General features: G+C 40.0%; 3 long non-coding RNA genes across 3 annotated transcripts; 1 reads left to right on the top strand and 2 right to left on the bottom strand.

The window, feature by feature from the left end:
* Positions 1 to 38,170: 38,170 nt before the first annotated feature.
* LOC125306612 lies at positions 38,171 to 57,996 on the bottom strand. The gene is made up of 3 exons (XR_007195580.1): positions 56,463 to 57,996; positions 43,658 to 43,708; positions 38,171 to 38,508 (listed from the first exon to the last, which is right to left on the bottom strand). It is a non-coding gene; the product is annotated as an uncharacterized LOC125306612 (long non-coding RNA).
* A 14-nt stretch (positions 57,997 to 58,010) lies between these two features.
* Positions 58,011 to 59,279, bottom strand: LOC125306611. The gene is made up of 3 exons (XR_007195579.1): positions 58,932 to 59,279; positions 58,776 to 58,857; positions 58,011 to 58,711 (listed from the first exon to the last, which is right to left on the bottom strand). It is a non-coding gene; the product is annotated as an uncharacterized LOC125306611 (long non-coding RNA).
* Positions 59,280 to 63,330: 4,051 nt separating this feature from the next.
* On the top strand, positions 63,331 to 66,071 carry LOC125306325. Its single transcript, XR_007195541.1, has 4 exons — positions 63,331 to 63,432; positions 64,654 to 64,743; positions 65,572 to 65,660; positions 65,757 to 66,071. It is a non-coding gene; the product is annotated as an uncharacterized LOC125306325 (long non-coding RNA).
* Positions 66,072 to 72,089: the final 6,018 nt, after the last annotated feature.

Here is a 72,089-nt window from a genome sequence, read left to right as displayed (position 1 = left end):
CATCAAACAAATCTTGTCTATATCATCAATGGGTCTTAAAACCAAGGCCTGTGAAATATTTTTGTGCAAAACTTATGTCTTCATATCTTTTCTTTCATTTTTACAGCTTGAAAAACATCAGCTTGAAAAACAACAGCATGCTACATAACAATTATAGTTTTCGGGTTGTCTCTCAATCTCCATTAGGCTAAGATCTAACTTGAACGTAATGCTACTCCATTAATTGGGAACGCGTCTGAGCACGCATGAGAGGGATAGAAAGAGTGAACGGTTTTGACTGGCTTGTCATTGTTGATAATTGATATCTACTTTTTAATATAAGAAACTTTTAAAAGGAAATCATGAAGGCAACAAAGACGAGGCTGGAGGAGATTGCACAGTTATCCGGTTCCCTCTAGCCTAATGGCCCGTTATAAACTGAGAGCCAGAGCATTTTGACATTTTGGCTGCACTAACTGTGATTTGGAAAATGGACAAAAGTATAATGTGGTCTTTGCCTTTGTGTAATGGGACTGGTGAGTCTTGAAGTCTTCAATAATCTATTTCCCTTAAACTAAGCATTCACATGAAGCACAATATATACCGATTGAAACACATTCCACTCAGATAGGTGGCTAGGCTCGTATATTACTTTTAATTGCAAATAGCAATTAAACAGAGGTTTGTGTTTGTGTATGTAGGTGTGCTTGTATGTGTGGGTGCATGTGTGTGAGGGTGTGTGTATGTGCATTTATGTGTTTGTGTGCGTGTGCGTTATATTTACCAATAACCTAACCCATATTTTACAATAATGCATACAGAACTGGTTCCTTCCTTCAAAATACTGTAGGGGACTAGTGAATCACCATCATTTCACAATGTTAACAAACATTAAATGTAAAGTATATTTATATATTATATAGTATAGTAGTAGTAGCTGTTGTTGCATATATATATATATATATATATATATATATATATATATATATATTTAGTGGTTATATATATATATATACACATTTTATACAACCCCACCCCCATCTTGCCTGTTCATAATTCTGAGAAATTCATGTTCATTGTATGCATGTGTGTGTGTACGTGTTTATGTGTCTGTGTGTGTGTGCGTGCATGTGCTTGTGTGTGTGCGCCTGTGTGTGTGAATGTACATGCATGCGTACATATGGGCAGCCGTGGCCTACTGGGGGCAGCCGTGGCCTACTGGTTAGCACTTCAGATTTGTAACCGGAGGGTTGCCGGTTCGAACCCCAACCAGTAGGCACGGCTGAAGTGCCCTTGAGCAAGGCACCTAACCCCTCACTGCTCCCCGAGCGCCGCTGTTGTTGCAGGCAGCTCACTGCGCCGGGATTAGTGTGTGCTTCACCTCACTGTGTGTGTGCTGAGTGTGTTTCACTAATTCACGGATTGGGATAAATGCAGAGACCAAATTTCCCTCATGGGATCAAAAGAGTATATATACTTATACTTATATGTCCACTGTGTGTGTATGTGTCATACGTATGATTACTGTGAATGTATGTGTGTGCGTGTGTATCTGTTTATGCACATGTGTGCATATGGAATGGGTTAACATGACCCCTGGAGGCAAAAATACACAAAAAAGTGGTCATCCTAGGCCCTACGTTTCCCAAGATATTCACAGAAATATCTGTTGGTGTACAGTCACTAAATGTACACATACATTAATTTATTGTATGGCCCCCCCATGAACGAAAGTCCATGGCATGCATTCAGAAGGTGTCATAATGATCCTACACTTTCAATTTCGTGCAGTTTTGACCATGTCAGCCAGAGATATTGTGATTACAACATCTCATTTTTGCTTTTTCATTTTTAACTAGGTGGCGCGATAAATGAAATGAGTGGTTATGGGATGGGTTGACATGGTCCCTTAAGACCAACATATAACAAAAAGGTGGTCCTCCTAAGCCCTACAATTCTCGAGATATTCACAGAAAACTGTGTCCGCCCTACCCTCCTTTCGGGGGTCCAGTCCGGCAGGGGGGCGACGGATCAAAACAAAAAACTATGGTTCCATGCTATCCTTGTGGGGCTACATAACCACCAAGTTTTGTGCACCCCGGTCTTTCAGTGTCCCGGGAATCCTTGACGGAAAATTACTCATGCGAAAAAAAAGGAAGAAAAAAACTATTACTAAACCTATATGACCGCCGCTTCACTGCGTGACGGTCATAATAATACAAAACATTCAGATAACAATATATGATTGCTTTGCGCATCAAAAAAAGCTAAAAACACAATGGACCTCCAATAAAACATAGAAATAGAATTAATAGAATGTGATATACTAATATGTTGTATAAAATGACTCATAATTTTACTTTACAGATTACTTAAACAAATTAAACAAATAATTTATAAAAATGTTTTTAAAGAGCCTAGAAAGAATACCTTGGATGATGAGGGAAAGGCTGCTCCAGGCCTTAGGAGCCAAAACTGCAAGTGCATGGTCCCCTTTGGACACTGGAAGAGCCATATATATGGTGTGCATGTGTGCAAGCGTTTTTGCATGTGTGTTTGAAGAATGCATCTGTTCTGCGCAAGCTTTAAAAGCAAAAAAGTACAAAACCAGCTCACTGACTCATAAGAAATAGTGATGGCTTTCCACAAACCTTGAGATCCTGTCACCGAGGTGAATGACTCACTGACTCTGTAAGGTGTTAGGATTTTAAAAATCATGAATCATTTGAGAGCACATCCATCCATCTTTGCCCACAGTGGCTAAGCAGTGTAATAATCAGGATTATTATTTCTAATTAGAGGAAGTAATGGATCACTCTGTGCTGGGCAGTAGGCTCATTAATTCACCAGGACCTGCTGGGATCTAAGATGGGTTGAACTAAGTACTTCATCTGTGTCAGCGTCAACTGGAAGGCTGCTTGCTTCCTGGGATTAAGCTTGTTTATGCCTTGTTCAGCACAGCACAGTTTTGTTACTCACTATTGCACTATCAAAAATGACAAAATAGCATAAGGGATTTGTAGAATGACTCATGTGTGAAAATTCAGATTCAGATATAACTGGAAAGCCTTATAATTCCAATAATATTCACAACAGAATGTTTATATCTGATATATATATATATATATATATATATATATATATATATATATCAGATGCAAAAGTCTCTAAATGCCACCTCCGTCAAAAATGAGATAATACACACACATAGTATCGTTAATAAAATAATTTAGGTTCAAACCCGCTAAATACCACTGTTTTCCTGGTCTGAAATATTGATTTGTAGGCAAAAACCTACTTCTTATATATATATATATATATATATATATATATATATATATATATATATATATATATATATATATATCAGGCAAAGCCATGTAATTTCATTCAGTCTGCAACTGCAGCCATCGATTCATTGCCACACTAGTCGATATGGCTGGGTTTGCTTTTCAAAACCTCTGTCCAACCATTTTATTTTTAACAGACTGAGCTGTTTTCACTTGTTTGCTAAAATAACAACAGTTTTTCTGCATACTATCAAAATCTTTTCACTTTACACTTTCCAAAACACAATCAATAGACCCTTCAAAATGCAAGACACATATTCCAGTTTCAAAGGAGAAATTGGCTGTAATGTTGAGTTGCTGTGATGACACCCAAATGGATGGCTGGGTATAGTCACACGGTCTCTCTTTATGTATCATGTAAAATATAGTTTTTTTCTATACTACATGCCACACATATTTATCTATTACAAAACACTAGTCACTAGTGCTAAACACGATTACTAAAATTAGGACCCACTTGGTTAACAAAGAAAATGAAAAAAACATACACAAATTACAAAATATTTTACATCTCTTGCAAAAGCTAACACTTCATACAAAGATATCTACACTTTACTAAAATCTGTATTTTTAAAATGAAAATTAATATCCAGAGCCAGTGTCATTTTAATTTCTGGCATGTTAGACCATGAAAACAAATGCAAAGGAGAAACAAACTTATTTATTAACTTTTTTTGCAGTCATTAAGACACATTAATTGGGACTTTTGACAAAATTTCTGAAACACTAACTTTGTTTTGTACTCGCTAAGACACATTAATTGGGACTTTTGACAACATTTCTGAAACCACTAACTCATTGACTGGTTATGCTAAATCTTAGGAACATCGTCTGCTTTCAAAATAAGCACTATAAAATAACACAATAAAGAGTGGTTGAGGAGTAGGATTTGGTTCAGTTCAGTTTTTTTTTTTTGTCAGACTGCATAGCCCAGAACAACATACAACAAAACATACATTTGCTGTGTCTTTGCCAGTGCTAAGACAGATATGGCAAATGGTATTACACAGGTCCATAAACTAAACACGGGAATCTACATTTAGCACATAATTTAAAATTAAAAGCTTTTGTATGTTGTTTGCCGAACACTACACACACTAATTTATGAATTACCTTTAACCAGAATGCACATGTCAAAACAGTTGTAGCCAATCGGATGACTTAGAAATCAGAAATCAACTTCTTGCAACGTTGCACAAATCTGGCATTGTGATGAATGTTTGTCAAGTATACTATTGTCAAGTATACTATTGTCAAGTATAACTATTTAAAAACTTCTCTTTTTATAGGGGACAGAGGTGTTCTTTTCTACCAACTCCATGATCATCCCATTGTTTGTCAAAGTGCATTTTTTGTAAAAGCATTGGAAAGGACCCCCTGCCAGGTAACAGAACATTTTAGGGGCCGTCATAAAAATCAATTTTTCCTCTCAATGTATTTTCAAAACACTGCTAGATTTACACCAAAGGATTCCTGGACATCCCTTGCGGGAGTTTTTCCATGCAAACAGAAGAACTTCAGAGAAAAGGGTGGATATACCACAAATGACTGCAGCTCAGCTTTCTTGCAAACAGTACAACTAAGTCAAGAAAAGAAAGTAAAAGGATTAGACACCGATTTCCCACTTGGCTTTCACAGGGCAACACTGATGTTAGTGATGCCATTGTAGGCCAGTACATTCCAGAAAGTTTCTTTGTGTGTGTATATGTGACTATGGGTGGGTGTATATACATGTTTTTGTGAATAGACACAATTTTATCTTTTATTACCATCATCAAAGATAGAACTACTGACAATGTTATTTATTGTTCCTTACCCTTCCTTACCCATGCAACCCTTGTGACTTCATGTAATAACAGACAAATTGTCCCTCAATTGTAATCATTAAGTCCAAATACAAATCCAAGTGCACAATGTTTCTTCTTTCAGAGCACTGATATTGACATGGACAAGTGACAAGGGGCATTGTCTTTAAGCCTATGGTATGTAGGATAAGTCATCATAATAACCTTGTCGCTCACTGAATTCATTAGGTTTCTTGAGTATTACTCAGTCGCAGAATTGCAGTCATGCATAATTACCAAAAATATACTTGACAGAACATTATTCAATGAGATGAAGTTTAACTGTATATACTTGACGTGACACTTGCAGATACTCATTTAAGGTGTCATTTTCAACTCTGTGACCTGGTACCGTAAAAATAGATGAAATTAAGGCTTGATTCATGTCTTCATATGTCACCAGGCAATCACATGCCAGGAAGCGGTGATGACCACTGTTTAATTTTTTTTATATTTTAAGAACAAATTACTTTATAATTAAGACACAATTCTTTATATGCTTAATGGTTAAGTCCAAAATTAAATCTTTAAGTCTTTAAATCATTTTGATATAAATGTCTTATAGACTAAAATAAATCAGTACAGGTTTCATGTGTGATTCATATAGTTTGCTTAATCTCCAGGTATAAACAAAATTCTGTCTGAAATATAGGTGATTTTGTTCAGGTTATTTTCTGCATTTTATTATAGTATTTCTAATATTTTCAGGGTACAGATAGAAAGTGGAAATAAATGATGTCTGCTAAACTGTGACAGAATTATATTAAGAATGGCTAATTCTCATCTGTGCTGTGATTTACAACAACCTTTGAGTATATGTGTCCTTCTAAACGGTTTCTGCCATCTTTCAATTCTTTATTAACAGTAGTTCTGTTCATATTCTTTTGTAACTCATGAGTCTCATAGCCAATAAGCAAATGGTGATGACAGGAATTCAGCAGTTTTACACATTTGTTATGACACATTTTCTGAATCTTTGGTTCATTTTCAGACAACACAAAAGGCAAAATTATATAGATCTCAAGTAAAATATTTTCTTCTGAGATAACACGGCTCCATGATGGATAGATTGAGGCACGTTCAATTTGTCTTTTAAACCTGGCACGGCAAATTGCAGGGGAGGGGGGGTGGATTACGCCCCTCCCCCTCACACAAAGCAGACAAGGCCAAGGGAATGTTCTCAGGAAAACAGAAGGACACATGGACAGAAATGTACAGACCAATAATTGTAATAATAGAGTTGTTTCATGGTAATAATAAGTAGATAAAATCATGGTAACAACACAACATATCTAAAGGTAAGACCTTAAATGTAGTAATAAAATGGCAAGCTATGGTATCAATTTCCAGTAATTACCCAGAAACAAGTGACTTACTTTCATTGCAATTTCATGGTCTGTGGGCTCTAAAATATTGAATTGCCTCCATCTTTTTAATTCATCTGTATTGGTGGCTAATCGGGGAAGGTCCAAAAACTGACACTTCATACAAATCTCAGCTAAATTTATCATTTAAATCATAAAGTGGCACCGGAAACACACTGATTTCACAACTAACATTTACCCATGTTCAACACACTTTTAATTCCCTATTAAAAGAACAGATCCCTGCTGAAAAAAAAACAGCCTGACCAGCTTAAGGTGGTTTGCTGGTTGACCAGCTTGTTAACCAGCTTGTTTGACAACCCTATGATGGTTGACCTGCTAGACCAGCAAAACTCTTGCTTCTCGGTTTACCCATTCAGCTGGTTTTGCTTGTTGTACCACCTCAAGCTGGTCATTTTAGCTGGTGTTGCTGGTCTACACTGCTGGTTTAACTGGCCATGTCAGCTTATGTTGGTCATTCTAGCAAACCAGCATGACCATACACATACACCAACAATGTCAAGCTTGACAGGCTGGTCACCAGCATGACCATCTTGCACCAGCTGTATCCCACACGACAGACTGGTCACACCAGCATGACCAGCTTCCTCAGATGGTCATTGGTCACGTCAGCATATCCAGCTGGTGGCCCAACCACCTACACCAGCAAAGACCAGCAAGAGCTGGAAGAAATCCAGCAAAGACCAGCTAAATCCAGCTACTTAGCTGTTTTTTTCAGCAGGGATACACATATACTAAAACACTAAAACAAATGGTATCATTGTGGTGTGAGTTTAGATTCTGGCTACTTCCTCGATGTGTGCTTGGACAAAGACAGGCGTGTCAAAATAATCATCCAATCAGTGTTCACAATGTACTACTACTACTTACTCCAAAAGCTTTGAACTGTGCAAAGACTGACATCAACAATGCTTTATTGAACTAGATCTACTGTATAGCAGTACATGGTGTCTATGTGAAGAAGGTAAAGCTCACATCCCAAGTCTTTTTCTTGGACCCATTTTTTTTACCCATTTTGGTTGTCATTTTTGTGTTGTTGTATGAACAGGCTACTGATACTGTGTAAGCCAGTGTTGTAGGGACATGGCAACAGCTTGTAATTCATCTGGGTCTGGACAGAGTAGTGTTATATGCGGAGACTATTTGGATCTTGTGGTCTATTATATGTGTTATATTTTCCTTGTTTTGTTTGCACAATTACTGTTTTATTCATTACATTACATTTGGCTGACGCATTTTTAACCAAAGCGACTAACAATCTGGTAAACAGTTTTTAGCTTTGACCAGCATTTCTCACAACAATTCTAGGAAAATTAAAAAAAAAGGTGAAGTGTCAGTTCTAGTCAGGTGGTAAGTCTAGGATCAGCAAGACTAGTTGTAAGTAGTGCTACGAGAGGAGATGTTCTCTGAAGAGCTGGGTCTTCAGGAGTTTTTTGAAGATGGAGAGGGATGTCCCTGATCTAGTAGGAACTGGCAGTGTGTTCCACCAGCGAGGAACAACAGATGGAAAAAGTTTGGATTGGCCTGAGCGTACTGGTGGTAGAGCTAGATGTTGTTCGTCTGAGGAGCGCAGCGGTCGGGTGGTAGCATATACCTGTATGAGGGCATTCAAGTAGGTTGGATCAGAACCGGAGACTACTTTGTAGACAAGCGTTAGAGACTTAAAGTTGATGCAAGCGACCATAGGTACCCAATGTAGCTGGATGAGCAGCAGGGTAACATGTGCCCTTTTGGGTTGGTTGTAGACCAGGCACGTGTGTTGCAATGGTTGCTGGGTTTTATCCAATACCACTGAACTGAAATTCGGGGCAAAGCTCCTTTTCCCTAATCCCAGCTGACTGAATAGAAACAGGTGCAGGTAATTGCCTTGTTCAGCTTGTGGTCTGTGTGGCCGGAAACTGCAACTGTTTGTCCCTTGCGAGCCTGTTGAATCCACTTGACTGTTGCCCTGTCCCCAGTTTGCCAAAGAGTTTGGAGTTTGTTTTATAGTGACAAAAGTTGTGCTGAAGATTTACGTGTTGCGTAGACTGCGTACAGGAACTTGTAGGAGTTTATCAAGGCCATTGTAAAGCCGCAGATTGAGATTACTGTATTCGAAACAGCTGGCTGCCTAAACCTTGCGTCTGAAGTGTGATTCCAGACCGAGATCAATGTACTGTATCAGGTAGCTGCTTGAGCTTTGCGTCCAAAGTCTGATTACCTGTCAGAGCTGCCTGTCAGAGGTGTTGCACACTGCCATTTATCTTTTATTAGTTAAACATGCTATTAGTAATAAATACTTAAATATCATATTCAAACAAACAATATTCAGACAAATCATTTAACATCAACATTAAATTAATTACATAGCTCTTGCCTTTGGTCAACTTGCAAAAATCATAATCACACTTCAAACAGAGACTTTCTAATGAGACACAGCACTCAAAAAATCCCCCATAGAAATGCATGGGGTTAGTTTGTGAGTGGGGGGACTAGAAGGAGCCTGAAAGGACTTTGCTGTAAAGCAAGTATTAACATCTTTGAGAATATACACATGATGTATATGGGTGGTTGACATGACATGGCCTTTTTTGGTCCAATGTGTCAAAGATAAGTAAATTATAGAAACAATATGTCAAAAACTATGGTGATATTGTTCAGAAAATACTGTTTTGTATGAACATACAGAGCATTCATGAGCTACATTAATATTTTCAGGTTGGCTATTCACCTTATTCTGCCACGCCCGTTTTAGAAATGTATTTTTTCCTGCTTGTGCTCAATGTTCCAGTCGGCTAGTTCACTTCATTGAGATAATACGACAGAAGTAGTAGTAGAAGTAGTAGTAGAAATAGTTTTAGGTGACATTTTTCAGTGAAATTATTGTATCTAAACAATGCAAGTTACATTTTATTCTGTTGTGAAAAAAAATGTTGTGAAACTGGCTGAGCTGTAATGAAGGCGATGGCCCGATGTACTCTGGTCACATTCGTGTCTTTTCTTTTCTGGTATATACAACTACATCACAACAGTTGAGACCAGACATCAGAAGCTGACCCTGTATTGGGTAATAAGGTGTTGTGAGTTTCAGATATACTGATTGTAGCAGCCGTGGCCTACTGGTTAGGGCTTCGGGCTTGTAACCGAAGGGTTGCCGGTGGGCGGGGGAAGTGGTTGACCACTGCTCTCCCATGCCCACATCCACGGCTGAAGTGCCCTTGAGCAAGGCACCTAACCCCTCACTGCTTCCCGAGCGCCACTGTAGCAGGCAGCTCACTGCTCCGGGTTAGTGTGTGCTTCACCTCACTGTGTGTTCACTGTGTGCTCTTTGTGCTTCACTCACTAATTCACAGATTAGGATAAATGCTGAGACCAAATGCTGAGTGAATGACTGTGTGACTTTCTTTTTAATGAGTGTCCCAAATTCCGTAGCTGTTATCCCAGACCTTCTGTTTGCAAAAGTCCTGAGTCTGCTTTGACTAGTGGTGTGTTTCTGTATGTGCTTGGCACACTTAAGTTTGTCTGAAGAGCTGGCGTTCTGATGATAGGGGCATTGGGATGTTTACATTGGTCAGTTGTAGGCAGGTTGATAGAAGGCATCTAAGGGGAAAAATCAGGAGAACAATATAACCATCTCCTTTCCACACTAAATTCATCACTCTTTATCTACGTTTCAGAAATGGTGTGCAAAACCCTCTAATCCCTGTAGGAGACAAAGACACCAGCTGACAAGACCTGGCCCTTACAGAATACGTACACCCTGTGCCTGAATCAGAAATGGATTTCCTGAGCAACAGGCTGAAAGAAAATATGCACATGGAAATCAGTATGACAATTGGTTGTACAATATCAACTTTATCTTTTTCTGCAACTGAAGTCTCTGGTTGCCTCAAGATTAATTGGTAAATAGTAAGCATATAAGAACACTTCTGTGTTCTTATATTGGTCACATCACAATGCCCTTGCAACTGATTGCCATTGCCTTTACTGATTTACTGCTGCTTGTATCTGTAAATAGCAGATGTCATTCTATCAAATGTTTTATTCCTGTCCCAACATTTAAAGTTAAAGTTGACTGGTATTTAACAGACACCAACAGTCCAAAGCGACACAGACTCACATTTCAACATTTCTCAGTGACCGAAACAGGTCACTGCAACATAAGAACCTGTAATGATATGCCAACCTCTGTGACATCAGTTATAAAGACTATGGATTATGTTCCTGTACAAACTTCAAAGTATAACAAGCACATAAATGACATTTGACATGATATGAGTTGCTGGCATAGATCATTTGTGCATATCTTTGCTAGGAATATTACAAAGCTCCTTTATTCAAATTTTATATTACCAATCACTTGTCCCTCTTTATCTACACTCCCTTAACTTACCCCTTTTCTAGCTGTAAACTATTATTTACTCATCAGTAACTTCTGCCTCTCAGATGTTGTCTAGCCGATCACTTACTTGCACTTGCGTCCCTTTGTGTGTTTTGGGTACAACTTGCAAGTGAAACAGCATATTCACTTAGGTTGTTTGACCTCAAATTACAACAACCCTTCAGAGGCATAGAAGACTGATTTAAAGTGGAGAATGACAAAAAAGAGTTTAAGTGTTTAAGAGTTTAAGTTTAAGAGTTTAAGACTTTAAGTTTAAGATTGACCATCCCATTTGTCTGTATTGTTTTAACATCTACTGCTTCATACTGGCATGATTCCACTATATGTATCATTCATTTTTGGTCATGTTATAGTTTCATTACATTTGTTATGAAGATGACCTTCACTGGGATATAAATATTTGATCAGTGTAATTAGCACCAAAATGGAATGCTGGCTTTTTAATTACAAAAGGAGAGAATCCTGTTGATGAGGTGGCCTCTGTTTCTTTTGTTTGCACCTTAGGTGATTACATGTAGGAAGGTGAGAAGATTTGACACTTTACAAATAGATTAATTTACCACTGGAGCCGGACCAAAAAGTGATAATGAGGGCAAGGATTAAGAGCAGGCAATCAGTCTGCTGATGATGACTGCCATACTTGTTAAAATACACTTCTCCTCTAGTCTATGATCTCCTATGTAATTACACACTAATCTATACCTTTGAGATACTCAGAAATAAGGCAGAGGGGTGGGTGGGATGGGATAGTTTGTCTGTTGTATTTTGTTTGATGTCCTCATCGCATATTTTCTCCTCTCTTATTTCTTATCAATGGGTGCAACAGATATCTTTCCAAGTCTGGTGTTCCAATACTATATTTTTCTTTAAAAAAACACTTTGTTAAGTAGACTACTAAGTCTTGTAATACCATAGTCACATATGCCACATGCCACCGCCATTGTTATTTTATTACACATTTGCAACTGAACATTGTCAAAGGAAATTCTGTTTGTCTGACCTATCAGTTTTCAGTAGTTAAAAGCATTTAGTTGCAAACAAATGTGTTTTTTATGAAGAATTACAAACATCTTGCAAATAATATCAGCACACTGAAGTATACACTTTTTGAATAACTTTGAGTAGCTATGATAAATACTCAATTAAACTACACAGGGTGTACTCTAAAGCATCACCTTGATTAGCTGATATTTATTGTATGTTTTGTACCTCACACTGTTGATTATATCAACCATTTCACTACATATCACTCTACAGAGTTATTTATTATATAGCTGATTCAAACCTAGGTCCTTGAACAGTAATTGAACACCTGAATGAGTTATGGGATGCCAGTGCTACATCTACCCCCAAAAGCATAATTTTAGCTGCATTAGCATTTCTACAAAATTAAATTAAGTATTGATAAAGTTTGGCAATATATTTTCCACAACCACTTACAATATAATATAACACATCCCAAAATGTTACCTTCTTACTCCAGAACTTTACATTTTCTCCCCAAAAGCATTTGCTGAATCCCTTTAATAAGTGGATAGTGGGGAGGAAACCCAACAGGATGAATAAGGTCTACAAACACAACAACCTTGCCTCATCCGGAAGGGATATATTTTCTCATACTGATCAATACAGACCATAAATTACTGCACATTTGTGACCCAGCCAAAACAAAAACTATGCCACCTCAATTTGTACATATGTACATTAGATGGTTACTCAGGCTAACTGAATGGATGCAGACACTGGCTGTAGTACAACAAATACAATTTTGTTGCAAGCAGTTGCTGAACAATTGTAAGTGTAATCTACGGAGGCCAGTAAGTGCAAAACAAATGTACATTTTCTGGTGCAAATTTACAAAGTGCAAAACAAATGTACATCTCCAGGTGCAAATTTACAATGTACAAGCACACAATTACATGTCATAAAACAAAATTACAACCTAAAACAAATGTACAACCCTTGTACAAGTTTCAATACAAATTTACAAACAGCAGAATCTGACGGAAGAGGTAGGTACAAGTAATATCTCAGCTGACAAACCAGCCATGTGGTCTTTTAGAATTGTACACACATAGTTGCAATGCTCAAACTTTCAGAAAAAAATAAATGTAAACCACAAAAAGAGGACTGTTTTTTCCATGTTTTTTTCTGACAGACAGTATTCCATGAACATGATCAACTAAGCTTTGTGTTAAAATTGGCTGGAGTTCTCCTTTAAGTATTTATTTATAATATTTGCACAATTATATTGACAACTGAATAGCTCCTTAAAGAAACGGTACAACATTTGAATGTATTCCCTCTTTAACATAATAAACAAATTAACTAATAAACATAATTACATTTCCTATGATACAATATTTTTCAGACTGGTTACACTTGCAGTCATTGATAGACCTACACAAGTGTGTTGCCTCACTGTGTGGACCAGCAAATTGCTCACATGTTCATTGATTTAACCCTAAGTTCCAGTGTCTTTCAACATACCTGAAAGATTTCAACATATCTTTCAGGTATGTTGATTGTCAAAAATTATGTAAATGGCAACAGCAACGTCTATACAAACTGTAAATCATAAGAATAGTGGTGGATATCTTGATTGCAGTACTCTTTGCCTGCCAGTGGTATTTATTCCCCAAAGGGAAAACACTCCATTTTCAAACAGAAATACCGGTTTTGTACAAATCTTCAAATATTCTCCTAAAGATCACACAGTCAATTTCGTAAATGTAAACACCCAGCATACTATGCTAAATTTACATTTCAAAACCTAGCTAGTAGTAGTTTTCAATATGTTGTAGTTTTGGAAATACACAATGCTAGAAAACTGCTGAAGACACATCCGCCTATTAAATTGAGAAAACTAATGACAACAGAGACCTGACATTTTGTAAATTTCCTATTGGGAATTTTTTCTTCTGGTCAGACGTGACATTATTCCTAAATTTGATTAGTGTAGATAAAATTGCCCTTATGTATACCAGCTTGCCTTTTGAATATATGTACCATTCCTCTTCTTTACTTCCTGACCCCATTCCCTTTTCTTTGTCACAGGCGTTCGGGTCCCCCCTTTTTGATAATTTGAATAACATATTGATCATGGGGTTCATGCTGCTATATGATAGCAGCTGCAGTGATTTATGTGTGATAACATTCATTGTGATGTACTGAAAGGGATGGCACAGCATATTTTGTGTTATTTAATACTCCGCCATGTGGCTCTTTGTTCAACTCAACCTCTCCACCTATTGACCAAGTTTCAGACAATAAATCAATGCAGTTTTTCCTCCAGTGAGAGGCTTATGAAGGGTAATCTTTAATGCTGCTAAATGGTTGTGACAAAAAGTCTAATTAGGGAACAAAATGGTTGCAGTTCAACTTTTCATAATGCCTATTTTTAAGGTAATTGCATTTGTTGTTCTTAATCCTGCATTACACATCCATTTTTAATATGCTCAATAAGGTTTTGTTCCCTTTTTGTTGGAATTAGTTTCCTTAGAGTTTCAATTAGATAGATAGATAGATAGATAGATAGATAGATAGATAGATATCAGGTTGCAAGGTCTTGCATTCTTATGTTTACAGTTTTGCATACCTCTCCGTCAGGGTAAATTGATCAACATTTAAGGAAAATGAGTTCAAGGCTCATTAATAGCTTTAAGTGCATATTGAACAGAAACACCAAAAAAAAAAAAAACAGAATATTGTAAATGTGTACCATTATTGACAAACATATATGTTATTCTTTGGAACACAACAGCTTAAAACAATCTTATTGTCATAAATATACTTAATTGTGAACATATGTGCCCTAGACCCCAACACAAAGTTGTCTGAAGGGTGAAAACATTTAGTATAAACAGCTGGTAGAATTACACTGATCCAATACAATTCTTTACATACAGTATAGTGCATTACCTTTTCAGTCACAGTAAAAGGCAATTTTATATAACATAAACATAATAACTGTCAATATGAGCACATGTATTTAAGTTGTATCACACATAATATTTTCCACACTCTAAACAAAATAAAACAGGGTCAGCAGTAGAGGTGTAAAGGTACACACTCACAAAAAATGTTCCTTGGTTTTGATTACAGTAAGCCTGTAGGTACTGTTAGCCTAAATCCACTGACAATATTGCTGATGCGCAACAGGAATAGTATTTTGAAAAGGTGTTACATATTTTTTGACATTAATTGACTAAAAAGACATATGGTCCGCCATTTATGTTTGTGTTGGAACTCGAATGTGAAACATGGTCAGCAGGCAAAAAAGCCTACTGTTGAATTCGGTACATTTCTGTTTCTTGAATTTAACGTCCTGTACTAACCGGTTATATGCGAATATATGGTATGTATGTAATACGGTACATGTAATACGGTTATGTACTTTACACCCCTAGTCAGCAGAATAAATGAAAGGCCCCCTAAGATTTTTTATTTACCTTACAATAACGTTTCCAAAATCATTTTGAACAACACTTTATGAGCAGGTCTTATTGCTTGTAACACAGCTGCTGTTCGGTAGGAACACTGCCCCCCCCACACACACACACACATTTAAATGAAAGACAGCTGCTACATGTATGCTACAGGAATTTGGAGATCTCTTTCTACAGATTGCTGTCGGTGGATTCCTTCTACATATACTGCACTGTATCAGAGTAATGTTTACAGTTTGTTGCAAAAGACGCATTTTTAGTTTGCTTATTATTGCGCTTCTCAACTGTAGGGGGACCCAGAGAGCAAATATTATTTAGTGTTGCTTTAAGGCAACACTTTCCATTAACCCTTTTGTGCCTAGGCTATTTTCAGTGCAATTTTGCCTTTACTTTTAAGGTCTTATTTTGGTTATTGTAAGGGCCATCTATACCTGTTATACATGTATCTTGTTTTCTTTTAGACAGTCTAGGCTACCCATATCTGGCAAAGTATGATGTGATAATACTTGTGTATTTCTTATATTAGCCTTTTTATCAACAAAGAAAAATGTGTATCTCATGGATTCTTTTCATGTTTTTGCATTCATGTAATCAGGAGACATGCCACTAGAAATATCTTTTCAGATTTGCTTGGGTGAGTGTCTGGAATCTGACTATATAAGAATAATGATGGTGAGATACTCAATAGCTTAGCAATTTACAGAAATATACAGTATGTACTGGCATAAATATTTTATTCATTATGAAATGTTTTATGAACTGAAGTCTTGCCACCAAACCACTGGGTAAAGAATGTGCCTTATACTATTTGATACGTATTTGATAATATGCACCACAGCCGCTTATGAGCACTTCTGACAAGGACACTCTCCATAATAATGTGTTTTAGCAATTGTGAAAAACTGTAAGCAGTCAATTCCACCAAGATCAAGCAGATGACCTTTTATTTACATAAATAAAAGTTTTCCAACATATCACTTCTTTTGTATGAAACATTTGCAAGCAGTACAAGACTTGTGAGTAGACAATTTGAGCCTGATGTGATGCTGATAATCAAAGCATTTCTCATCACATTGATCCATTGTTAATGCAAAATAAAACAGAGCATACTAGAAAGTCAAATGCAATAGGGCCCATTAAATAATGAATTACATACATTTCTGGCCAATATGGAAGAACTTTCTTTTCATTCTGGAAAGGCATCATTACAACAGAAAAATAAATGTGTGATTTCCGTGACTGGACACTGACAATTCCTCATTGTTCTCCCTTTCCTCACACCCTAACCTAGAATGTATTGATTTAGTCACTGGAAAACAACAGCATTCCACAGAACCAGTCTAGAAGGGCACTTAGTTGCCTGGAGCACATGTACTCAACAATGTATTAAGTGAAGGTCATAGGTGTGCCCTGTAAGATGTGAATATGGTGTGGCATGGTGTTGTGCAGCAAGCTTTAACAATGGGAGCGTTAGACCCTGAATCAGCCAGTTAAACTTCTGGTGACATTTTTAGACAGGCTCGTTCAAGTGGAAAGGGCGGGTGAGCTGAATTATTCAACAAGTCCACACTGGGCATCTAGGGGACTAACGTCTTCTGACACACTGCAGGAGACTTTCTATTGGGGTACACTGTGGTGGGAGGACTATCTTTCCACCAATCTGCAATGTCCATTGCAACATGGACAGTCCAACCCTTTCCTGTCACATCACATATATCAACTTTGTTCAGTTTTCAAGCAACATACCACCCTCCATACTCAAATCACTGCAATGCACACCACACCACATTGTTTGTTTGAGAAATGTATTTTTTTTACAGTACATTAAGTGTTTTCTAAAATTACAGCACAAGAAACAATACATAAATTAATTTTAGGTAAGAAAAGGTAAGAAAAAATGTTTCACATGGAGAGCATTCTTACTGGGATAGGTGACGGAGCAAACATGGGACAGGATGCAAGTGCAGGACAACTGAGATTTGATGTCCACAGAAGGGCAAAACAAACTGGATACAAATAAAACCTTGATAGCATGATAGCAATAACAAAAACCACCGATGATCAGGGGGATATTCCAGAAAGGAGGTTTAACAAACACTGAGATAATACTTAACCTCTGGGTTGTCTAAACCTGTGGTGACTAAACCTGAGCTGTCGGTTCCAAAACACCGGTTACCAGTTAGTTCAATCAACCCTGTGTTTAGATAACCTAGAGTTGTGCGCGTTCACGGTGAACTTATAAAGGCATCATCTATTGAGAGTCGAAACCATGAGGGAAACCGGTGAAACGAAGAGAACCGTATTTTTCAGAGGCGGAGTAGCAAGTTCTCCTCGAGGCTTACAAGGAGAGAACTGTAATATCAAAAAAAGAGCAATACTTGAGCGTCTGCCAAGGAACGAGACCTTGCTTGGCAGAGAATAGCCTAACTGACCGTGTAAATGCGTATGTTTAGGATAGCCTATTAAAGTCAAAAGCACAACTAGATGTACCGCAGAGCGGTACAAAATATGACCGCTGTCCAGTCCAGCACATTTTTTCCAGAAAAATAAGTCACGCTTGTCAAATTGTGTTCATTTCCTACTTTGTTCCTTTTTTGTGTGTTTGTAATTGAGTGTCTGCAGAGTGTGTGGTTGTTTTTGTGTATATGTGTTTTGTGTGTGTTTTTTTGTGTGAGTGTGTGTGTGTTTGTATGTGTGGGGGCATGTGTGTGTGTGTGTGTGTGTGTGTGTGTGTGTGTGTGTGTGTGTGTGTGTGTGTGTGTGTGTGTGTGTGTGTGTGTGTGTGTGTTTTTGTGTGTGTGTGTGCATATGTGTGTGTGTCTTTAGGTATGTGTACATTAATAAAGCAAATCAGGGAACCACCTACTCTTTGCGATAAGTGCCATGAGATCTTTAACAACCATGGTGAGTCAGGACCTCAATTTAACATTCATGCAAAGGAAAACATCTCCTGCAGCACAGTGTCCCTGTCACTGCAATAGGACATTGGGATTTTATACAACCCCACCCCAATCTTGCCTGTTCATAATTCTGAGAAATTCTTGAATTGTGTGCATGTGTGCGTGTACGTGTTTATGTTTGTGTGTGTGTGCACGTGCTTGTGGGTGTGCCTGTGTGTGTGCCTGTGTGTGTGCATGTGCATGCATGCGTACATATGTCTACTGTGTGTGTATGTGTCATACGTATGATTACTGTGAATGTGTGTGTGTGTGTGTGTGAATATCTGTTTATGCACATGTGTGCATATGGAATGGGTTAACATGACCCCTGGAGGCAAACTGACGCAAAAAATGGGTCATCCTAGGCCCTACGGTTCTCAAGATATTCACAGAAAACTCTGTTGGTGTACGGTCACTAAATATACACATAAATTAATTTATTGTATGGCCGCCCATGAACGGAATTCCACGGAACTTGGCGTGCCTTCAGAGGGTGTCATAATGATCCTACACTTCCAATTTCCTGCAGTTTTGACCATGTTAGGTCACAGATACCTGCGATTACAACACCTCATTTTTACTTTTTTGTTTTTAACTAGGTGGGGCTATACATGAAATGAGTGGTTATGGAATGGGTTGACATGGCCCCTTAAGATCAACATACAAAAAAAAAGGTGGTCTTCCTAAACCCTACGGTTCTCGAGATATTCACAGAAAACTGTGTCTGCCCTACCCTCCTTTCGGGGGGTTCAAGTCCAGCAGGGGGGCTACAGATCAAAATAAAAAACGATGGTTCCATGCTATCCATGTGGGGCTACATGTCCACCAAGTTTTGTGTACCCCCGGAAAATTGGCCATGCGAAAAAGAAAAAAAGAAAAAAAAAAACTGACTAAACCTATATGCCGCTTCGCCGTGCGGCGGTCATAATTAAATAATTCAGTGGACATTACGTATTGTATGGACTGCTTTGAATGATGCTTTCTTAAACTAGCCTACCTTGTCACAGATCAAGTGGGCCATACAGTATATGACTATAGACTTGAGAATCCCAAATGTAATTTTCTATTTTAACGCGGGTTCTGCAGCTGTGGGCCAAGTTAAACCTTTGCGCTCCAGCATCGGAAGGGTGATGAATGTCGAAAGGCATGGGTAGCCTATCCTCTATTCCCCAGTAGCATAGGCTACCCATCAAGTTCTCCTGTAATAGCACATATAACATTAAGCTACAGCCTACACATTAATTAGTCTGTAGTGGATCTGATAATATTCCAGTAAGGTGTAGGCCTGCCCTAACGCACCCTGTTGAAATGTGTCGCTCAAATTAGATTCCCGGTTCATCATTCCTGGCATCGTGTAGGCCTACTGGGCCCTGCCATTTCGCTTCCACGTTTGTGATAAGATGTGAAGAATCACATATCATCTGGCAATTATTAAAATAAAAATGTGTTTTAAACACCAACACCATTAAGAGAGCATCCAAAATAGAAGTGGCCTATGACCTATTCATTCGACCTTAAGGACATTCTGAAAAAGCCAAAGCCCGTTAATTGAAGCTCACCAGCTAAGACAGCCTATTGTCGGTGCACATTTGGAAAACGTAATAAGTGATGCTGACCTGCCAGTTGGTGAAACTACACTTTTAATGATCCTCGTGGGTTTGTGTCCAGGAAAACGAATGAAGTTGCGCAGGAACTGCTTTAGCGCAAGGCAAACTTTACGCACCGACCGACAGCTTGCCGATATGCTCTGCGTCTCCAACACTACAAAAACTCCCAGTCGGAGAGCGATCGTCGATGCATATAATTTGGAGAGGCAAAATGTGTAGCCTATTAAAAAAACAATTTTATCCCAAATGCCATCAGCATTCTTAACCAAACCTAGTGACAACATGCATACCTGACTGAGCTGTTATGTAGGCCTAGTCTATATTATATATAAACTTATTTAGGCTTATTCATTTTCTATATATTTTTTCCCTTTTTTGTACTGTACTTGCTTTAATTATATCTTCAATGTGTCTGAGATGTTTGTCCATCTGTCTATGTCTGGTGAGCCCAAGACAAATATCCACTATGGTGTAGGCTAGCTATATTTATTTTATTCTATTCTAATCCACCATGCGTAATGTAGGGATGGAGAATGCTTTTCAAGTAGCCTATATTTAGGATTCAGCTGAAAAACTCTAGTGCTCTTGAAAAACTCAAAGCACTCAAACTCAAAACAAAGGATAGGCCATCATGTGATGTCGTGGTCTTATTGCCCTCTCACAGTCAATTGCACAGATGAATATTACATGTACATGATTTTGTGCTTGTCAATCGGACCTTCGTCAAAATGAAACGACATTGTGTGACAAGTATAAAAATAGCGGCCTGGTTGAACATGCACTGAAATAACCGAACATAATCTGAACAAAACCTACCCCCTACCAGGTTAAGTTCAGAGCCTATGTTAGTTACTTACATAGCCTGATAATTTTTTAGCTTTCTGGAACTGAAATCCCAGGTTTACAGTTTACTCTGGGTTTACACACCGAGTTAAGTTCACAGAGCCTACGTTACCATAGTTACTTACATAGCCTGACCATATTTGAGCGAAATCCCAAGTTTACCGCTAACTCTGGGTTAACATACCCAGTTAAGCCAGTAAACCTGCTTTCTGGAATACCCCCCCCCCAGAGGTCTGAGTTTCAAAACAAAACGCAAAACAGGAGGGTTTAAATAAGGAAGTGAATCAGTCCAACAGGTGTGGGAGATGAAATTGATTGAACCAATAGCCTGGTGATAATGAACGTGGAATGGGTGGAGCCAGATTGGGAGAGAATGGGGTTGTTGAGTTCATTAATTGTTCAAGTAGTTTATTGTCATGTACTCATGAAAGGAATTTTAAGTAATGAAAGTGATCAAGAGCTAACTCAACTTTAAAGAATAAATTAATAGTAGTAATTAAAAAGCTATATATTGTGTTTGTGTGTGTATGGGGGGGGGGGGGGAGTAATGGGGTGTGTGTGGGCGCTTGGGGGTGCATTTTCCCCAAGAATAGTGTACAAAGGCCCTCCTCTGCCGATTAATTCGGAAGGTACCAATTACTAAGTAATAATCCTAGTGTGAAAGTCGGTCAGAGGCTACTGTAGTATACTGTAACAGTGCTCACCTGGACAAAACACCTTACCGAAGCTACAGAGGGTTCAGGGTGTGCTAAGGTTAAATGCTAGAAAGCTATGCGGGTCAAAGCATAACAATTTATTTGTCAGGTACAAGTTACTCATCCAACACATTTTAGAAGTATGGAACCCAGGTTAAAATAGCGATAAACACATTATTGAATAAATAACAGTAAAAATACTTTTGAATAAATATTCTGATATTAGAAATAAAGTTCATGATTTAGTGTAATAAATATGAAAAAAAAAATATTTGTTTCAATATTGATTCTTACAGGAAGTTTTGTCACTTAAACTAATCTGGGGGTCGTTTAGTTAGCAACACCTGTTTCAGGAAAGCATCGTACCTGTGTCGCAATTCGCTACCTCCGACGTTCGAACACCGTAGTTCCAACAACGTTGTTGATGATGCAGCGATACATATCATTGGTGGAAACAGTGGCAACGTGTAATACCCCACCCCCTAGAAATGTTCTGTCACGGCCTATGTCGACATTTTTCTAATCCGAGTGATTAATGCTGGCATTGTCATTGCCATCAGCCAGAACCTAAACCTATTGCAAGCATATAAAACAGTTAACTTAAGCCGACCAATATGAGTCATTATTTGTGTTAAATATCTATGTTGGAAAAAAATATATAGCCTGGACGAATTTCTGGGTATGGCGCGCTGCCGTTAAGCCACGAGACAGCAACTTAACGGCAGCGCGTTGGAGCTCTGCGCGCTCGGCCGGAGTTCGCATCCTATCTCTTCTTTTCACCTCTGAGTAAGAGTAGGCCTACGAGACACAACAATAGGTTTTGACCATACATATTTAGTTACTCTACATCGAGAGACCAAGACATCAGTCAAAAACAATTGAATCTATGTACACTAGTTCACCTGCAGGTAGCGAGAAGCAAGAGGACAATCTCACATCATAAGAAAATCGAAGCTACAATGCTGGGATAACAAATCACCGCCTTTAGCCGCCCACTACACCATTTATCACTGTGCTGATTTAAAGAGTCTGTGAAGATTATAATTACTAGCCTATCAAAAAGCAAGGCAATACTCAAATTAACATAATTAGCAAGAATGAGCCAAGTGGGAGTCAGTCTCTTAATCAAAATTAAGCTACAGGAGTTAGGCGGTTGTGATTTTTGGTTAGGCGCTCCGGACACCAACTGGAACTACCAAGGAACGACACAAGTGCGACTGCCCATGGGCAGTAGTTCAAACGACCGAACTTTGCGTCCTTGTTTACGATTGAGAGTTCGAACTACCAAGGTTGCGACGCAAGTTAGCAAACGACGCTGTCTAGAAACGAGCCCCAGAATGGCTGGCTGCAACTTCCTGTTGGAGAGAACGCTAGTCAGAGAAGGACGCAAGATGAAGGAAAAGCTAGTTAAACAAACCAGTGAGCAAACAATATCAAGATGCCTGAAAACTTTATTTTCTTTGATTTGAAAGTGTGTTATGTTATATTCTGTCTGCAAGGGTAGACTGTGGTTTATTTAGACATTTTATAGTAAAGTGAAACCATGTGTTTGGATTGTTTGGAGCCACGTACCGCTGGCGAGCCTCCCACAGCATCATCACGTTGCGTCCACGAGATTCATCTACATTCCGTAGAAGAACAAGGACTCTTTCATCGGATCTGTGGTAGGACTTTGTGAAACCTTCTGTATTTTCATTGCAAGAGGATTCTTTTGGACTTTGATTTGCGGTAAGCGTGGACTGGTTGAAAACGAAACTGAACTCATCTCCTGCCACGTTCTCACTGAAAAATACTGAAAATTTCAACATTCGTCCCCATTAACGTTGGAAGGGTAGGAGCCACAAAGTGGCCTACTTTATTCACGCCTAACAGCCTATATCCATTTGGTCAACTTTATCCAGCCCTAAAAAGCTAAATTTAACTTTGGTTTACTTGTAGTTTACCGTGTAGCCTAACTTTAAACAGTGTGCATGCTTAACATACTTGTGCTTCATTCATCCACACATCCAGCTCCTAACGTTTTGACAAGCATTTCTACCAATTGACCTTGTTCCTGCCCATCTCTAGCTTTGCTGTCTCCATCCTTTCTGTTTTTGTTGTTTGCAAAAAAATATATAGTAGGCCCTATTTATTGGTAACCAGCAACAAGTGCAATTTGTTAATCGCTGTCATTCTCTCTCCTGCCAACACAAATGTGTTACGTTCCAAGTAGCAGTACGTAATTCTGCTTCATAAAGTTGAACAAATACATTTGGTCATATAAATAGCCAGTTTATGGTCTACAGTGTAGTTGGTAAGGTTATGGTAGGCCAACTTGGGTGAATATCACGATTCTTTGTCTAGCTGAGTAGCCTGGCAGGTGCGCCCGTAGGCATAGCCTACTGCCGAACACTGCTGGCGCTAATGAATCGTGTTCTCCGCGACAACCACGTCGTTAACTTAAATAGGCCTAGGTTAACATCACACTGAGTTCGCATTCAAGCAAGCAAAACGATGATTTGAATACATCTGTTTCACTGGAAGGGCAAGGGTAACAACAGGACAACACAGAATGCAGGACTAATGTTATGAGAGTATTACAGTAATATGGGATATTCTACGGGAAAATATTAAAACGGCAAGACAGCGGGGAAACGTTAAAATGATAAACCCGGAAAAAGTTGGCATGTTAGGTAGGCCTATTTTTCGGTCCCTGTGATTATTTGTGAAATTGTGCAAACGGCCTTTTCAAGTCATTTGTAAGTGTAAGCTCCCCAAATTGGCCTTTCGTCTGAAAATTGAGTTTTGGATAATGTTCAGCCCGGCAGCTTTACAATGACTGAGGAAGCCTAGAGACGAGTCCATAGCAACAAGTTCATGTGTTGAATTTGTTATTACCCAGTGTGCTTTGTTGAATGGTCTCAATGCTTTATTGTTTTATTTCATGTGAATACTGACTAGAGGAGTAACTTTTCTCGTTAGGCTAATGCAGTTGCAGGAAGTGTGCATTTAGTTTCCATGCTTATTGTGTTTCCACAACAATGTTAGTGAGTAAATCTACTGAAATGGCCACCATCTTGGTGAAGTGTGATGTGTAAGATCAGAAAGAAGAGGTTGGTTTAAGGGCGGTAGCAAAAGTTGATGTGGTTTCATAGCGCGTAAGAGCGTGGGCGGAAGACATCCACAATTAGCCAGGGAGGGTCATGTCATTTTTGAAAATGCTGCTGGAGGGTCGTTGGAAATTACATAGCAGACAGGGGAGGGTCATGCTACTTTTGATTGAAGCACTCAAAATCCCTCCGGTGATCCCGTTTATAAATAACGAACGGTCCCTAAGTAAAATAAGATAAAAAGTTCAGCGCTGTTGGAGGTGTATGTCATTTCAGTATAAGTATTCTTATGCTGTAACAACGCCGTCAAAAACGGCGTTATCCTGTGACTCGCAGCCGGCAATCAAACCGGCATTATCCTGTGACTCACAGCTGGTACTCAATCTGATGCCATCCTGTGACTCGCAGCTGGTACTCAAACCGATGCTATCCTGTGACTCGCAGCTGGTACTCAAACCGGTGTTATCCTGTGACTCGCGGCCGGCTCTACAGATGCATACTCAAATGCTCGGGCGATGACCACCAAGGCACAGTGTTCCAGGAGGGGCGGTTGGTTGTTGGCTTCTAGAACCCAGGCGCGCAGACCACATCAGGGGATTCCAGGAGGAGACAGTTGGACTTGGGCACACACACACCACACAGTAGTCGTTGGCTGGCTCTTCCACGGCACACTGGCACAGGCTCTCAGTAAAGGTCGGCACAAGATGGCAATGCCATCAGCTTTCTGCTGTTGCCTAACAGTTGGAAAAAACGCCTGGCAGGAAGATGTAGAAAAGCTTATAAATATATAAAAAGAGATCAATGGGCTACTCGCTGTGTTTCTCTTGTACAACAAACTAACTAGAGTCTCAAAAAGTTTTATAGCTAACAGTTGGCTAACAGACTTAGACTTAGCTATGTTAGCTAAACAGTTAACAAGCATTGCTATGAAACCAAATTACATATCTGAATGAAAAATAAAGTTACTAAAAGGTGAGGAAAAGAAAAGGGACAGTTTGAAAGCGTACCTGGCAGGAAGATGTAGAAAAGCTTATAAATATATATAAAAAGAGATCACAACGCTGCACAGCAAGCAATGGGCTACTCGCTGCATATCTCTTGTACTACGAACTAACTTGTATGTTCTACATGCACTATATATATAAGCTGGAGGCGTCGTAACTGTCGTAAAAATAAAGAAAAGGATTATCTTCACTGCCAGATAAGAGAGGGAAACTTACAGCTTAACAGATATATAGGATAGTAAATACTTGGAAATAAATAAGTGAGAAACTTTAGGTGGGTAACATCCAACCCCACTTAAAGTATGACGTCCTCGTCATTTCTATTCACAAAGAAAGACTGCAGCAACCCTGAGATTTGACTCTGTAGTGAGACAAGAAAGTCGTATACTAAAACAGACTGTGACTGTGTGCTGATAGAATGTTGTCTACACCCAACGTGAGAGTCAACCTGGTACTCGCTTAGATAAGCTGGAGGGGCCCGTCTTCTCTGTGGCCTACCCTGGGGTAAAACTGGACTCAACATAGACTCACAGTCATCCAATTGGCATTGACCCGGTGAAAACTCGGGCACATCATGATTTAGAGACATCCAGAGAATTCCCCACTGGGAACTCATACTCAACAACCACACCAACAGCAGGAGAAACTGGGATTTACTCAGGTACAGCCTCATCAAAGCTCCCTGAATCAAAAGGCAAAAACCCACAAGGCAGCAGCATGTCTCGATGCAGAACTCGCTCTCTGCCATCCCCAGGTGTGACAACATATACCGGAATAATAACGTTCGGCTGTTTGACTACAACATGCATGACTCAGATTACGCACAAGGACTCTATCCCCAACTTCCAAAGGCAGAGCAGTGATTTTGGCATCCCAACGTCTTTTGTTCAGGAGCTGGCGTTTTTCTGCATTCTTTGAAGCCAAATTATATGCATGTTTGAGCCTACTTTTCAAGTCTTGCACATAATGTTTGTTTCCTTAGATGAAATCAGGAATGAATGACCTTCGTGTTGTGAGTCAGTGTGTGTAGGAGATGAAATTGGTACCACCCAGTCAACCAAAGAACATTCAGCTATAACACACTTGGGAGGAAGAGTGATGTCATGGTGGGACATATTCTTAACGGTAACCTTTACAGCATTATGAGACCTGTCTTTCATCTCCACTAATTCATTGTACAACACTAATACACCTGGAGCAGAGACTTCCTCCACACCACTCAAAAGAATGGGAGAACCACTATGACGACCTCATATGACATATTCCCTTTAACACACTCAGCTCACCAGGTTTGAGACATACAGACACTTTACCACTAAAAGTGACACGCGTAGCCTTAGCTCCTGCAACTGGATTATAAGGCTGGTCAGGGCTCACTAACATTAAAGTATTAAACCGCCGGCCAGTCCCACAAGCATTTTGAGGAAACTGAACTTCCACTTCAATATACCCCAGATAAGGAGCCTTTCGCCCTGCAGCCCCTTCAATATGAAGTAAATTATCAAGTGAAAGTAACTCCCTGTGTGAAAGATGTGCAGAATAAGAAGACTTAGATAAAATGCTCACTTGGGATCCTGTGTCCATTAAGCACTGACACTGAACTCCATCCAACCAAGCTACTCCATTACAGGACTCTCCAAATAAACCATCTATAAACAGGACTCTCCAATAAACCAAACAATAAACCAACTCCAAATAAATCTCTGAAACACATTTTCGACTAGAATGGCACTGACTAGCAAATTGAGGAGGTGGAACTTAAGTGAATTTCGGCTTCTGCTCGTTCCATAGCAGGAGCGCTTATAAGTTTAAAGACTCTGACAGGTGTGATTCCTCTCCACAATTATAACAAAACCTGCAGCAGGAGAGTTAACAGCACCCCTGTGGCCTTCTGACCCCAAACCCTGCCTGGGCTTCTCTCTTCTAGGAGGTCTGTTGGTGCTTGCCACCGAACAGCCACAGCAGCTTTCTCCCCACTATTTTGATGGGTTTCTATGAACTGTATATAAAGCTCTTCACCATTTGTCACACTACCGTATGCATTGTCCAGCTCCTGAACATAAGCAGCAGGGGTTTTATTTGGACCAATCCTGTGCTACAGTGCTACAGTTAACGCTGACGGAAGCTGGCAGGACCCACGGGAGACAATAGGCTATATTATATTGATACATTGACCACCTACACCTAGACAATAATTTGGAGTGAACCCTTTTAATCTAAGAACGTAGGCTATAGATAGTTTTGAATAGGCTATCCATATGCCATAGGCTATCCATATACTATTTATTCATTCACTCGTTTTGTTCAAGAGTGAAGACAATCAAACTCGCAATTGATTTCAAACCATTAGCATTGTTGTTTAAATGTATGCTTTCATTATTTTCCAATTTATGTAGCCTAGTCCTAGGCATATCTAAATGTTTTCTCTCAATGTTTATCTTGATGAAAATCCTGTAGATGGCGCTTGCAAATCAGACAGAAATCGTCTAGTATTGCCTTCATTTAACGACACATATCCTCTTTTCGTCAATCTACTGTTTTGGTCTACTTTCCTACCTCGTGCACGAGCAGAGATGAAGCTGACCATCATATCTTTCAGTGCACATTTAACTAAAAACAGGAGATTAAAACAGCAGGAACTATTGGACGCAATACTGGATATAGACAGACAACAGGCCTCAACAGTTCATCCAGATTTAACAACCAAACGTCTGCAGTTACAAACTGATTTTGATTTACTGTCAACAGGGAAGGCAGAATATCTACTAAGACGTACAAGAGCAACTTACTATGAGCATGGGGATAAGGCTGGCAGCCTTTTAGCTTCACAACTGAGACATCAATGCGCCTCCCGCTTTATACCACAAATCTCCGACTCATCTCATACCCTGACTACTGACCCATCAAAAATAAATTCAGAATTATCTTCCTTTTACTCTACGCTCTACAAATCACAACCCCCTCTTGACATATCTGTCATGGATGCTTTTCTTAATAATTTAGACTTTCCAACTTTAAGTGAAGAATTAACAAAACGTTTAGATGAACCCCTAACATTGGGAGAAATTACTTCCTGTATCTCTCAAATACAGAGTAACAAAAGAAGGCATTTGACCGCATGGAGTGGCAGTATCTGTTTACTGTACTACACAAATTCGGTTTTGGCCCCAAATTCATCTCTTGCCTGTTATACTCTGCCCCTGTAGCTAGTGTTAAAACTAATTCTGAAATCTCCCTTCCCTCTCACACGTGGCACACGTCAGGGATGCCCCCTGTCACCTTCATTATTTGCACTGGCCATCGAACCCCTGTCCATAGCCCTTCAAGGCTCTTTAGCATTCACAGGTATAGTCAGAGGAGGCATGGAACACAGAGTGTCATTGTATGCCGATGACCTATTGCTATATGTGCAAGACCCTGTGAACTGCGTTGATGGAATAGTGAATCTGCTGAAGACATTTGGTACTTTTTCAGGGTACAAACTGAATATTTCTAAGAGTCTCTGTTTCCCTGTTAATCAACTAGCCAAATCCATAGCCCCAGGGGCTTTGCCCTTTTATTTTTCCCCCAACGGTTTTAAGTATTTAGGTGTCAATATCTCCCACTCTCTCAATTCCCTTCATAAAAATAATTTCATAAAACTGACTGAAAACATCAAATCAGACCTTCAAAGATGGCGCACATTACCCCTTTCACTTGTTGGCCGAATTGAAATCATCAAAATGAATGTTCTACCTCGAATCCTATTTCTGTTTCAGACCCTCCCTCTTTTTCTTCCCAAATCATTTTTTAAATCATTGGATACCGTTATACTGTCTTTCATCTGGGCTGGCAAGATTCCAAGGATTAAGAAAACAATTTTAGAAAGACCCAAAATGGCAGGGGGTTTCACCCTACCTAATATGCTGTTGTATTACTAGGCCGCTAACATCCAAATGCTAAAAAAATGGTGCCATCACCCAAATATTATCTGGTGTGCCATGGAAGCTAACTCTTGCACTTTCACTCCCTGCATTACTCTTTGCACCCCTTCCTCTACGGCCCTTCACAAATTCACAAATAATCCTGTTGTTCTCTCTTCACTGAAAATTTGGAAACAGTTTAGATATCATTATGGGTTAAAATCTCCCTCTGTCCTTACTCCCATATGCAACAATCACCTGTTTTTACCCTCAAGCATAGACAAAACCTTTACACACTGGAAGAAGATGGGCCTTGTCTCCTTTAGATACCTGTATGTAGATAGGACCTTTGGGAACTTCACTGACCTTGCCTCAAAATTTGCTGTTTCTAATTTAGGTCTATTCAGATATTTCCAGCTGCGCAATTTCACCAAAACACAATTACCTCATTCCCTGTACTGCCTGAAAAAACTATGTTAGAAAACATCATGTCCTCTCCAGTATCACAAAATAGTATCTCTTCAATCCATGGTCTTCTTTCATCTCAACTTTCTCCTCTTTTAGGACTGAAGGATATTTGGGAAAAGGAGCTAGGTCTCACACTAGATGAAATCTGGTGGAGTGAAGTTCTACTAATAATACTTGTATTTGTGCACGTATGAGCCTCATCCAATTCAAAGTTGTCTTCAGAATTCACTACACAAGGGCCAGACTGAAAAAAACTATTCCCTGACGCAGATGAATTTTGCATTCGGTGCTCTCAATCTCCAGCAGACCACACACACACTTTTTTCTCTTGCCCTAAACTACACTCTTTTTGGACATCTTTTTTTGATACCCTCTCTGCAGTCTTTAATATTCATATGTCTCCATGCCCCTTGATTGCTATATTTGATGTGTCTCCTGTTATGGGAAGATTTACTAGCTATCAAGCTGATGTTATTGCATTTGCTGCTCTGATTGCCAAGCGTCAAATACTGCTGCATTGGAAGAACCCAAAGCCGCCTAGCACAAATTCCTGGTTAGAAGAGGTAATGTCATTTTTACACCTTGAAAAAATCAAACACACTGTCAGAGGATCTCTGAAGAAATTTCACAAAACCTGAGAACCCTTCCTTTCTTATACAAATCGTTAGCCCTCAGCCAATAGCTAACATCCCCCTCCTTCCCCTTTTATTTATTCGTTTGTTTGATTTTTGTCATTACTTATTTTATTATTCATTTTGAATATATTACTTTACCTACTTATTTTTTAATCCTTCTTTCACTGTTTAATTCTACCTATACAGTTTTAATTTCCATAGCCGATTAATAGGACACAGGGATGGGGTGGGTGGGAGGGACATGAGAGAGTGGGTGGGTCGGAGATACTTGAAGGGTTCAGATGCAAAAGCCTCTAAATGCCACCTATGTCAAAAATGAGATAAAGATGGTGAGGGGATGCTCTCCACACATAGTATGCGCTAATCAAATAATTTAACTTCTAAACCCACTAAATACCACTCTCTTCCTGGTCTGAAATATCGATTTATAGGTAAAAACCTATAGAAACCTGAATTTAAATGCTCATTTAAAAGAAAAGTGGTCAGACGGATTTAGAGGGTTTTGCATCTGAACTCTTCACTTGTTCACTATCTGTGTAAAGGAATGGAGTGAGAGGGAAGGGGAGGGGCAGAATGGGTGGGCTATTTGTGTTGTAAAAAAAACAAAAAAGGAAAATGTCAAACCTGTTACCCATGGACATTCCCTATAGCCTGTTTTATACTTTAAGATTTGATCAATAAACATATATGGGCAGTTCCAGCGTTATGGATGTGACAATTGGACTCATATTGGTAAACAAAATGCCTTAGAGTGGGGGCAAAATTAGTATCAGTGAATTAATTTGCATAACTTTTAATGCAACCTCTGTCCTTTGAATACTGAGAAATCCTCAAATTTCATATAATCAATTTCATCCTAAGAATACAAGGCATTTTATCAGCGTTATGGATGTGACATGAAATGGACACACTTTTGTGAGAGATTACAGGTTTTCTACAAACTCTGTGAATTTTGAAGGAAACTGCCGAAACTATGATATATGTACCATGAAGGAGACTTGAATGAACACAAAAAGTGTGTTTTTGAAACAATGCGTCATTTTCGTAATGCATTATGTAGGAAAAACTGGCGTTATGGATGTGACGGTTTCACGTTATGGATGTGATGTGTCTGAACCAGTCCTCGACAAACTACATAAAACACATAATTAAGTAGTAAATTTTGATATGAAACAAGTGAAATAGTAATCATGAAAAACTAGCGATGAAATTATTGCTTCCTCAGTGCCCACTATGATCCACAGGAAGAATCAGGACATTGTGTCATTTAAAATATATATATATTTTTTTTTTTCTCTTTTACCGTCATCAATTTTGGTCAGTGATTCCCGGGTTACTGAAACACAATATTGACAAATGACAAAATATTTATGGTATGTTAGTCTCAAGAGCCCGCATGAACCTAACCCATACCCACTCATTTGTGATTTGCACACATAAAGTACATGCACGTGCACACACGCACATGCACACACATGCACATGCGCGCACACACACACACACACACACACACACACACACACACACACGCACGCACGCACGCACGCACAGTCGCACACACAGAGACAGGCAAGCACACACACACATAAACACATACAGACAGGCAAGCACACACACACACACACATGCACAAACACCCACCCACATGAATGCAGACACATAAACACACACACAGGCACGCATACGCATGTGGGCATGCAAACACACACGCACACACACACACACACACACATAAACACAGGCACGCATACGCATACGCACATGCACACACAGACACACACAAAAAAAACACACACACACACACACACACACACTCTTATAAACAAAAGCAAACTCACATATGCACACACTCATTTACATGCACATGAGTTGCAGGAGTAGGAGATGGAGACAAATTGACAAGCGTGATTTATTTTTGCGAAGAGAATATGCAGGACTGAGAGGCGGTCATATTTTGTACCGCTATGTGGTACATCTAGTTTATTGCTGCCCTTACTCATGTTACTCTGTGGGTATTAGCTACAGAGGACCTGACACTTCAAATGCTGTCATATCGCGTCACATTTAAAATTAAACTGTGTTAAGCAGACGTGAATGGCAGGCTGAACAGATCTGCAACAGAAGGAGGTTGCTATGTTAACTCCAGCTGCAAAGTCAGCCATCTTCACCAGCTAACACGATAATCCAGTTACTGTACAACATTAGTATGACAGTTACAGGAAGATAATCGCTCAGATTTTTGTTATTAGGCCACTTGAAAATAGGCTATGGCTAGGCTAATCACTGGAGGTATTTTAATATTATGTTTGTTTTGCTAATGTTTAGGCAAGGCCTTCCTGTGGTTTTGATCAACCTAATAATCTTTGAAATGTCAGTTGTAAACACTAGGCCTAAGTTGAAATGCGTTGAAACTGACATGCCACCAGAACAGACATTTATCGGCTTTGAGGTATAATAAAGTCCCCAGTCTTGTAAATTCACATTATGTAACATCCATAACGCACCATTAAAGGTTTTAAAAGTAAGAAAGGGGCACAATTTGGTCGTCACACTTTACATTGATCTAAATCAGCTTTGCACAGACACTATGGACATTGTCGCATCAACACTGTATGTGTAGCATAAACTTTTCCTATAAAACGTTATGGATGTGACATGGCCATGGAACTTGCTGACTTAAAAACAAAAGCCTTACAAATGTAAGGAGTTGTGCTCTTAAAGGCAAGCTGAGCATAGACATTACTCTACCATTCCTTTGTCAATCTGGAATTTGTCAAATGACACAATTTGTTTAAACATTGGGGCCATTTATCAACTTTTGAAATATGTATAAAATTACCATGTGAAAAATGTTGTTTCTGTATGGTTGCACACCATATTTATGATGTAAAAAGAGTGTCATTCTCCATCAAATTCAATCAGATCAGTTACAAACAATAAAATATAGACCTAAAAAACAGTTCTATTTGCGTATGCACAACTTTTTTTTCCATGGTAAGGATGACCTTTGCATGGAATTGCCCATATATATAAAGAAAAAGAGATGAAGCTGACCTAAACCTCGCTTGAATAAACGAGGCCAAGATGCCGCTAACTTGAGTTAATGGAACGGCTTCAGCCCCAAGTGAAAGTCTACGCTAGTTCAAGCCAGGCTATTTCTGTTAAACGCCGCCTTCATTAGCGAGGTTAATGGAATACCCCCCAGGTGGCCATTCTGTGTATTGTTTTCTGTCATGCTCTGTATTTACCTGTCTGGTCATTTGTCTTTGTCTCCACCTATTTCCTTATATGGTCTGCACTTCCTGTCTCGTTAGTTTCGCTCCGTTTCTGCTCACACCTATTCCCTGTCATTGTCTTATTGGTTTCATCCAGTCCTCTCTTCTGTTAATTAGTCTGTGTATTACTACCCCCCTGTTTCTCTGTTCTTTGTCGGATCGTCTCTCTGTGTCGTCCTGTCGAAGTCCTGTATGTAAGTTTGTAGTTTCAAGTTTAGGAATAAAGTCTGTCTCTCTTTAATACTTTCCTTCGAATAGTTTTGCACTTGGGTAGAATCTGTAAAAAATGGCTTTCCAAAAATGAGAAAAAAATATTTACATTTTGGGATTGATCAACGAAAAATACTGTCTCCATGGCTTATTTGATGTGTTTTAATGCAGAGAAAAAGACCCTGGGGTCAATTTTCACCGGGATTACACTTTAAATAAATGGTTTCTGATAATGGACAATGTAGATATTCCATTAAAGATCAGCCATTTCTTTCTACAACAATCTTAATGTTCATACAACATTAATGATGAAAACAAAGACATTTCTAAGCCACTCCAAACTTTTGAACGGTAGTGTATCTAAAGTTGTGTGCCAGTGTCAATTTATTCTGGTTTTCATAGTAGAATGAATCGCACAGAGAAGCTGTCACCATCAGCTAGTCTGTACTTCAGCCTTTCTCTTTCCTCCCCACCATTGATTTTGTTTCTTCAGAGTATAGTGAGACATTCCACATTTAGCTATGCATCTTATTTGGATGGTAAAACATCTTTTTTTTTGTCACATAACCATGTCTGTATTAACACTTTATAATAACTACACACAATTCATCATTTGTTAAGCATTTGTTAACTATTAGTAAATTGCTTGTTCATCATTTGTAAAGTATTATGTCTCATCAGTAAAGCATTTGTACACACAGATATACATGGTTTGTTCATAGTAATACTATTATTAAATGCTGTGTTCTTTGTTTGTAAAGTATTATTCCTACATTAATTCTCATCTGTAAATCATGTGTACACACAATAGTTCAATAATGAGTAACTTGTAAAAATAAAGGAGGACATTTAAAAAAAATTGATTAGTTATACTATAAGTGTGCTACATTTGCCTTAAGAGTTAGTCAAAGTCCAAAGATTTTAGCGCTCTGGAATATGTGGTTAAGACATGGTGTTACAGAGCTAGAGAAAATACAGCAGCAAGAGAAAATACAATGTGAATGTCTAGTAAGCTTAGTCCTGTCTGCTTGTATCCAAAATACACATTGAGAGGGTGAATGGAAAAAAAGAACCAAATCTCCATTAATTAGACCATGGCACTGAAGCAAAGTTTTATATGATCTTATATAATTAATTTCTTTTTGTTTTGAAGTTATGAACATTGATTTTTCCCGCCCTGTTGGATGCCACACATCGTACTGAGACCATCTGTTCAATGTTTCTCCAAAGGGCCTGTTTGTGCTTCCTCCCACAGCCTTACACCCCTGGCAATGCTCTCTTCACATCCAAAATGAAAGCACCTGGTGCACCTAGGAAAATATTTACATTTGTGTACTTTGTTCATTATACAGATACAATATTGCCATCTTGGCAATGTCTCAAAATTCTCGTTAAAATCTGAACACTGACCTTGTCATTATATATAGAGTCATAATATACCTTGTCATGTGCATTCCGAGACAATGTTTTAAATGCACCAAACAAATACTTATATTTTATTCAAAAAATGTCATCATATATCTGCTTCTTGCTTCTGCTCATTCATTCATGGGGAGGATATCTAGGTTCATACATCGAGGTGCAGCACCAATGAATACAATTATTCTACCTTCCCAAGTCAATGACATACTCAGTTCTCAAGTTACATTCTGTTTTCCCCAGTTAAGGGCACTATTAAGCTACCAACATGCAGCAGCCCTACTACATGTCCCTCTCTATCCCCACCCAGCTAAGGGTGGAACAAGAAACCTTAAATACAGCAGTCCTCCTGCATACTCTCCGGGCCCTATCTTACACCCTTTAAGGGTCCGTTCCTGTTCTGTTTTCCCAGTTTAGTGTTTTTCCATCATGTCTGCTCCTCTTGTTTACTTCCTGTGTCCTGTTCCATGCGCTCCTTTAATTATGGTTTCCACCTGTCTCTTGTTCCTTGTCCACCTGTACCCTGTTACCCCTGTGAAACCCTCTGTCTCCCATCCGTCAGTCTTCCTCGGTTTTTAGTCGTTTTGTAACGTTGAGGTAACACTTTACAATAAGGGTACACAATTAAGCATTAGTTTAGTATTAGTTAAGCATTAACAAACACTTAATTCATCATTATTAAGTATGTTTTCAACATTACTTAGGGATTAACAATGTTTTTCCTCATTAATAGAGTCTTATTTAGTAGGTGTTATCAGTATGTTTCTTTTGTTATAAATTATGAATTCCTAATGTGTACATATAGAACTCATGATGAATTTATAATGTACAAACTAATTAATAATTCCTTATGTTTACATACTGAGCACATGTTGAATTCATAATGAGCTAGAGATTATGTTAATGTTACTTTAGGTGAATACCTTACTTATTAAATTGGCAATTCAATGTTATTCAGACTTCATCATATAGGCCTACTGTCCCAGCTGGTAGACAGACACTGTGTGCAATAATGTGTTGTGTCTGTGACAAGTGAACCTTTTAGAAGTCTTGTGGTATCTACAGCTTGCTGAATTTCATAAAGTGTATGGTTACAATTTGTTTAGCAAATTGAGGCAAGACACGGCAGGTGAAAACATCGTTTTTTCATGCACTGGTCAATTTCGAGATTTTGAGCTAGTATGTTACCTTAGCATGTATTCTATCACACTACTACAACAAAAAAGTCCGATCTACACATTTAGGTGTTTATTTCATTATATTGTGTCTACTCGCGCCTGTATATTTCTTCTAATTTCAGCAAAAGTTAGCATTCTAACCTTGCACGCACTCCCGCGACCGTGGTCCAAAACATATCATGTGTACTACCGTTGGAAAGCTCTGTTTTTCCTGTATCACGCTATGTGATCCATATATGGACACTTTCTTTGTATCAGCAACCAATCGCGAAAGTTCAAAGGCGAGTCTAGGCTGAGAACGGAATTTCATTGGCTGTCTTTCAAGGCTGTTTTCTCAAAATGAGTTTCCTCTCACACTCTGAGCTCAAAAACCCCACTTCAGAAGCACGTACATACACCAAACTTTCTAGACTTATGCCTAACTATATGTCGAAGATTTCTACAGAGGGGTTTGTTGATAAATTATTCCTAGACTGATTTTTTAGGGCTAGTGACATAATTTTCTGATTTACAGGATAACAAAAGTAGATATTCATAAATCCCTCTGTAAATGTTTCCCCATCTAATATCTGAACACAATGAAAACATAATTTTGAACCTGGTTGTATCCAATGCTCAGGTTTCGTGCCTTAAAATGTATGCAAATTAGCGCATTAATGCCTAATTTGCATATGTAAACATTAAATGACAGCAAACTTGTAATACATTTTTTTCTCATATTAATGTAAGTAATCAACTGGAGAAGTTTCATAGTGATATCTGCTCGTTAAAAATTTTACCCTATTCACCTGTAGTGTCTCGCCTTGATTTAAGTTACCGTCCCATTCAGATGACACTTTTACTACATGACATCTCTTTAACAACCTTAATGGATGTTTATTTCTTGAGCTTACCATTAAGTAATGTGTAACATAGATTAAAATAGCTTAATTTAATTTCAATTTAAATTAATAACAATACAATATATGCAGACAAATGTCATAATATTCAGTATATTTTATAATATTAGTTCATAATTCAACCAGGTTGAATAACATTAAAAAGAATATCCAAATTTTAGTAGTAATACATCCTATTACTTTTGTCATGTTAAAAAGTATCCTGGTATTTTAAGGTACTGCCTTTGTATCAGCCAATCAGAATGGCTGTAGCACTTCCTGTTGCGGGAAGAACGTCAGTGCAAGTTGCATTGCAAACCCTTGAGAGTAGCAGACAAGATGCATTGTAAGCTCTTACAGTGCAACAGGAAAGTATTCACTCTTTCAAGTTTTCCACATTTTGTTATGTTTCAGGCTCATCTTAATGGATTCAGTTCATTTATTCTCTCATGAATTTACACACAATACTCCCAACACTCCAGAAAAAAAGCAGGTGTTTGGAGTGTTTTGTAAATTTATAAAAATAAAAGTCTGAAATATTCAATTTACATAATGTGGCAAGTGGTAGGTTAGCTCTCTATTGAGACATGTGTTCCGTGGTCACAGAAAACCAGAGGCGTGGTTCCAAAAATAAACTCTGTCTTTATTTACATTCATTAAAAACGTACAGGGAGTTGGTTCTCTCCAGACAGTCAGAACCTCTGCCACTAAGGCACTGACACAAATGGCCTACAAGGCCTGGACACACATGTACACACACACACACACACGCACCAACCAGAATGTGCTCAGTAGACTAATGGATGAGGAATGATGGGAAGAGCCAGGAACAGGGCTGGAGAGTATATCAGAGTAGAGGGTCTACAGACACACCACACGTGAACATGTCAATATCAAATACTCAGATGCACCACAGCAGGAAAAGTGAAGGAACGCCACCACCTTGAGAGAGCCCGCCACCCCAGTTGGCCTGCAGTTCCTGTCCAGCAAGAGAGAAAGATCAAAGAAGGAGCCACTAATCCTAATACACACAATACACAGTATATGCACTCACAACACAAGTGGGATGAACATCTTATCTTATACAGCAAGGCCTAATGCTCTTCTCGCACGTTGGCATGACACAGGCTACTAGAGCTGCGTACTCTTCTGGTTAATGTCCATTATCAATTGGAAACACACATTCAGTTCCCAACCACAGCTTCTATTGGCACTTAAAGGAAAATTCCGGTATCTAGCACTTTGAGCCCCGGTTTGTTTTGGATGAACTAGAGTGGTGGACACCGAAATTTTGACGATTGGTCATGTCTCGTTTTGAATCGCCTTTTACTAGTCAGAGTGGCTGCCTACAGGCATGCTCAAACATGTCCTAAAACGACCCTTCAAAACTGTGCAACTCACCAAGTGGTTAGTGCAGGCGCGTAGCAAGCGTGGGGAATGTGGGTGTCATAACGTACACACTTTTGCTGGAACACGATTCTATCCCCCACACTTTAAGATTAAATTTAAAGTAAAATATGGAAATAAACGCTCCCGTAAAGAGTTGGAACCGTATCTATAACGCACACACAGAGACACAAATAGGTCTGTTGATTTGATTGAACGGTCATCCAGCCAATCACATCAAGTTAGTGAAGAACCAGAGCCGCTGTGATCAAATTCAAAGTGTGCGTCTTTCAAGGCTGTGCTGCTGCTTGGGTCTGCATTGTAACGTCTGCAGTGAGCAGATTTCAGATAGAATTGAAATTGTTACCGCATTATGCTAATTTAGTAAACCAAAATTCACTGTCTGACTGAGTTTTTGTCACAATGCAGAGAGTCAAAGTGAAAGCGGGGTGCGTGCACCAAGGCACCTGTTTCTGCAGGAAAACCTTTGGCTACTGTTCTCAAAGCATTATGCTTTCTCTGCCTATGATCTGCAGCTTTTCTCAAACTATGGGCCTGCTCAACAATTAACCTACTACTGCTCCACGTATCCGCGAAATTAAGGGGTCATCAACTATATAGACATAGCCCAGTCAGCACACATACAGTACGTCTCCAAGACGCTTGGAAAGGAACAGCTTAATTACATCGCGTTCCATTTAGAACGTCTTATTTTATCTGATCTTACAAACGGCGGCGTCAAAACACATTTGAGTTCTACATCGGAGATAGAACGCTTGTGAGCGCTCATGCAATGTGTGCGTCCCTGCAGCAAGTGAAACTGTAGCCTAACGTGGGCTAGAAGCAACAATAGTCTAAACAAGAACGTGGCTTCCTGTAACCATCAATGGAAAAATGCATAGAAACTGCTAATCATAATCTTTAAATTGACATTAATTAAGCTGGCTATATGCAGCACAATTTATTTATATTCCCTTTGCATATGGGTAGACTTCAAACGTTTTTGAATTTGAGCTTACAGTTCCTTTACATTTATTTAATAGGTATTAGTGATACCTCGAAATTAGGCTGCTGTCTGTTAGGCAATTTATTGTAGCCTGCTAACCCATATGCACAAAACATAATTTCTGAAATGATTTCTTGATTTATAACATGAGATATGTCTCCATGTAGGGTAGTGTCAAATAGTGAAGTGATAGCAGGTAGATCATGTAGGCCTACATGTCACATGAGCCACACATATGAGGGGCGCTGCTTCTTCCGTCCCTCCCAAACTGCATTAAAATGGTGTGTTTAGCAATCAGAATTTCAATTTTTTTGGGGGGGAGAAACTCCCGGACAGATAGTTATTTATAATTTGGCCAGATTGTTTCATTTTCCTATCCCACAACCCCCACACTTTTAAAACGCTTGATACGCCTCTGGGTTAGTGGTGTTCGTTGATGTTCCAAAACAAGTAGCGTAGCGAAATACAGTTTCTGTCGTGTTTTATTTGGCATTTTGTAAAATCTCATTGATTTCTGTTGGAAGACTCATTGCACGTTGATATTACTGCGCCACCGTCTATGGTTCAGGCTCAAATATTGAGCGGAAGTTTATACGCGGTTGTGAGGTGTCTGAAAAAATAGTTCCACAATAGCAAATAAGATGGCTGGAAATCATACATTGCGCAGATATATTTTATTTTAATAATCAACGAACACCACTAACCACTCGGTGAGTTGCACAGTTTTGAAAACGAACGTTAAGGGTTGTTTTAGGACATGTTTGAGCTTGCCTGTAGTAGGGCTTTGACTCCGAACTTCGTTATTCAAATATAATTCGATTATTTTTAAAATTAAAGATATTCGAACGAATTTTAGGGATCTTCTAATATTCAAACCTCTAGCCTATGGAGATAATTTCTATAAATGTATTTGGTTGTAAACGTTATTTTCGATTTTTTTTCACGCCTGGTGTGAAGTAAAATCACGAGCTCATTAGCAAGGCTATTATTGGTCATCTTGCTCCTGTAGGTGACGTTAGCATCTGGCTGGTTCGCGCTTAGTGAGCTCACACATAGACATAAGACACTTTTATTTTAAACTTAACCTTCCTCTGATTTTAATCACCTCAGTTATCAATCAAAGCAAACAGGGAAAAGAAATGGCAACACAATCATGAAAAACACTCAAATAAATAAATGTGCAGATAAGTCTGAATTAAAAGCAGCACTGGTTGAAGCCTGGAAATATTGTAAACAAAGTAACGTTAGCTTAATTTGCTAGTGTATCATAGTCTGGTTAGACTGTTCAGTTTCGTGTGTTTAAGTTTCAAATTAATACTTTTTCTCCTTGGGACAGGCCCGTTTGAGTCTTGGAAAATACTTTTCCATTTGCATCGGGATTGAGATGATTAGAACTTAGCAGTCAATTTGAATGCAACAGTTTTAAACAAATTCGTGCAGCCTGCTAATGATGCTAACCGGATTTAATAGCAATTTAGCCAGTCATCTTGCACGATTAATGTTTGGATTATATGTTGTGCATGCTGAGGAGGGATGCGCCTGTTGAGAGGGAGAGAGAGAGAGAGAGTGTACGGGGAAGGAGAGTCTGTGTTGAGGTAGGCCTACTTCTATCGCCTACTCTGGTAGAGTTTGACATACTACAATGCAAGATATATTTAGCCTATTTATTTATGGACAACGTAAGGCAGGAGGTGTGTGTTGCTTTTAATTATGAATGTTCTATCGAACTTATTTTTTATTGATATCGATTACATGTCTATTGCGATACATATCGCCATCGTTTTATCGCCCAGCCCGATCTCAATAACAATTTTAACCTTTCGTGCACATAGTCTATTGTCATTGACTGATACACTGCCCTCTGGTGGACAGAACATATAGAACTTAAGTTTGAGACCAATATCGGTCTTACTGGAGACATTTAATGGTTAAAATATTATTAATACATATTCGAATATATTCGAATTTTAATATTAATAAACAGACGAACTTCGAATATGATTTTTGGGCCAAAGTCAAAGCCCTAGCCTGTAGGCAGCCACTCTGGGGTGCGTTTCCCAAAAGCATCGTTGCTAACTAAGGTAGCAACTAACATGGTTGCAACTATGTAAGTATGACACAACTGTTCCCCAAAATGATAGTGTGAACTATGGTGGTGGAACTTACATAGTACGATGCATCGTGACACTGCGTCAGTGTTTCCCAAAACCATAGTAGCAACTAACGTTCGCAACCACTATCGTAAAGTTGTGTAGTTACAGCTACACCTCTCGACCTGTAGTATGTAGTAAGAACCATAGTTGCTGGAGACGACGTAACCCTGATGACAGAACACGCAGCGGACAGATGGATGAGAGGTAGCCATTAAACGATCCCATAACATTGCTGTGGGATACCATACCATAGCATTGCTGTGGCATACCATACCTTAGCATTGCTGGAGGCTACAATTGCACATTACTGGACAACGTTATGTGGTACAGTGGAAAGTGAAGTGCTGTGGAGTTAGCCTACAACAGAGCGGCCTGTGGTGAAGTGTTATGGTGACCGCAATCATCTGTGTTGTTATTATTCGTGAATGTACATGTAGCCTAATGCCTATGTGTCAGCACAGATTCTTTCGAACACCCGTTAAGTTATCTGGTGATAAAGCTTTTGAATGCCAACGGTATTGTTATGTGAGGCTAGCATTGTAATTGTTCTAAAAGGATAACGTTTCATTGTAGTCGTATGTTAAGTGTGTTTGGATGAAGCATCTGCTAATCATACACATAGCTAACGGTATATGGACTCTACAGCCCATTATGATGTGGTGAAGTGACTGTGCTGTGGCAGAGACTGTAGCGTGTGTGCTTTACATGAGAGAGGTCAGGGGTTCAAGACTGAGTCGATGGGTGTGAGGTGAGTATGCCTGTGGTGTGGGGTTTGTGTTGTATCTTGTCTGATCACAAGCTATGTTTAGCGGGTGTATAAGTTAGGCTACTCTTAGTTATTATTTGATCTTGATATTTGAACACATAGCTGAATTATGTTGGTACAATGACATTGGAGAATGCTGCTGTGAAGTTGAGCAGCCTCTCGCTTGGAGAACTTTAAGACCTCTGGGACTTAAGTGAGCATGCAGAGTGCTGTGGTGCTGTGAGTGCTGAGTGCCAACATGGTTCAAACTAACAAAGTACTATGTAAGTACGACGGTTTTGGGAAACAGTCGTAACTTACATGTTGGTTAGTTGAACGATGCATCGTACCACGTTAGTAAAAAGCTAACCTCCGTAGTTGTATGGGAAACGCACCCCTGACTAGTGAAAGGCGATTCAAAACGAGTCAGAAAAGTCGAGACAGGACCAATCGTCAAAATTTCGGTGTCCACCACTCTAGTTCATCCAAAACAAACCAGAAAAGGGACTCAAAGTGCTAAATACCAAAATTTTCCTTTAACACACAGGGCGTTCAAGGCCACTTTAACAGACATGATAATGCTGGACGAAAGCGTCCGGTGTAGAGTTCTTCTCCCGTGTGGAATGCAAACATACAGTAAACAAAAACAACAAACATGTAAGATCGACCAACACAACTTGGATGCAGACAAAACAGCAGCGTTCGGAACTTGGACCAAAATAGCCTTGATGTTGCCGCTCCTTGTGTTACCGCCAAGCTCTGCCACACGAAAAAGATACAATTGCAGTAAAACCCACGCAAGCTACATATTATTTTGAAGACAATTAAAATGACATACCAATCAGATGAGGTCGGTTATGAGGCCCATGTTCTGCGACCGACAGCTGCCCTAAAACCCCAAAGTTTGAGTTAACTATACTAGGTCTACATGATACCGGAAAAGTTACTACAAACGCAATGCCACAATAACCTACCAGGAATGTCACTGGATGCATGCACAGCTAGTAAGAGGCCAATACAGCACAAGGATTCCTGCGGTGAAGGCAGGAGTCGGGTGGACAAACAACGTTGCGCAGCTTGGTCGTCGGCTTTTAAATTAAACGTTAACATTTATATAGCCACTTCTGTACACTGATTGGCTCGCCTCCGAATGCCAAAAGACAAAGGGCGTGGACCTTGTCCTGTTACAATAAGTATTCAGACCCTTTGTTATGACACTTGCAATTGAGCTCTGGTGCATCCTACTTCCATCAATGGTCTTTGAGATGCTTCAAGACAACTTGATTAGAGTCCACCTGTGCCTAAATTAATTCATTAGCCATTATTGGGAGAGGTAGACATCTCTTTATATACGGTCTCACAGGTGATGGTGTACTGTATGTCAGAGTGAAATCCAAGCCACAAGGTCAAGATAATTGTCTGTAGACCTGCGAGACAGGGTTGTGTGAAGACACAGATCTAGAGAAGGATGCAAAAACAATTCTGCAGCATTGAAAGTGTCCAAGAGCATGGTAGCCTCAATCATTCTCAAATGGAAAAGTTTGGAACAACTAACAGTCTTCCTAGACCTGGCTGCTCAGCCAAACTGAGTAATCCAGAACAAAGGGCCTTGGTCAGACAGGCAACCAAGGACCCAGTGGTCATTATGAATGAGATCTAGAGTTCCTTTGAGAGGATGAGAGAAGCGTAAAGAAGGACAAACATCAGTGCAGCACTCCACCAATTAGGCCTTTATGGTAGAGTAGAGAGATGGAAGCCATTTTTTGCCAGGAGCAGAGGCGATTCTAGACCTAGAGCTTTGCTGGGGCACAGGCCCCAACTCCCAATACATTAAAAAAAAAAAAAAAAATGCGCGCAATATGAAACTAGAATTGCGGTTCCGAGGAACTGCAAGAGTGGGTTTGATCAGGGGCATGGAACTCATCCAAGGATTCCAACGGTACCTCATTTATGAAAATCGAGCACACGGATCAAAAGTTATCTGCATTAACGCAACATCCAATAAGCTAAAACGCATAAATAACGTGGTTGCTATGCTGGTTGCTAGGGCAATCATGCTGGTTGCTATGGTGGTCGCTAGGTTAGAAGGCCAGTGCCTCCTGAGAGGCCTGAAGGGTCAGTTCTGAGGTTGTTGGCTGCTGGAACCGAAAAATGGACTGCATTTTCTTAAAAGACAATGTGACTGAATGTGACTAGTTTGCACTGAAATGTACGATTTTTCCCACCCTCATTGACCTAGTCATAAAACTTGTTTAAATGATCACACGACGCCTCCTTGCTGCTTTGTCGTCTACATCAGCATTTCTCAAACTTCTTTGACCTGAGGCCCAGTCAAGGCATACTTTGGGGTCATAGGGCCCACCTGCATGAACCCACCCCCTCCTCCCAACCCCTATCAAATTGTAATGATATCACAATTATTATTTTTATACTATATTGCTATACATGCACTTCAAAACAGTCAATGTTTAAAGTGCTAAGATTGTTCACAAAAGTTTGTGAAAGCATATGCACATCAGAGTACTGCTTTACTAATGTAAAATATAATTAGGCCTACACTAGTTTCATTGTTTTTGCATTGTTGCATGATGCTTGCATGAGAAATACTTCTCAAAACAACAGCAATTATATGGGTGCCGTTGTTTTGGGATGTTTCCCTCATGCAAGCATCATACACTGATAAAGTATATATATGCTATTTAATTACATTTCATTTGAATGCCTGAATGTAAGAATTCAGGAAACACAATACCAGCTTTTAACATTTCTGTTGTTTACTAGTTTATGTAAATCGCATAACACATGAACTGTTTACATACTACTGATAGCCCATTACTGTACACAATAATACTGTGCCCATTCATTAACATATATTAAACATCAGGCGTCTTGTTTACACATTTAAACCATATTTGCACTTCGAATTTCGACTCCAAATTGTAGTAACTACATCTACAAAGTCTAAGGAAGATAACCATGTAGTCTGTTCAAAGATTACATCGATTTTATGAGAACGCCAGCCCTCAGAAAAGCAGTAACTATTAATTCGTTCACTTCCTTTTTTCTAGCTGGCAAAATCGCGGTTGTTCTGTTTACACATTAAAACCATATTTACACTTCGAATTTCGCCTCCAAATTGTAGAAACTACATCTACGAAGTCTAAGGAAGATAACCATGTAGTCTGTTCAAAGATAAGATCAATTTTGACAGAACTACAGACCTTGTAAAAGTAGTACCTACAATGACTCCATTCACTTCATTGCAAAATCGCGGTTGGTCTGTTTACACATTAAAACCATACTAACAATTTACATTTCGACTCCACATCGCTGTAACACCATACCAAGGGTCTTAAGAAGTGAGTCAATTTGGCTGATTACGTTAACGCATTTCCAGGGCTTGTCAGCTCAAAAAAGCAGTGGCTATTGCTAACGCATTCATTTTCATTGCCTAGCATGTTAGCTAACATTAATAGGTTGCATATGACAACAGCAAATAACGTTTACGTTAGCCTAACTTACTTATTGTTGACGTTGACCCTACACGTTCATAAGTTAGACCATAGACTGATAAGGATGTCCATCAAACTAAAAGGGTTCGTTCTTCGATGTCTTCACATTCGTTCGAATTCCGTGTGTATCCTGTGTATCTTTCCTGCTGCCATCCTGTTGCCTCTTCTCTGCTGTTCGGCAACAAGGTTTCACGCGAGATTTACGCCACATCCCAGAGAGTTGTGTTTTCCCAAGATGGCGCCCGTCTGTATATGTGAACGAGACGTGAACGGTACTGTTTTTCTTTTTAATAAACTGCCTGTAGACTTACACAGTTCTCAATGCTTCGGTTTACATGTAGATACCCTCATTATGCTATGGTGTAAGTGTGTTGCTATTTGGAGCCTTGGTAGCGATTTATTTTTAGTCTAATCACAGCACAGCACCCAGAATGCATTGCAACACACAGTCATGAAGGGACTCATCGTTAGCTCGGCTTTAAATAACATACAGAACCTGTAATAATTTAACGTTGTCTGTAAGCTCCACAGATCGTGGCAAGACAATTGAATTGATTGTGGACTTCTTGCCGGGCAATGATGAGTAACTTAGCTTGAATAGTCGTGTTGCGTGGATGTGCATAATATCTGTTGTAATATATACACAATTGTATACATGATTAAGTTTGAATCAAGCTAGCTGGGCATTGAACTGGGTTGAATGGATTGGGAAAATACTTTCCCAATCCATTCATACTTTTTTTTTTTTTTTAATGACCTATATGAACATGGTTTGGCTTTAAAAAAAGACGTCTTTTTTTACATGACCTTTACACTTGGTGCTGGCAAGGCATTGAACTGGGCTTCATTAAAGGATTCCAACGGTACCTCATTCATGAAAATCGGACATACGGGTCAAAAGTTACATGCACACACCTTCATATACACAGACAGCCCAGCCCAGCCCATTAGAGCTCTGCCAGATGGCTCAGAACTCTGCCAGGTGCAAGCTTAAACAATTAGAGCTGTGATGTCACAATCGGAATTAGAATCCTTGAACATTCCGCCATTCATTTCAATGGGGCCCAAAAACGCCGAAAAACGGGAATACAGCGAAAACGACAAGGGCCAGCGACACGAAAGTAACAAGCAAGTTACACCAGTTCGGGCCTGAATTTTTGGAGTTCGAACTGCGTCATTAGCTCAAACGGTCTAGGAGCAGTAGTTCGTCCAAAAAGTGGGTGAAAAGGAATAATAATAAGAAAACTTAAGAAGAACAATAGTGGGCTTGCTGGATCAAACCCACTAATAAATGGCTAGCCTACGGGTACAAGCTTGTCACTGTCATACTGTAGGCTAAATGACACATTCTCACCTAGACAAGGGGAAAAGTGCTGTGAGAATCATATTCTTTGATTTCTCAAGTGCTTTTAACACCATCCAACCCCTCAGACTGGGAGACAAGCTCTTGCAGAGGGTGTGGATGCTCACCTGGTAACCTGGATTACACCACAGTTCAGCGAACACAGTTCGTCAGACTGAAGAACTGCCTCTCTGACACTGTGATCAGCAGCACCGGAGCGCCACAGGGAACTGTGCTCTCTCCAGTCCTGTTCACCCTGTACACATCTGACTTCTGCTACAACACCGGAGTCATGCCACATGCAGAAGTTTTTTCTGATGATACTGCAATTGTGGGGTGTGTATCAGGGACGAGCAAGAGGAGGAGTACAGGAGCCTGGTGGAGGACTTTGTGCAGTGGTGCAAACTCAATCACCTTCAACTAAACACTTCAAAGACCAAGGAGATGGTGGTGGATTTCCGCAGGTCTAAGCCCACTCTGCTACCAGTCTCCATTGATGGGGTCAATGTGGAGGTGGTAAGCACCTACAAGTATCTGGGTCTCCACCTGGACAATAAACTGGACTGGTCAGCCAACACTGATGCACTCTACAAGAAAGGACAGAGCAGGCTGTACTTCCTGAGGAGGCTGCGGTCCTTCAATGTGTGCAGCAAGCTCCTCAGGATGTTCTACCAGTCTGTTGTGGCCAGCGTCCTCTTCTTTGCAGTGGTATGCTGGGGAGGAAGCACAAAGAAGAAGGATGCTGGGCGACTTGACAGGCTGGTAAGGAAGGCTGGCTCTGTAGTGGGAGCTGAACTGAAGTGCATCACTTCAATATCTGACAAAAGGACCCTGAACAAACTGATCAACATCTTGGACAATGAATGTCATCCACTCTACAGCACTATTAAAAAGCAAAAAGAGCTTGATCAGCTGGAGACTTCGGCTCACTGCCATGCACAAACTGAAGGCTGAGGAAGTCATTTGTTCCTAGGGCCATTGAACTGTTCAATGCCTCACTAAAGGGAAGAGGAGAGATAGACTTCTCTGCTTAGTCTGTCTGCCTCTCCATGTCCGAGTACTGACTGCCCACTACTGCTTACTACTGTTTTATTAATGTGCACAGCCTAATGTTTTCACTACTGTTTTACTGCTACACTGTTTTTCATGCTATATTAGCACTCATGATCAATGGCTGCGGTCAGGCTTCTGCTACAATACTGAATGAATGAATGGCTATAACCCTATTACCTAAACTTGTTATTGCACTGACATATTTTTTTTATTTTACCTTGTCTACATTATACTTTACTCTCCTATTTGTCCATATTATTTATGCTGGTCTCTAGACCTTACTCTTGCACTGTTGCACTTTTGGACTAATGTTGGACTACTTTTTGCACCTTCACCATGAAACTCACTCTCTTGAGCACCTTGCCATGCATACATAACTAAGGACTATGGTTGGACTACTGTTTGCACCTTCACCATGACACTCACTCCCTTTAGCACCTTACCAGTCCCGGCCCTGTCACTACAAGCGTCTTATGCTTGATCACCCTCAAGCACATTGGACTTTCTTAATTTAATTTATATAGTGTATTTAGTATTTAGTTTTGTTAGTTTTCTTATCTTTCTTTCTTATCTTCCACTGTCTTTATTGTACAGTGGAGTTTAGTTATATGTTTATACTTATAATTATGTTTACCATTTCTGCTGTAAGTGCATGTTGTGTGTGAAGTCTGTATGCTACTGAGACCCTTGAATTTCCCCTTGGGGATCAATAAAGTATCTATCTATCTATCTATCTATATCTATCTATCTATCTAAACCACTGGTAAAGATACAAGGATAGATTCATGAGTACAATATAATGATATTTATTTGCATAAACATCCTCCTTCTCCTCCTCCTCCTCCTCCAGCTCCTCAATTGTTGTAGCAGCCACTATCCAGCAACATCCAAACACATAGGCATAAGTAGGCCTATACTCACTGCATGAATTTAATAGGCTTTCCTACTAACACAAGGGAAGCTTATTTTTAGTCAAAATTGAGATATACTTCCCTCCCAGGCAAGGGTCCTATAGTCATCCTGGCAATACTGCAGTTCTTTGTAGCTTAAATAGGCTACTAAAGCCTTCATACTGACATACTGGCAACATTCTCTAACAGCGATGTCATTTTTTCTGTCAAACAAGTTGTGAATTTGTTGTAACATTAAAGCAGGGGATGAGGATAAGGGACGACTTACTCTGTGCTTAAAGTAATGTGGCGAGCTCCAGTGGTTTCCACTTTGTATGTGTGTGTGTGTACAATGAAACATTTTCATTGGTTGTTGCGTTCAATCTTACCCAGCTACAGAGGTGCCATTTCCTGATTTGCTATTATGTCCCCTTTCTTTTTTTTTCCTTGTTTTTTTGGATTGGCTGGTAAGTGACTAAAGCAGGCACGGAGATGCGCTCATGAACGCCGTTTCCAGCGAGAGCAGTGCTAGAATTTTACTGGGGCACTGGAGACTTTTACTAAAGTGAATAAGGTCTAGTGATGCCCCTGGCCAGGAAGGAGCTTGCCAAAAAGCACCTGAACGACTCTCAGACCATGACATGTAAAATCATCTAGTCTGATGAAACAAAGACTGAACTATTTGGCTACAATTCCCAACACTGTGTGTGGAACAAACCAGGCACTAAGCTGCACTGATGTTTATCCTTCTTTACGCTTCATGATAGGATATTTCACAAAACTGACAAGGATACAAGGAAGTTTATTGTCACATGCATATAGTTACTGGAAGTAAGAAATGCAGTGAAATTATGTCTGGTGTCAGCCTATTTGTGCATTAATGGGGGGGGTAAAAAGTGCAGTATAAGAGGGGTTTAGTAGATTAAGTGGCAAGGGGCTGCATAAAAAGGTGGGGAGGATTGGGATTGGGTGGGGGCACCAACAAGGAGCACCTAAGAGCAACAGGGCAAGGAAAACTCCCCTTACCAAGGAAGAAACCTTGGGCAGATCCATCGCTCAAGGGGGCTAACCCAACTGCCAGGGGTCTTGGTGTGTGTGTTGGGGGATGACAGGGGAGATGGGATAGTGTGCTGTGTATGTGGGGAGAGGGCAGTGTGCAATATGTGTGTTGGAGAAGCTTCCTCATGAGACAATGTGCTGTGTATTGGGGCAGTGTGCTGTAATATGTTGGGGATGTGTGTTGGAGAAGCTTTCCTGATGAAATAATGTGCTGTGTATGTGTGGGGGGGGCAGGGGACTTACTATTGCAAGCAGAGTACTGTATGTAATGTATGTGTGATGACAGTGAAGATGGGTGTGTGGGCGGAGGGGAGTGGAGCAGTGACTGTGTGTGTGTGTGTGTAGTGTGTGTGTGGGTAGGTGGGGGGCAGTGTGCTGTAAAGTATGTAGAGGATGTGTGTTGGAGAAGATCCTGAAGACAATGTGCTTTGTATGGGGGGTGGGGGGGCAGTGTGCAGCAAGTATGTAGAGGAGGCTTACTGTAGCAAGCAGTGTGCTGTATGTATGTGAAGTGATGACAGTGATGATGTAAGTGTGTGTGTTGTTGGGGATGGAGGTGGGGTGGGGGGGGCAGAAAGGCTAGGCAATCAAGGACATGGGTAGATGGAGGAGAAAATCAAAAATAATAAATAAAAAGTGTGCAAAAGTTGGAGAAAGTCAGATATGTGTGTGTGTTTTGGCGTGTGATGAAATAAGAAAATAAAATAAAAGGTCTGTAGCATAGGAGAGGGATGTAAAAGTGCTAAAAGTCTTGTAGGTGTGTGTGGGTGGGGGTCATGAGTGCTGAGGAGTGAATGAGTGCAAAGTCAGTATAGTGTGAGTTCAGAGTTCCGGATGGCCTGGGGATAAAACTTCTCCTGAGTCTCTCAGTTCTGGCTTTGTGACTACATAGGCGCCTTTCTTGATTTCAGCGGTAGGAATAATCCATTGTTAGGGATGAGAAGAGTCCTTCAGAATCTTTTGGGCTCTTAGGAGTACTCTTCTGGAATAGATATCTTGTAGAGCAGGGAGTTGAGTTCTTATAGTACGTTCAGCTGAGCGCACTACTCTCTGCAGAGTACTACAATCTCTAACTGTGGAGTTCCCATACCAGGTGATGATGCTACCAGTTAGAACACTCTCAACCGCTGAAGTGTAGAAGGCCTTCATGATGGATGTAGAAACTTTGAATTTCCTTAGCTGACGAAGGAAGTAGAGTCGTTGTCTGGACTTCTTCAGAACATATTGAGTGTTAACAGTCCATGTTAAGTCTTCAGTAATGTGGACACCAAGGTATTTAAAACTTGTGACTCTCTCTACAGGTTGCCCGCTGATCATTAGTGGGGTGTAACTGTAGTTCTGCTGCTGCCTTCTGTAATCCACTACCATTTCCTTGGTTTTATTGATATTCAGTGTCAAGCTGTTAGATTGACACCACATAATGGGGTCATGACAGTCAGTTTTGTGAAAAATCCTGTCACACATCTATCTGACCAAGTGCTAGAATTTGTCTCTAACCTTGCACATCTAATTAACTAGATGTACCACAGAGATGTACCGCAGAGATGTACCGGTACAAAATATGACTGCCGCCCAGTCCAGCACATTTTTTCCTCAAAAATAAGTCACGTTTGTCAAATTGTGTTAATTCCACTTTGTTCCTTTTTTGTGTGTTTGTAATTGAGTGTGTGCAGAATGTGTGCTTGTTTTTGTGTATATGTGTGCTTCTGTGTATGTTTATTGAGTGTGTGTGCCTGCATGTTAGTTTTTTTGTGCGTGTTTTTTTTTTTGTGTGTGTGTGTGTGCGCATGTAGGTGTGTTTGTATATGTGGGTGCATGTGTGTGAGGGTATGTGGGTGTGTGTATGTGTGTTTATGTGTTTGTGTGCGTGTTGTGTGTGTGCATGTATGTGTGTGTGCGCATGTGTAGTGTGCTATTCAACTACTTTACCAATAACCTAGCCCATCTGTTACAATAATGCATACAGAACTGGTTCCTTTCTTCAAAATACTGTAGGGATAAAACGGGGTAGGGTGGGGTGAGAAGGGTTAACGTAACAACATATTAGATATAGCGCTTTTCTTGACACTCAAAGTGCTTCACAGGAGAGGCGGAATCTCACTAAGCACCACCAATGTGTAGCACCCATCGGAGTGATGCACAACAGCCATTATGTGCCAGAATGTTCACCACACACTAGTTTCAGGTGGAGAGTGAAGGCGTGAATGAACCAATTACACACTGGGAGGATGATTACAAGGCCAAATTGAATGAACCAGGGGCTTGTTTCTAGAAAGCGTCGTTTTACTTGCGTCGCAACCTTGGTAGTTCGCTCCATCGTTCTTGGATTTGGTGTTTCTAGAAAGGGTAGTTTAAACTCTCAATCGCAAACAAGGACGCAAAGTTTGGTCGTTTGAACTACTGCCCCTAGGCAGTCGCACTTGTGTCGTTCCTTGGTAGTTCCTGTTGGTGTCTGGAGCGCTTAACCAAAAATTACAACCGCCTAACCAAAAATTGCGAAGTGGATGTTTATCTCGTGACTCAATGATTGATCTATCCTGTAGCTTAATTTTGATTAAGACACTGACTCCCCTACTTGGCTCATTCTTGCTCAATTGTTTTTGACTGGGGTCTTGTACCTATGGTCTCTCGATGTAGAGTAACTATATACATACATGCCCCAGCCATGGCGCAACTGGCTGGGGCACCTGCACTGTACGCCGGCGACCCGGGTTCGATTCCCGCCCCGTGGTCCTTTCCGGATCCCACCCTGACTCTCTCTCCCTCTCGCTTCCCGTCATTCTCCACTGTCCTATCTTGTTAAAAGCCATAAAAGCCCCCCCCCCAAAAAAAAAAAAAAATATATAAAAAAAAAAAAACTATATACATATGTATGGTCAAAACCTATTGTTGTGTCTCGTAGGCCTACGAGGTGAAAAGAAGATAGTAGTGCACTGACGCGCTGCCGTTAAACCACGAGACAATTAAAAACATATGCGATTCCCAAACATTCGTCCAGGCTATATATTTTTTCCAACATAGATATTGAACACAAATAATGACACATATTGGTCGGCTTCAGTAAAATGTTTTATATACTTGCAATAGGTTTAGGTTTTTGCAGATGACAATGCCAGCATTAATCACTCGGTTTAAATTAGAAAAATGTCAATATAGGCCGTGGCAGAGAATTTCTAGGGGGTGGGGTATTACACGTTGCCAATGTTTCCACCAATGATATGTATCGCTGCATCATCAACAACGTTGTTGGAACTACAGTGTTCGAACGTCGGAGGTAGCGAATTGCGACACAGGTACGATGCTTTCTGGAAACAGGTGTAACAATGTCGTTGTTTGGTTGCAAGTTGCGTCGTACCATGGTGGTTGAGCAACGTCGTTGCTAACTTTTCTAGAAATGACCCCCAGGTTGGGAATTTAGCCAGCAAATCAGGGAACCACCTACTCTTTGCGATAAGTAGCATGGGATCTTTAACAACCATGGTGAGTCAGGACCTTAATTTAAGGCGAGACACAGGTGAATAGGGTAAAATTTAACAAGCAGATATCACTATGAAACTTGCCCAGTTGATTACTTAATATGAGAAAAAAAAAATGTATTACAAGTTCTGTAATTTAATGTTTACATCTGCAAATTAGGCATTATCTAATTAAATATGCGCTAATTTGCATACATTTTAAAGCAAGAAACCTGAGCATTGGATACAGCCAGGTTCAAAATTATATTTTCATTGTGTTCAGATAATAGATCGATAGAAATCGATTTTTTGCCATGTTTTTAGGCATAAAATGTCATGTAAGTCAGGCTAGGAATAATATATCAACAAACCCATCTGTAAAAATCTTCGAAAAATAGTTAGGCATAAGTCTAGAAAGTTTGGTGTATGCAAGTGCTTCTGAAGTGGAGTTTCCTTGCTCAGAGTGGGAGAGGAAACTCATTTTGAGAAAACAGCCAATGAGATTCCGTTCTCAGCCTAGACTCGTCTTTGAACTTTCGCGATTGGTTGCTGATACAAAGGAAGTGTCCATATATGGATCACATAGCATGATACAGGAAAAACAGAGCTTTCCAACGGTACTACACACGATATGTTTTGGGTCACAGTCGCGGGAGTGCATGCAAGGTTAGAATCCTAACTATCGCTGAATTTAGGATAAATATATATAGGCGCGAGTAGACACAATGAAATAAACACCTAAATGTGTAAATCGGACTTTTTTGTTATAGTAATGTGATAGAATACATGCTAATGTGGCAGGGAAGAGGTGAATGAGAATTTGTTGCATCGACTACGCCACCTAGGGGACGGGAGGCCGGCCCCTAGGACAAGGAACTAAACTAGGTTAACCCCTGAGGGTAATTGGAGCACACAGGTTCGTCAAACCCAAGGAGCCGGAGACATGCGTTGCATCAACAATATTTATTCCAACAAGACACATTAATTATTACAGTTGCACAGTAAAACATATAATTGACACTCTGTCAATTATGGTAACCTAACAATTAGGATTTGCTTTGCCTACACTGTTTGGTTGTCCCAAACTTTGAGACGATCCATACTCGCATTAACTGAATCGTATCAACCCGAACTGCGATGTTCCAAACAGAGTGACAGGATGCAATGCCTAATAAGCTCACTGCCAACGGCATAACTGCTAACAGTGCGCCTAGGTTCTACTGTATCGGAAATCGCGACATAAGCACATTGGTTTCTTTTTTCTTTTCTTTCTTGTTCGCGTGTTGGGTAGTGACGTGATGCATTTAAAGCAGTAGGCTACATCATGTGAGCCAGAGCCGATATGGCCAGCGCTGCTGCTCTGTATAGGTATTCTGTCCCACCCAATTTTACTGAACTACTTGCGAAGTAGCCCATTATCACAGACATCACATGTATCACACGAAAGAGCTTTTTCTCAACTTTTAAACGATGTTAGTGGTTAGTTGTTGTGGTAAACGGTTTGCGAGAAAACTTTAATTTAATCATAACTTAGTAGGCCTAACTTAGTAGGCCTTACTTTAATTTAATCATATTTTTTGCGCCCGTCTCCCTACCCATTCATCTTGGTGGAATACTTCCAAACTTTACCTCAACACATGACAAACATATATCAGAATAAACAGCAGACCTTACCGAACACAAAGGTGTAAAGCATGCCCCTGTACATTTAGCCATTCCAGAGTAATCCGGTTTTAAATTTGCAGCAATGTCTTTATGCATGTCTCCAACTTTGCGGTTCCTAACGTGTTTAAATTGTTCAATAGGTCTTCATGATTTTATAACAGGCCAAATACAAAACAAATGTTACAAATATCGCCTAGATATCTGTAAGCATTACAATCAGAAGATATACATATAGGGCAGACAGACGCTCATGAGTTCATGCTTTGTTTTTTCGCTGGATTTTAGGATAGCCTATTATGGCAACTGATTGCAGACTTTGTGAATTTATAGATTGACATAATGTGCTGTCTATGCTATTGCTGCTTTTGATCAGTTAGATTTATTTGCAATCTCCTGTGGTGGGCTGGACATAGCATCGAAATGCCCGCCCAGATTCCCCTTTCCGCCTTGACCCATTCACACTGGTGCCGGAACGAAAAAACTCGGCAAAATGTCTAGGGGGCTTGGTAGTAAATATGGTCAGTCACTCTGACTGAGAGGTCCCACCGACACAGTGACCAGGGGGCTAATATATAAGCACTGTAGCTATGTGGTTGACTAGCACCTTGCTATTGGGCGAGTGACCTGGTCTCAGGGGAGGAGTAACTAGAGCAGGGCAGATGCTTACCACAGCGAGCCGGACTACTGCAGGACAGAGGGGAGGGGGTCCAGAAAATACACCATGCGTGAGAGAAACACTGCAATCCAAGGAAAAGACACCTCAATGTGCACACAGCAAGGGAAAGTGAAGGCCTCCACCACGAACTCAGTCCTCCGCTCACGTGGGCCACACTGCTCCTGTCTGACAGAGGGGAGGAGGAGACACAGGCACTGAATAACAGAGTGGTTGATCTTACAAGCCAGGTATGCTAGCAGTACTACAAATGGCTACTTATCTTAAGCAGCAGGTTTGGTGCTCCAGCTCCGCACGGATCAAATGGGACAGCCACCCTGGTCACAGCCGTGGGATTGTAAACCGGCATGCATACACACCCACACCAACATGCACATGCACAGCAACACAGACAGACTGGGGGGTTATCCCAAGCCGGGGAAGAACAGCAATCCTGGTCACAGCATTGGGATTATAAACCAGCATGCATACACACCCACCCACCCACACACACAAACACACACAAACATGCACATGCACAACAAGTGTAGCGGGGCTCTACAGTCAAAATGTCGAATGAACTGTCTGGGGGTGGGGTTTGTGTGTGTGTGTGTGTGTATGCTTGTGAGATGTTCCTCCACAGGTGCTGCCAATAATGGAGACAATTGACAAGACCCGTGATTGGTGGCTGGAGGGGATAAAAGATGACTGGGCCCTCTCATCGGTGCGTTCCCTTTATCTGCAACAGGCGCCCGGATACTTCACGCACCGCAACCCACGAGAGCCGAGCCGAGACGTCGGGATTACCGCATCTGACTTCCCAGCTACAACGGCGAATTGACCAAACATCCGTTCGGACACCGTGAGGGCCGCGAAAGGATTATCCAACGCACCCGATTCTTCACGTGAAGGAAAGTAATTGTGCCGTTGTCTTGTGAGTGGGTTTTACCCCGCGATTTATTGTGGCTACTTTGCTGATTCACTTCCTCCTCCTCGCAGTTCCTGGTGGAGTGCCGACTGTTGACATTCAAGAAGGAGCATTGGCGACGAGAGGCGCAAGCTACCCTGTTTCAGTGCGAGAGACTAGGAGGCCGAGGCGGCGGCGACTTCCTGGTTCTGTGTTGTGGATTACGAACTGTGGGCTGGGTCGTTAGTGGTTGCTGGACTATTCATTCATCCTCTGTACAAACAATTGTGTGTTACTAGGCTGGCCATAGTTAAGATAGAATGTCAGGCTGCTCGCTACAGTTTCTTTAGAAGTGTGCGCAGGGTGGGGAAATCCATTGTGTAAACAGGACTTTAACGTAGTAGCAATTAACTGTGTGTGCGTGTCACCCTTTGGATTAACGTGTTGTGCTAGTTCGATTGAATACTTCTATTTACATTTGTGGCTATTCTGCCCTTGTTTTCACAATAGTGTGATCTTTTGTGGGTGTGTGTGATGTGATTTTGTGCACGAGTGTGAATCGCTAGTAATAGGCCTACCTGCGTTAGAGTAACTGTGACTATATGATTTCTCTCCCCTCTAGAGGGCGCCAGATCCTCCACACTGGTTTAAAGCAGTATTGTGTAGCTGCTTGCACTTAACTAGCTGCTATCCCTAGATCTTTCATACTGGTTTGAAGTAGTTAACTGGCTACTAGCCCTAGATCTTCCACACTGGTTTAAAACAGTATTTTGTAGCTGCTGACATTTTAACTAGCTGCCATCCCTAGATTCCCCACACTGGTTTGAAGTAGTTAACTAGCTACTTTCTCTAGATCTTCCACACTGGTTTGAAGCACCAGGACCTAGTTACTTATAAAAACACACACAATACATATGTATATGCCTTTTTTTTAATGTTGTAATAAAACTGAGTTTTATATATATCCAGTGTGTCTGTTGTTGTACCTCAAGGGTCAGTAGCATAATTCCTGCTCCCGTTACACAAGCAGAGTAGCAACACAGGCAGAACAGGGTTTATCCCACAACCAACAAATACAAGTACAAAGTGCATGCAGGTTAGGCCAGAAAGACGGCGACACAGCACTGCATAGCCCAAGCATGCATTGGAACAAACAAAACAAAAGTCCTAGCACCAGCCAGAGCCAGTGGCTAGAAAGATCAGTCTAAACAAATATCCTAATAATTGGACATGACATTACTAAAGTAATAATGACAAGACAAACACTAAAAGGAGACAAAGCAGCAGTCTCTTAGGACGTGGGAACAGCCGATGAGTGTAGCCAGCATATAGGCCAATCTGTAAAGCACAACAAAAGCTAAAATTACGATTAGCAGCTTGTTCTAAAAATAGACTGCACAGCGTTGCTTTAACATACATACCTCAAAGCTGGCGACCCTATGCTCCACTTACAGGTACGAGGAGGAGACACAACGCACTCACCACTCTACTGCTGATAGCAAACTAAAGCAGACAACAACGTTAGATATGTGACGAAGCAGAGAGGCCGTAATAGTATGTTGAGCATGATCGCCTACCTGACACCAACAAGTTTCTCGCGTTGCGGTCCACTGGACATAATGCATGCGAGTTTCCAAAGCAAATACCAACCGCACTGTTGAGCCAGCGGTTTCACCTACACGCACACCAAGCTACCGGTATCCCACGTCACTAACCAGGAAGTCCTTTCACTGACTGAACGACGTAGGCCTACCTGTCAGTCGAAAGCCACTTCCTTAAATACCAATCCAGGGCACGCCCCCTAATCAATAACCTGTCAGTCAAGATGACTCAAGGGGAAACCCATTTCACCACACTAAGGTAACAGACTAGCTCAAAATTTCGAAATTGACCAGTGCATGAAAAAACAATGTTTTCCCCTGCCGTGTCTCGCCTTAACATTCATGCAAAGGAACACATCTCCTGCAGTACAGTGTCCCTGTCACTGCAATAGGACATTGGGATTGATATTTGTTTGGTGGCTTTTGGGGAAGAGTGCCACCTACTGGCCAGCCACCAACACCACTTCCAGCAGGAACCTATACTCTTCCAAGGAGGTTTCTTATCCAAGTAGTAACTAAGCCTGCTTAGCTTCAGTAATTCAGCAAAGTCAGGGTATCTGCTGGCTAAAACAAAAGGTGAAAAACATCTATAATTCTAACTGTCTCACTGAATTGCATTATGCACACTCAATTCTCACTGGTATCTGCTAGACAACAAGTACCAAAACATGATTAGTTCATAGATTTCACATGTAAAATACGTTGTATACAACCCCATCCCCATCTTGCCTGTTCATAATTCTGAGAAATTCTTGAATTGTGTGCATGTGTGTGTGTGTGTGTGTGTCTATTAAGCTCATTAGCCTACTTTCAATAGGTCTACTGTACAACCTGAGAGTAAACAATCAGTTTACTTTTTTTAGTTCAGGTTACATTTGTTTAGTTAAATCCAGTTTTCTACCCCTATTTCCATAATAGGCTTTATAGTGTTCTTCTAGTCTGGGCTTTGATGAAACGATACATTCGCTGCGAGGCCAAACCCAAGAGCAGAGACGAACTGATCTCTGCAATAGAGTCATTTTGGAGGTACAAACTCTCTCTGCTGCTGCTTCCATTTTACAATGACTTGACATTTTTTTTTAATTGAATTTTTGCGACGTTCTCCTAATGTGCCTTTTGCACGAAAAAAGAATGTTATCAGCAGAATACTTTCACGCTTCAATCAAGAATCGAACTTTGGTCGCCTGCGTCGTACTCGCCTGTTCTGCAACTAGGCTACTGAAAGGGGTATAAAAGTGACAGTGAGATAGCAGCCCTCTTTTCCATGCGCTGTAGCAAAAATAAAAAAATATTCTCTTCTCTTCTCCCCTAATCTCCACTTAGTTTACATTGAATTGAATTGCCTGAGTCTAACTATTTCTAATGGTGTAACAGCAATCGGTAAACGAAAAACTTAGTAGTTGAAGCCCTCTTTAAACTGTGTAGCCTTTTTTTTATTTATTTGATTGTTTCTGTTTGTTCTCGAAGATGATAGCGGGTGGTCTTGCAATAATGCAAGTGAAAACTGATTTAGACATTTTGGCGGCTCATTCTGCTAAATCAGTTTCCATGGCATTTTGGAGAGATGTGCTAAAATCTGTTTAGGCAGTCCCATACAGTATATGCACTGCAAAAACCGCTTATCTAACAAAATCTAAAAGTGTTATTAATCTTAAATCAAGATAAAAAAAAACTAGTTGGTATTGTTTTCAGTATAAAGAGACTTACCTAGCGCTTTCTTGTGAAATCATTTGACTTCATTTCAAAAAATATTTGACTTATTTTAAGACATCTCATCTTGAAAACAAGCAAATTTGTCTGCCAGTGCGTTAAGCAAATTTGTCCTAAAAACAAGCAAATTTGTCTGCCAGTGCGTTGAGCAAATTTGTCTTGATAAGACTCCTTAAAATAAGTTAAAGTGAAGGGTTCAGATGCAAAAGCCTCTAAATGCCACCTATGTCAAAAATGAGATAAAGATGGTGAGGGGATGCTCTCCACACATAGTATACGCTAATCAAATAATTTAACTTCTAAACCCACTAAATACCACTCTCTTCCTGGTCTGAAATATCGATTTATAGGCAAAAACCTATAGGAGCCTGAATTTAAATGCTCATTTAAAAGAAAAGTGGTCAGACGGATTTAGAGGGTTTTGCATCTGAACTCTTCAAATCTTCTTAAATTAAGTTAAATTGATCTTTTGAGAGGGCGCTAGGTACGTCTTTTTATACTAAAAACAATACCAAATAGATTTTTTAATCTTAATATAAGATCAATAACACTTGGTTAGAATTAATTTTTTGCAGTGTGGTAACGAGTTGTGTGTGCCTGGAAAGACGATAGAAGATATGCTTTCTGAATAGCACAAATGTTCTTCCCAATCGTTTCCATAAAATAGGCAAAGACAGAAAAAAAGTCAAAGACAGAAAACTAAGTCTTATAATGACATAATGGTATAGTCTTTTTTCCATTTAGGATGCGCAGGTGAGGAAGGCTTTCATGGTGGACCATGCACTTTTTCTTGTGTCAGGAACTCTGCACATACAGTAGGCTTAGTCCATAGTCCATAGCCCAGCTCCAGCGAAGATGGCTCCGGTCATCCCATCTTACCCTCCCCCCACTTCCTCTAGCCTACCATTCAGGCTATGAAGACCTGCAAGTTAAAAGCTGAGCTGCTGGGAAAAAGAAGGGGGCAGGACTCGCCTTTAGTTTGGCAATTTAGGCTACAGAAGGCTATAGGACTACTTAAGTAAGTGATCTATAGAAAGCCTATAATATAACAGAAAATAATAATAGAAAATGCTGCTTGGCCATGTCTGGTCCTTTCACTCTCGTTCGCTAACATAAGCAACATATTGTAACTTTAACCAATGGTTTAAGCTCACATTTAAACCATAGGCTACACAAATGGCCGTCTATGACCTACGTCTCCAATGGATAACATGGCAAAATTCTCTGAAGCACTTTACTGACTTTATATTTCTCTGTTATATTATAGGCTATCTCTATCATAGTAATATAGTTTATAGTTGTAGTGGGCATGAATAAAAAAGGCAAAAAACGATTGGCAATTGGATTGGATTGACAATTCCTTCGCTGTTTGTGCCAGATTTGTGCTCACATTTTTCTGTACGGAGCTCCAGGATTGGCCACTCTTTCACTGTTCTCTCATTTGTGCTCGCATGCATTTTTCCGTCACTTGGCTGCAAGCCTCCCTCCCCACCCCTTTATTTCAGAAGCAGTGCAGCTTTCTGAAGCAGTGCTTTCTGAAGCTAATGTAACAACAAATACCACCAATATTGTTGTGTGGCAATAAAGGTATCAAGGGTTTGCGCAGGTAGCCTACATATATAAATAAATTAAGGACATAAAATCCTTAACGTGAAAAAGCTTAACGTAGCTTAATGTCCCAAAACGGCAACTAGTTGTTTTATGCGCTCATTATAAAGAAAGTTTAACGTGTCCTCAAAACAGCTATCAATTAATCACCAAACGTCTTATAAACTAGATGTACCGCAGAGCGGTACAAAATATAACCGCTGCCCAGTTCGGCACATTTTTTCCACAAAAATAAGTCACGCTTGTCAAATTGTGTTCATTTCCTACTTTGTTCCTGCTTAGCTTCAGTAATTCAGCAAAGTCAGGGTATCTGCTGGTCTGGCTGCTGGCTAAAAACAAAAGGTGAAAGGCATATATGATTCTAACTTTCTCACTGAATTGCATTATGCACACTCAATTCTCACTGGTATCTGCTAGACAACAAGTACCAAAACATGATTAGTTAGATTTCACATGTAAAATACATTTTATACAACCCCACCCCCATCTTGCCTGTTCATAATTCTGAGATATTGTTGAATTGTGTGCATGTGTGCGTGTACGTGTTTGTGTGTGTGTGTGCGTGCGTGCATGTGCTCGTGGGTGTGCCTGTATGAGGGGCCGTCTAGGCCTTAATTCATACTTGGTCTTACACACACTATCATAATCTTGCACATACACCACTATACTCATGCACACTCACTATTATAGTCATTTTACATGTATGTATGAGAGGGTATAGTCGTGTATGTGAGAGAGTATAGTAGTGTATGTGAAGGAGTATAGTAGTAAATGTGAGAGTGTATAGTAGTGTACATGTATGTGAGAGAGTAAAGAGTATAGTAGTGTATGTGAGAGAGTATAGTCGTATATGTGAGAGACTATAGTAGTGTGTGTGAGAGAGTTTGGTAGTGTATGCACAGTAAAATTGACAGTGTTATTAAGTGTTAATTTTTCAGAGACATATTTTTCAGTGTTCAATAGTGTTAATTAGTGTAACTTCGGGAGTTGTTTGAACAAACATGTACACCCACGGTGTAATTAAAACTCACAACCTAGTGTTTTAAGTGGGTGTGAATGTACGAACTCTGGGGTGGAGTCATTTACACTTCCGGTCCTTCAGTTGAGATTTTTGAAAAGAAGATGGACGCCATTGAAGTACAGCGTGGGATCGTAAAAGGTAAATTCATTTGTTCCCTCTACTTCTGTAAGCTAGCATGAAAACTACGACAAATACACAATTAAGTAATGTCACATCACAGGTATATGTTTTCCAACGTGTTTTACCTACTATGAAATATTGGTGACGTTAGCTTGGTCGCTAGCTAGTAGCAAGGTCGCTAGCACTAGCTAGCTCAGAAAATTATTGGTAAAACATCCAGCAAGCTAACATAACTTCGGTGGGTTATAACCTTATCAAATTGAAATGGTTAAGTTTATGTTAATTTGTAATACTTAAACTGTAAACTGACATTAATATAATATTGGAGTCGACAACGTCTTAAAGTCCTTTCTGAAATTCGAAAAGGCAGTTGGAATTTGAATACCCACTGAGGGAATAGCTCTAACATGCTAACGTAGCCTAGCATTCTAGCTGATTAACATTAGTAACAGCCAGAACTCCACTGTTCATAGCGATCTAACATTAGTGTGCTGCCAAATGCTCACCTGGCACAAATGGATCTGTTGACTGACTAATTATAACAGTCTGTCGACTCATTGACGTTTGGTTGAACTGAACACTATTGCTTGGTTATAAAAAATTGCTGCTAGCTAACATTAGCTGAGACCACGAGGGCATTCGTTTAACTGTTAGGCATTTGTAGCAAACAGAGGTGTAAGGTAACCGTTAGCCTGGTTGGTTTGGTGCAGTCTCCATTCTCTGTATGGCACTGGTATTAGTTTCTGTTAGAGTCTGTTGGCTTTATTTGGGTTAGATCAATTTCTTTGTTTCCTAACTTATAAAGGGTGCAGGTAAGCCAAAGAGTATAGAAGTTAGCTAGCTGATACTAATTTTAGATATTTGTAGAAATTGTGGTTCAATAGCTTGCAAGCACGTGCATAAGGATATTCAGTCCATCAGGCATAACGTTACAGCTGAGCAGAGTAAGAAATGTTTATTCTCTGAAATTACGAGCAGTTTTTTATGGATATGGTAAAATGTAGACGAGTTTACTGCCTAATGAAATTATTTAAGTTATTACCAGTCATGTTGCTTAAAAAGTAGGGATTATATGAACATATTTTAAGACAAAACACTTGCAGTTGAAACATTTGGTAACCTGTGGTAAATAATGTCAAAATAAAGTTTAGAAGTCCTTTGCTGGTTAGTTGATATACTGCTGATAGTCAAATCATTGTTGTTCTTGTATTGATGCAATCATTTTCTTTGTTTTAACAGGGTCAGCAAAATGCTCATCAATGTCCAGTACCATGGAGAAAAAAGTACCTCAAACTGCAGCCTGGTTTTTCTTTTCAAAGTTTCGAGAAGGTGAGGTTTTATGTGAGTTTAGCCAAAGTCCTTTTAGGCGAGTCCCTCCACTCGGCAGCCATATTGCAACACTTTTTTTTTTTTTTTTTTCTAGCTTGTTTAGACTATGAATCAGCCTGACCTTAGGCATGTTTCTTAATGATTTCACACGCACTTTGTATCCTGACTGGAGTTAATGCAGATCCTTATGATCCTTTTTAAGAAATACATTTGAAATCAATCAAAGTTCACAATCCCTGTGCACAGCCCTTTTGCAGGTGCTGATGGTGTGCAGTAAATTGATGTATTTTAATCCAGGTATTAGGTAGTAGAATTGCTGTGTAAAAACAATATTGAACTGGTGATTGTGGGGTTGATAAATGCTATAAGGCAGAACCTTAGCTGTAGGGATATCTATTACCAACTACACAGTGGCTCCATTTTCAAAAAACTCCTGAAGACCCAGCTCTTTAGAGAACATCTCCTCTCATAGCACTACTTACAACAAGTCTTGCTGATCCTAGTACTTACCACCTGTCTTGAACTGACACTCAACTGTTTAAAAACAGCACTCACTGATGCACTTATTCTTACTGTACTCTACTGTTTTTAAATTGTCCTAAAATTGTTGAGAGAATTGCTTTAAAACTTAAACTGCTACCATGTTAGTCGCTTTGGTTAAAAATGTGTTAGCCAAATGTAATGCAATGTAATATCACTTAAGCATATTTTAGTGGCAAGAAGCGTTAAGTCTATATTTTATCCATAATCCATGTTTAATCACTCTTCCATTTTATAGCTTGTAATGTTGTCTGAATATATCTAATATAATTTTCCTATTGTTTTTAGAAGGATACCAGTACGAAGTCAAGGAAAAAGATATGCACTCATTGTGACTGTTTCCTAATCTCAGGGATCCTTACTCCACCAATGGCTATGTAAGATTTTACTCATTTCCATTTAAGGTTATATATAATAATAATGTTCAACTATTGATCTGGATAATCATAGTTCTTGCCCACATTATTTTGCAGGAACATTTCTACGATGCTGGAAGAGGGACGGGCTATCTGGCATGGCGCCTAAAGCAACGAGTGTCGCAGCGTTTGGTCAAGAACAGCTCGGGAGCCTTGGAATACATGAGCTTTTTAAGGAGGTAGACTTTCTAATGAGGAGACACAGCACTCAAAAAATCCTCCATAGAAATGCATGGGGTTAGTTTGTAACGTATGGTGTTGTCTACATATATCACACCCCCCTCCGTGGCAAAACGTGGACATGTAAATACATTGAGCCAATCATGTGGTGTGTTGTGAAGACATTGATTGTGCCAATCATGTGTTGTGATCTTGCCGCTGGAGCAAGATTGGTGTTGTGAAGCCTGCCGAAAGGGCCCAAAATGCGTTGCAATATGGCTGCTGAGTGGAGGGACTTGCCTAAAAGGACTTTGGGTATACCCATATGTAACATCACTTCATGGTGCATTATCTGTCTTGCTTATGGAAAATTGGCCCATTATTGCACACAAGTTTGTGAACTTGTAAAAAACTCTTGATTATATTGTTTTATTTCTTGTTTATGAAATGTTTACTCAGTGTTGCAGAGCATTTTCATGCATATGTGGTTATGGATTGTGAGGAACATTGTTTTATTGTTAAAGTCAAAGATTTGTATGAGTATAAGGCCTTTGCTCAACAAAATGCTTATGGACCAAACTTTGACATATATATTGTACCTTTGCTCATTGATTTGAGCCATATCATGGCAAATGTTAATAAAAAAAGAAAAGTAATTAATTTGCTGTGGTTTGTTTAATATGTTTATTTTGATAACTATATGGCTCTAGAAACTAATTAATTACTCCAATAGAGTTAATTATGAATCACTGATGGAGTTAATGATACACTCCAATAGAGTTAATTTTAACTCTGATAGAGTTAATTATGAAACACTAGGCTAGTGTTAATACGGCAACACTATGGCAAGTGTTATTATGACCCGCCACAAGAGCTTAAGGGCGGTCATATAGGGTTTAGTCAGATTTTTTTTTTTTTTTTTTTTTTTTTTTTTTTTTTTTTTTTTTTTCTTTTTCGCATGTCCAAATTTCCGTCAATGATTCCTGGGACACTGAAAGACCGGGGTAGACAAAACTTGGTGGGCATGTAACCCCATATGGATAGCATGGAACCATCGTTTTTTCGTTTTGATCTGTAGCCCCCATCGCTGGACTGCACCCCCGAAAGGAGGGTAGGGCAGACACAGTTTTCTGTGAATATCTCGAGAACCGTAAGGTTTAGGAGGACCATTATTTTTTGTATGTTGATCTCAAGGGGCCATGTCAACGCATTCCATAACCACTCATTTCATGTATAGCGCCACCTAGTTAAACACAAAAAAAAGTAAAAAAATGAGGTGGTGTAATTGAAGGTATCTGTGACCTAACATAGTCAAAACTGCACGAAATTGGAAGTGTAGGATCATTATGACACCCTCTGTATGCACGCCAAGTTTTGTGGAATTCCGTTCATGGGGGGCCACACAATAAATTAATTTATGTTACTATACACCAACTGGCCTGTAGGTGGCCGGAGACAGTTTTCTGTGAATATCTCGAGAACCGTAGGGCCTAGGAGGTCCACCTTTTTTGTATGTTGGTCTTAAGGGGCATGTCAACCCATCCCATTACCACTTATTTCATGTATAGCGCCACCTAGTTAAAAAATTAAAAAGCATAAAATTAGGTGTTTTCATCTCAATATCTCTGGCTGACAAGGTCAAAACTGCACAAAATTAAAAGTGTAGGATCATTATGACACCCTCTGAATGCATGCCAAGTTTTGTGTACTTTCGTTCATGGGGGCCTTACAATAAAATAATTTATGTGTACATTTAGTGACGATACACCAACAAGGATTCCCTGACACTGAAAGACCGGGTACACAAAACTTGGTGAGCATGTACCCCCATATGGATAGCATGGAACCGCCATTTTCGTTTTCATCTGCAGCCCCCGCTGGACTGGACCCCCCCCAGGAGGGTAGGGCAGACACAGTTCTCTGTGAATCTTTTATGGTATGTTGGTCTCAAGGGCCCACATAAACCTGGCTCATAATCACTCATTTGTGATTTGCCCCCGTAAAAAAAAAATGAAAATCAGTAGGATTAAAAAAGAAAGCCAAAATAAATATTCATCATCATCATCATGGCTGCATTTTCAGTATTGGCGAGAAGTAGTCGTTTGTCCACTAGATGGCGCATCGTTGCAGTGAGACGTAATTTTGTTGGAAGTTAAAAGGGGTTGGAAAAAACAATGGACGCTTCATACAAGGACTGTAATTTACCGCAGCGAACATCTAATAAGGATAGGACGATGTTCACATGAAGTGTAATTCCCATTTCTTCTTGAAGCCGAAATAAATCTGAGGATGTTTATCGGACATGCTTGGTTTTTACTGCAGGTACGTTAATCTTGTAATATCAATAAGGACCTAGGTAATGTTACCGTTAGCGTTGGTTGAGTGATGGAGGCATTTGATTTATTGCATTTGTAGAAAACTATAAATGCGGTTATACCAAGCAAATGTATAGCAGCACTGTTTGTATCTTTCGACTGTCATTTATTGCACGTGCTACAAAATCATTCTGTGCAATGGAAGATTTACCAACGTTACACCGGTCTGATGCAGTTTTGCCTATACATGCGTGAGACTGAGACGCCTGTTTATTTTGTTTTAAGTGCGTGCAGGGTGTGAGAGGGGAATCGATGTGCTTTGATTACAGCTTGGTAGTTGTAGTCTGTGAAATTAAAAAGCACGTGTGTGTGTGAAGTATCCAAACAATGACACCTTCATTTCATTATGGCTGTTTTAGCAAAACACCTTAAGCTACTGTGTAGTAGGTCCCATTTAGAAGTGGCTACTTCATTTGCGCTTTCATTGACTCATGGAGCTGCGTGAATGTTATTACAACTTTTCGCCACGATATGACAGTTTAAGTCCGCTTGATACTGTAAGGCGTAAGCCATTGGTTTCCAAAGGAGATTTTATTTGTGTCGCCAGCATAGCCTATTGACAATTTATGTTGTCAATAGGCCTACCTTATAATCCTACCTGTAGCTTAGGAAGCTAACAACTTTCTATTAGGATCTAGTTTGTTAGTTACCGCTTTTGTCATAACTCCCTGATGCATTTTGCATTTAGAATAGCCAGAGCGTGTATATCTCAATCGAAAATTAAACAATATCGGGTGCCTATGGACTAGGCTGGGTGAACCCAGCCTGATCTGCCCGCTATTTATTTTTGATTTCTTAAAAGATTGAGCTTGGTCTGATGAAAGCCAGACTAGCCATGGACCTCAGTTAAACAATGCAAGGGAACATGAATCAGCCTATATTTGCACTAACAATAACGGACAAAAGCTCTTCAACGCTGGCCCTGTTAAAATGTGTATGAACAGTCTAGCGGCGCATTTCATCAAGGCCCATTTGGACATGTCAGTTATTTGCACCACTGGTTAGATGTAAAACAGCACTTCGCTTCAGACTAGGCTACTGTTACTTAATTTGTGCATTAACAATAACGCTTTCAGACTACTGTTACTTAATTTGTGCATTGACAATAAAGTATTACATGAACTAAAGATGACTAAAATCTTATGTAGAAGAAGAAACATTCACAAAAAATCCATCCATCCAAAAATGACCTTTGTTTTTGATAGCTGTTGAAAACGGCATGGAACTGACAGAGATGTTTTTGTTTATAAATACATAAAAAATAAATAAATAAATAACATTATGCTGATACCTTTTGCTTTTCCCAAATACAATGTAGCCTACAGGTGTAAGTGACCTTTCATCAATCCAGTTGCAATGGATGAACTGTGATGAACTGCCCTACTTGTGATTGTTTAGAGATTTTAAAGGTTTTATAACAATTCTACATCTTCTTTGGCTATTCTACAATCTATTCACCTTTTCAGCACCAGTAGGGTACTTTCTGTGCAGCCGCACACACACACTCAGGCATGCCAAACAAGCATACACAAAAAGTTTCAAGAGTGGGGATGGAGTAAAATATGGAGACAAATTGAAGTGTGATTTATTTTCGCGGAACGGATGTACAGGACTGAGCGGCGGTCATATTTTGTACCGCTATGCGGTACATCTAGTTTTAACACTGATGAGTGAGGATTATATAAACTCTGGAATAGTGTTAAAATTAACACCCGTAGAGTAAAATTAACACTGGCCGATTTACTGTGTGTGAGAGAGTATAGTAGTGTATGTGAGAGAGAGTTTAGTAGTGTATATATACTTTTTGATCCCGTGAGGGAAATTTGGTCTCTGCATTTAACCCAATTAGTGAAACACAAACAGCACACAGTGAGGTGAAGCACACACTAATCCCAGCACAGTGAGCTGCCTGCTACAACGGCGGTGCTCGGGGAGCAGTGAGGGGTTAGGTGCCTTGCTCAAGGGCACTTCAGCCACGGCCCACTGGTCGGGGCTCGAACCGGCAACCCTCCGGTTACAAGTCCAGAGTGCTAACCAGTGGGCCACGGCTGCCCTATGCGAGAGAGTATACTAGTGTATGCAAGAGAGTTTAGTAGTGTATGAGAGAGAGTATAATAGTGTATGCGGGAGAGTTTAGTAGTGTATGTGAGAGAGTTTAGTAGTGTATGCTAGAAGGTATAGTAGTGAATGTGAGATAGTATAGTGGTGTATGCGAGAGAGTATAGTAGTAGCCTATATGTGAGAGAGTATAGTGGTGTGTGTGAGAGAGTTTGCATGAAACGGAAGGAGTTTGATTTCTCAGTTCCTGATTGGTTTGTCAATGTCACTTCTCTGTAGTTAGCCAGTTAAAATCAAGGAAGGGGCGGGACCTACACTGTCAACAATGTTCGTGTAGACCTAGTGGTCGAGGAAAAAATCAACCAAGTCCTATGTGACTAAATATTAAACTACTACTGCAAACCGAATGCAAATTAGGCTACAAAGACATGAGGGGTGCCTATTCCTAGGCTACCAGCTCCTTTTGTCTGGCGAAGTCATATTTTAGTAGCCTAGAAATCTAGACGCGCCCCTAGCATGCAGCAAATTACATTTGCTGGCAGGGCTAGTCTAGCAACTCTCCGTTGGCTTGTGAGCTCCAGAAATCGAAACTCAATCAGGCCAATGAAATCGTGTATAGAGTCGTTAGGTGGGCTTAACATAATGATTGATGGCAGAGTTGCAACGGTTTGGCTTGAATTCCCGCCACTTGAAAACAAATAAGATGGATGTTGCTGTTGGCTTAACAGTGTGACACGAAGTTAAGCTTTTATTAAGTTGGCAAACGTTTGAACTAGCCAACTAGCTCCGCTGGTGGGAAACGCATGGGACTCATAGCGCTGCCGCTGTCCTATTGAGTGCAGAGGGAATTTGAAAGACAACTGTTTATCCCGCCCCTCGGACTGAGAACTGCGAACGGTGAGTGCCCAGACCCTACATTTTAATGTGGGTCTGGCTCATCAGGCTAATATTTTAGTGAACTGAGATCTGAAAGATTGCTGCCATTGCAGTTAGCTAGCATAGCTAGCATTCCAGCAACATTCCAAAATGCATTTTTTGGAATGCATTACAGTTTGGCTGGCAGACGTTTTGGTAACCTTGTCTGCTGTTGCCAGTGACTCGTGAGTCTGTGTCCACATCGCTATTTTTGCACTGACAGCCAAAGATTCTACTGTAGAACAGAGCTCCAGACAGCGCTCCTTTCAGAGTGCTGCAGGTCAAGTGTTTATTGTTGCTAGGTTACCAAACTATCTACCAGCAGCATGTCGTTGCTGCCTGGTTTAATGCTAACTAACTAGCTAACTCATAGACTGTATATATAGAACTGGACAGTGTGGCTGCATTCTGCAGTGTTCTATGGAATTGAAGCCGCCGAGGCGACGCCATCTTGGAAAATTTGGAGCCAATTTGAAGTGCGGCTGCGCAGCAAAAGTTGAAGCATGAGCAGTGAAGAGGAGTCGCAGTCAGGCACGCCCACTCAGTTGCCACTCAGCGAGTTAAACACGCCCCTTGTCAAGTGAAACCCGCCCCCTTCTCCTTTCCACAACGCAGGTCGACTCGGCGCCGAAGGCTAGCTGGCTGGATGAATTTTGCGGCTGTGAGTTAGCTGAGTTAACAACAATCGGTTTGTTCTTGTCTGGTAAGTGTTGCGTATCAATTGAATTTTTTTTTTGTCTATTGGACAAAGAGAGCTTATTATGTTGATTATAGACTGACAATTTAGTATGGTGAATACTAATGAGCTAACAACAGAAATACGGACAGTGAATTACATGCTAACGTTAGCAGCTACATTAACGTTACCGTTAACTGGAGGTTA

The sequence above is a fragment of the Alosa alosa genome, chromosome 13 (assembly GCF_017589495.1).
Source record: "Alosa alosa isolate M-15738 ecotype Scorff River chromosome 13, AALO_Geno_1.1, whole genome shotgun sequence".
NCBI classification, from domain to species: Eukaryota; Metazoa; Chordata; class Actinopteri; order Clupeiformes; family Clupeidae; genus Alosa; species Alosa alosa.
The sequence above is the reverse complement of the archived record's forward strand: the minus strand, read 5'-3'. Positions and strand labels throughout refer to the sequence as shown.